This window comes from Ovis aries, chromosome 24 (assembly GCF_016772045.2).
Source record: "Ovis aries strain OAR_USU_Benz2616 breed Rambouillet chromosome 24, ARS-UI_Ramb_v3.0, whole genome shotgun sequence".
Lineage (NCBI taxonomy): Eukaryota > Metazoa > Chordata > Mammalia > Artiodactyla > Bovidae > Ovis > Ovis aries.
This window is the reverse complement of record NC_056077.1, coordinates 35,996,646-36,060,810: the sequence shown is the minus strand read 5'-3', so window position 1 is coordinate 36,060,810 and position 64,165 is coordinate 35,996,646. Positions and strand designations below refer to the sequence as shown.

The 64,165-nt window shown below is 53.7% G+C and overlaps 4 protein-coding genes and 1 long non-coding RNA gene across 9 annotated transcripts; 3 read left to right on the top strand and 2 right to left on the bottom strand.

Moving 5' to 3' along the window:
- The first annotated feature begins 2,116 nt into the window (after positions 1-2,116).
- TRIM56 (tripartite motif containing 56) lies at positions 2,117-11,102 on the top strand. The gene is made up of 3 exons (XM_015104227.4): positions 2,117-2,275; positions 3,162-3,274; positions 3,370-11,102. The coding sequence occupies exon 3, from the start codon at positions 3,371-3,373 to the stop codon at positions 5,633-5,635; it is 2,265 nt and encodes a 754-aa protein (XP_014959713.2). The 5' UTR covers positions 2,117-2,275; positions 3,162-3,274; position 3,370; the 3' UTR covers positions 5,636-11,102.
- Positions 11,103-32,843: 21,741 nt separating this feature from the next.
- SERPINE1 (serpin family E member 1) lies at positions 32,844-40,874 on the top strand. Of its 2 annotated transcripts, none has more exons than XM_042239697.1 (9): positions 32,844-32,989; positions 33,597-33,907; positions 34,550-34,783; positions 35,325-35,519; positions 36,118-36,316; positions 37,406-37,506; positions 37,633-37,719; positions 38,808-38,891; positions 39,223-40,874. In XM_042239697.1, the coding sequence occupies exons 2-9, from the start codon at positions 33,637-33,639 to the stop codon at positions 39,258-39,260; spliced, it is 1,209 nt and encodes a 402-aa protein (XP_042095631.1). In that variant the 5' UTR covers positions 32,844-32,989; positions 33,597-33,636; the 3' UTR covers positions 39,261-40,874.
- A 4,386-nt stretch (positions 40,875-45,260) lies between these two features.
- Positions 45,261-52,569, bottom strand: LOC105604784 (uncharacterized). 3 transcript variants are annotated; one of them, XR_009598300.1, is made up of 5 exons: positions 52,101-52,569; positions 49,281-49,565; positions 46,912-47,069; positions 46,438-46,540; positions 45,261-45,484 (listed from the first exon to the last, which is right to left on the bottom strand). It is a non-coding gene; the product is annotated as an uncharacterized LOC105604784 (long non-coding RNA). The 3 variants fall into 3 exon arrangements; XR_003586827.3 differs by having other exon boundaries at positions 46,912-49,565; XR_009598301.1 differs by having other exon boundaries at positions 46,438-49,184.
- Positions 51,933-58,546, top strand: AP1S1 (adaptor related protein complex 1 subunit sigma 1). Of its 2 annotated transcripts, XM_015104226.3 has the most exons (5): positions 51,933-51,971; positions 54,046-54,224; positions 55,052-55,160; positions 56,397-56,534; positions 57,770-58,546. In XM_015104226.3, the coding sequence occupies exons 1-5, from the start codon at positions 51,969-51,971 to the stop codon at positions 57,815-57,817; spliced, it is 477 nt and encodes a 158-aa protein (XP_014959712.1). In that variant the 5' UTR covers positions 51,933-51,968; the 3' UTR covers positions 57,818-58,546. The 2 variants fall into 2 exon arrangements, with proteins under 2 accessions (XP_014959712.1, XP_060261608.1); XM_060405625.1 differs by having other exon boundaries at positions 56,397-58,546.
- Positions 58,547-59,425: 879 nt separating this feature from the next.
- Positions 59,426-62,541, bottom strand: VGF (VGF nerve growth factor inducible). The gene is made up of 2 exons (XM_012104845.4): positions 62,346-62,541; positions 59,426-61,823 (listed from the first exon to the last, which is right to left on the bottom strand). The coding sequence occupies exon 2, from the start codon at positions 61,801-61,803 to the stop codon at positions 59,950-59,952; it is 1,854 nt and encodes a 617-aa protein (XP_011960235.3). The 5' UTR covers positions 61,804-61,823; positions 62,346-62,541; the 3' UTR covers positions 59,426-59,949.
- Between the last annotated feature and the right edge of the window lie 1,624 nt (positions 62,542-64,165).

The window sequence follows — 64,165 nt, the reverse complement described above, 5'->3', positions numbered from 1 at the left end:
TCTTTACCACTGAGCCACTAGGTAGCCATCCAGGAAATCTTCCTTGACTGTGCAAGGACAAGCACACACGGGGTCTGTACGCGCATGCACAGGTGTGTACACACACTTGGGGACACACGTGGTCAGTATGTTCTTCTGTGCTCATCATGGCTGACCGTCCAGTCTGCAGCATTTGGGCCGCAGTGACCGCCTCCCCCTTCTGGAGGTGCAGCATCCTCCAGCCGAGGTTTCTGGGACCTTCTCTCTCTCGGATTTCCACCTACGTCTCTGGAAGTACCCCTCAGCCTCTTCTCGCCCCAGGCCCTTCCCCCACTTGCCCTTGAACATGTTTTCTTAGTGCCATCTCAGCCCTGCTCGTCTCACTTTGGACTCTGCTGGGCAAACTTCATCAAAACCACAGATTCATTGGAAAAGTCTGGAAAAGTCACAAGCCCGGGTTATCACCCGCTGAGCCCTCTGTGCTGACCTCCAGGTCTCCAAAACCCGAAGGACTTCCTGCTCTCCTTCTGTCATCTCCCTCACAGGGCCAATTACAAGACCTCAGCTGCTGTCACCTGTACCAGCTTGCTCACTCCTGAGGCTCCCCTCTTCCACCCCCAACCCTGCCCCTAGTGGTGCTGTGTCAGCTCAGACCCCTCCGCTTTCCACCTGGAAAACAAGCTCCCCTCTGTTCTCTTGGCTGATGCCAGAGTGAGTTCTCACCGGTTGTGTTTCTTCCTGAAATCCTGTCCCTGTGAATAAACGGATGCCTACCTGGGTAGCTGTATGATGAATCAACTATGGCAAGGTGTTAACTGCAGAAACTAGGGGATAGACATGGGGGTGTTTGTTGCAATTCTTTCGACTCCTTTGTGCTTCATAATTTCCAGAAGGTGTTGGGGGAAATGTCCTTCGATGGCTTCTTTTGGCTTTGGGGAAGACTCTGTCTTATCTCAGACTCTGTCATGTAGACCCTAAGACTCTCTGTGATCCAGCCGCTGCTTCCTCGGTGACATCATCTGCTACTAGTGACATGTCCCTTTCCCACACATTGTTCCTTTTTTATTTTTTAACTTTTTTTATTTTGTACTGGGGTACAGCCGATTAGCAATGTTGTGATAACTTCAGGTGGACTGCAAAGGGCCTCAGCCATAAATATACACGTATCCGTGCGTGCGTGCTCAGTCATGTCCAATTCTTTGTGACCCCACGGACTGTGGCCCGCCAGGCTCCTCTGTCCATGGGATTCTCCAAGGAAGAGTACTGGAGGGGGTTGCCATTTCCTCCTCCAGGAGGTCTTCCCCTGGAAGATAGAACCTGCGTCTCCTGCATCTCCAGCATTGGCAGGTGGATTCCTTACCACTGCTCCACCTGGGAAGCCCATGTACATGTATCTAATCCCTCTTAAACTTCCCTCCAATCCAGGCTGCCACATAACATTGAGTTCCCTATGCTATACAGTAGGACCTTGTGGGTTGTCCATTTTAAACATGGCAGTGTATACATGGCAGTGTACACACGCCCATGCCCAGCCTCCCTATCTCTTTCCCCATCCTTCCCCCTGGCAACCGTAATTTCTCCCACAAACCATCCTGAATTACTTGGGAGCCCCCGCAGAGTATGTGGTGTCTCATTCCTCTGGGCCCACCTCGCTGTTCCCAATTCCTGGAATGCCCTTCCCTGCGTTCTCCTCTGGCCATCCCCGACCCCTTTGCACTCTTCTGACTCATCTCAAGGGACACCTCCTCCAGGACCCCCTCCAGAATCTCAGCAGAGAATTGTGGTAGAAGGGCCTCACCTAGGGCTGGATGCCGCAGCCCTGGAAGCCTGGCCCGAGGCCGGGGCTCTGGTTACCCTGCGTCTCCGAGAATCACCTAAGATCTCTCATTTCTTCCCGTAGAGGATACATCCTCAGGCAGCTGCCCTGCCCTTGCGACAGACACACTTAGCAGGCTGAACAAATCCCCAGGCTCAAACGGACAGGCCGACCTCGGAGACTCCAGCCGCGATAGCTAACCCAGCCCGCACGAAGCCCGGGAGCCTGCGGGCGGGGACTGTGCCCCGCTGATGGGGGAAGGCCCCCCGCCCCCTCCCGAGGAAGAGGTCCAGGCTGGGGAGGGAAGAGGGCGGGGCCTGCGGCGGTTCTAGTCCGTGTCCCGGGCCTGGGACGGAAGTTGCAGAAGTACGATTAGTTTCAGTTTTGTTTCTCTCTCGGGAGCCCGGCAACAGCCGCATCAGGGTCTCCGAGGGCTGGGGCGGGGGGTCCCCCAGCTCTGGGTCCTGGAGCCCAAGCTAGGTAAGGAGGGGGCTTGGGGGGCGGCTAGAGGGAGAGGTGGACTGGAGGGGGTGGGGGAAGGGAGACGGCCGGAGGAAGAGGAAGGGAGGGGAGGGGGACAGAGACCCAGAGGGCGGGAGCAGAGGGGAGGCGCCTCTCTCCGGGGCCAGAGAGCTGAGGTCTCCCTGGGAAACCCCCTTCGCACTCTCTCAGCGCTGCCCGCCCCGACCCTCGGCCCAGCCGCTACTTTCTGGAAGTTTGGGGGAAACGCCCCAAATTTCTTTATCAAGTATTTCACTGGCCACTGTGCCGGATGCGGGGGGCATTCGCAGACGGAGCCTCACGTGACTCCGACCCTCCAGAGGCTCCTCGGAAAGGAGGAGGCCTCCAGCAGCAAGATGGGCGGAAAGAAAAGGGCTGGGGGAGCCGGGGCTCGGACCCGGAATCCGAGAAGCTGGAAGGAAAGAGCCGGGCAGCCCCTTCCCCTCAGCCGCCCCTCTGACTTCTCCAGAGCCCATTGCGGGGCCGTCGGGGCAGGAAGTTGGGGGGCCCCCAGTTCCTGTGATGCTGCTGCGGAGGGGGAGGGGGGCGGTCCGGGAGGCAGGTGTACCCGGCCCTGGGACTTGGGGCCCTGGGACTTGGGGCCCCGGCAATTGAAGCCCGTTGTTCCGCCCCACCTGCCAGGAGTCAAGGGGACTCTGCCCCCGTAGACCCTCTGCTGTGTCCTCCCTGCCCAACCCCCGCCCCGGCAGCTCACACACAGCAGGGTCCTCAGGGTCTGTTCACACCAGACTCTCACCCCATGTGCCACAAGGCCTGTCAGCGGCAGGGCGGGCGGGCAGGGGCACCCATCATTACCCCATGGGCTCTCTAAGGCCTGGCCCCTTGGTCTCTTCCGATCTCGCAGGGCCTGACACGCGCGAAGGCAGCTTTTACTTTTTCACATTTCTGAACGTGTGTACGGAGGAGGGAGGCGGTTCTTTAGCTCCAGAGAGGACAAGAAAATTCCCAGCCATTCAGGTGAGACCCCAGACCTGGTGGGGCTTGAGTATGGGGCAGAGGTGGGAGGGCAGAGGACGGCCACTTCAGGAGTGCCCTCGACCTCTTGCTTGCAGGATGGTTTCCCAGGGCTCCTCACCATCCCTCCTGGAGGCCCTGAGCAGCGACTTCCTGGCCTGTAAAATCTGCCTGGAGCAATTGCAGGTGCCCAAAACGCTGCCCTGCCTGCACACCTACTGCCAGGACTGCCTGGCACAGCTGGCCGAGGGCGGCCGCCTCCGATGCCCTGAGTGCCGCGAGTCTGTGCCCCTGCCGCCCACGGGCGTGGCCGCCTTCAAGACCAACTTCTTTGTCAACGGACTCCTGGATTTGGTGAAGGCCCGGGCCGGTGGCGACCTGCGGGCAGGGAAGCCGGCCTGTGCCCTGTGCCCCCTGATGGGGGGCGCCAGTGCCGGGGGGCCAGCCACCGCCCGATGCCTGGACTGCGCCGATGACCTGTGCCAGGCCTGTGCCGACGGACACCGGTGCACCCGACAGACCCACAGCCATCGGGTGGTGGACCTGGTGGGCTATAGGGCCGGGTGGTACGATGAGGAGGCCCGGGAGCGCCAGGCGGCCCAGTGTCCCCAGCACCCGGGGGAGGCCCTGCGCTTCCTGTGCCAGCCGTGCTCCCAGCTGCTGTGCCGAGAATGTCGCCTGGACCCCCACCTGGACCACCCCTGCCTGCCCCTGGCTGAGGCTGTGCGCGCCCGGAGGCCCGGCCTCGAGGAGCTGCTGGCCGGCGTGGACAACAACCTGGCTGAGCTGGAGGCCACCCGGCTGGCCGAAAAGGAAGCCTTGACCCGGCTGCGGGAGCAGGCGTCCAAGGTGGTCACGCAGGTGGAGGAGGCGGCCGAGCGAGTTCTCAGGGCCCTCCTGGCCCAGAAGCAGGAGGTGCTCGGGCAACTGCGAGCCCACGTCGAAGCTGCCGAGGAGGCTGCTCGGGAGCGCCTGGGGGAGCTGGAGGGCCGGGAGCAAGTGGCCAGGGAGGCGGCCGCCTTTGCCCGTCGGGTACTTAGCCTGGGGCGCGAGGCTGAGATCCTCTCGCTGGAGGGGGCGATCGCCCAGCGGCTCCGGCAGCTGCAGGGCTGTCCCTGGGTGCCTGGGCCCGCTCCCTGCCAGCTGCCCCAGCTGGAACTGCATCCCGGGCTCCTGGACAAGAACTGCCACCTGCTGAGGCTCTCCTTTGAGAAGCAGCAGCCACAGGACAGCGAGAAGGATGGAGCCCGAAGCGAGGGAGGTGATGCAACCCAGCCCCAGAGCAGGGATGGCGTTCAGACCCCCGATAAGGACAGAGCGCAGACACCCCAAGAGGACGAAGCCCAGCCCCTCAAGGCGGAGAGAGCTGAGACTCCTGAGGACGATGGAGCCAAGACCCCGAAAGAGGGCAGAGCCCAGACACCCCAGGAAGATGGAGGAACCCAGGCCCGGGGGGGCGGCAGGTCCAACAAGAAGAGGAAGTTCAAAGGCAGGCTCAAGTCCATCTCCCGGGAGCCCAGCCCTGCCCCCGGGCCAAACCTGGAGGGCTCCGGCCTCCTCCCCAGGCCCATCTTTTTCTGTACCTTCCCCACCCGGATGCCCGGGGACAAGCGCGCCCCCCGGATCACTGGGCTCTGTCCCTTTGGCTCCCGGGAGATCCTGGTGGCGGATGAGCAGAACAGGGCCCTAAAACGCTTCTCTCTGAATGGCGACTACAGGGGCGCAGTGCCTGTGCCCGAGGGCTGCTCCCCATGCAGTGTGGCCGCCCTGCAGGACGCCGTGGCATTCTCAGCGGCCGCGCGGCTCTATCTCATCAACCACAACGGTGAGGTGCAGTGGCGCCGGGCACTGAGCCTCTGCCAGGCCAGCCACGCTGTGGCTGCCATGCCGAGCGGGGACCGGGTGGCGGTCAGCGTGTCCGGACATGTGGAGGTGTACAACATGGAAGGCAGCTTGGCCACGCGGTTCATCCCTGGGGGCAAGGCCAACCGGGGCCTGCGGGCGCTGGTGTTCCTGACCACCAGCCCCCAGGGCCATTTTGTAGGGTCCGATTGGCAGCAGAATAGCTTGGTGGTCTGTGATGGGCTGGGTCAGGTGGTTGGGGAATACCGGGGACCCGGTCTGCATGGCTGCCAGCCGGGCTCCGTGTCCGTGGATAAGAAAGGCTACATCTTTCTGACCCTTCGTGAGGTCAACAAGGTAGTGATCCTTGATCCAAAGGGCTCACTGCTTGGCGACTTCCTGACGGCCTATCACGGCCTGGAAAAGCCCCGGGTGACCACCATGGTGGACGGCAGGTACCTGGTCGTGTCCCTCAGTAACGGGACCATCCACGTCTTTCGGGTCCGCCCTCTTGACAGTTAAAGGGCTGGGACTGGGGAGGGACTGGGGGTGGGGGGGGAGGAAAAGGGTGGGGAGAAGGCCAGCAGGGCCGCCCAGGAGATGTGGCGGCCAAGGGCATTTTCTCAGAGAGCAGGGGTTGACAGCTTTTCACAATGTGAGGTGCCAAACCCCTCATCAGGTGCAGGGATAGGGACCAAGCAGGGTTGGCATGACCATAATTCTCAGAAGCAGAGGAGGAGGGGTTGGAGAGGTGCTGGGCATTAATGCCTCTTGCTTTTGAGTTGGGGTTGGGGGGGGTGGTGACTGCCACTGCCGCTACTATAGAGTCTAGGTTTCCAAGATATGTAAACTAGTTGTGATTTGCGTTCTTCAAAACCATTCCTGATGGGGTGGCCCGGGAGGGGCTTGGGGAGGTGGGTAGAGACGGTCCTTGGAGCCAAGAAGGGTTCAGGGTATGTCAATTATGCACTTTGCAGAAGAGAGCTGAGAACCCACTCTTCTCCAGCTGGAAGGGGACAGGCTAGGTTAGCAGGGGCCTGAGATTTTGAACCCGGCAGTCAATGGCATCTTTCGCCGCAGAGATGGAAGGGCTGAGGTCATTCATTGCCTTCAGCCACAGCCGGGAAATTGAGGCTCCTCCTCCGATAGTGGCATCCCCCAGTGAAGAACGGGGTGGGCTTTGTGGGGGACCAAGTACAGACACTACCCCAGGGCAATGCATGTTTACCTCAAAGCCCTGAAGAGAACGTGCTGTTAGAAAACGGAGCCTGGTAGGGCTGGAGTCTAAAACGCAGGGCTTACCTGGGGCTAACCCTCCCAACTTCCCTCACCTCTCACCTCCAAGCCAGCCTGAGGTTGGACCTCTGTAGAATATAAAGTCTCTTCTGTTTTGATGTCTTAATACTTCCTGGAGTTTATTTTTAGCCCCTTCTTAGTTTCCCAGCACAATTCCTTTTGAGAAATTCTGGCTGAACTAAGGTGTTAAAGGCATTTGTCTGTATTGCTATTATGGGTGGGGAACACACCTAATCCTAGAGGCTAGGTGTGGAACTCAGGGGCCAAACCAGTTGGAAGACCTGAGAAGTCAGTAGTGGGGCTGACATGGGTGGAGGAGTGGACATTGTATGGAGGGGTCGTGTCAGAAGTGAGCCGTAACCACAGGCCCTTTGCATGGGCTGTGGCAGTGGTGGAACTGAGGTGGCCGTGGTTAGCCAAGGGCTGTTGAGAGATGACCAAATGGAATCTTAATGTAAGGATCACGGGCTGTGAGTGGTCATGGGAACCAGAGAGATTTTGGACAAGTCCAGATGGAAAGTATAGGACGTTAGGTGGAGGGAAAAGAAAATCTTTTTCCAGGGCGGCCATTGATTTGTTTCATGAAGTGAAGGGGGAAATAATCAAAGTCGAGTGGATGGATTCAATTATATAAAAATTTGAGATGTGTGCACAGCAAATCATAATGAAGATTAAAGGAAAAATCGATGAGGGGAGGAAATTACAGAGTGTTGATCTGAGAGCTGAGTCTCCAGGGTGTACAGTGACTTAAAGAGATCTACTTGGTTCAAAGGACCAAATAAGTTGGGTCCCCAGAAGGGAATCCACACAGGCCAGGACACATAAATTGAAAAAGAAAATCAACCATTTGCATTCATCAAAAAAATATTTTTGAAGCTATATCATGGGGAAATAGGCTCCTGGCATGATAAATGCTTCTTCCTGGAGATGGGTTTGGCAGGACTTGACAGGAGTGAAAGAAATGATTGTAAGATGAAGTTACTTCACATTGGGGAATACGTTCTGGGGAAAGAATTGAAAAAGAAAAAGGATTTGCAGATAGGTATTTGTGACCACGCTGTATTATAGTCATTGACAGGAAACAGCTCAGCTCTGGAAGGAATAGCCAAGTTGATTGTGGTCTAGCAGGACAGTGAGTTACTGCCTTCATGTATGACAACTATGAGAACTATTTAGACGAGTGTGATGTTCTGTGATGCAATCATAAGCAAAAAAAAAGAAAAGCTTTTGGATTTCTGATCACATCATTATAGCAACAAGGTAAAAGCATGTCTGAATAGTTTACTGAGTGTTAACAGGTTCAAAATGTGTAAATAGTGACAGGGGAGGTTGGGTTCTTTTTGAGTTATTTCATGCTGTTATTCATATATGCACATTTCTACTTCAGTTACTATTGTCCATTAAATAACGTATATGCTTAACTGTACTGCAGAAAAATACACCTCTATAAATGATATTCAAGAATAACTCCTGGATTTGCAAATGAATGTCAGAATAAATGAGACTGTTCTGGCGGGGGTAGGGGTAGAGCAGGAGCGAGGGGGAGAATCCCAGTGGGTCTGGACCCAGCAGGGAGGAAAGGCCAGCAGATCAGGGGCCTGTTTGGTGGCTGACCGTGGAATGTGCCCTGGGAAGGTTTGCAGTGGTCAGGCATTCCCATGGGTGATCTGTCATTGTGGAGTGTCCAGAGGCAAGAGACGGTCTTACTGAGTTCACCAGCTCATTCAGACCAACTGGAAACCGAGTTGTGGTTCTATGGAACCAGGTGGTATAGGGTGAGTTGCACGAGTGGGGAGACTGCGTCTGTCTTTTTCAGAGTCAGCACAGTGATGGCTCCTAGTAGGTGCTCAGTAAACATCTGTGGAGTGAATTGGTGTCTAGTAAATGGCACCCCACTCCAGTACTCTTGCCTGAAAAATCCATGGATGGAGGAGTCTGGTAGGCTGCAGTCCATGGGGTCGCTAAGAGCGACACGACTGAGCGACTTCACTTTCACTTTTTACTTTCATGCATTGGAGAAGGAAATGGCAATCCACTCCAGTGTTCTTGCCTGGAGAATCCCAGGGACGGGGAAGCCTGGTGGGCTGCCATCTATGGGGTCGCACAGAGACGACTGAAGTGACTTAGCAGCAGCAGCAGCAAACAGTGGGACCCACCAAGGTGTCCAAAACCTTGGCTTGTGGGAAATCTCCAGTAGGGGGCACTGTGGACTCAGCCTATCTTAAGCCTCCAGGAGCGTGAGTCAGCTCTGAGTCACAAAAGAGATGAAATCGGGGTGTCCTGCTTATGTGTCCTGGAGCGTTCTGGCCTCTAAGGGATAAATACCTTCAGGTTAGAACAACAGTTTTGCAGAGCTGCATGGGAACTGTGTGCAGAGAGCCAGGCTGGTGGAATGGCTCCAGCCAGGAGGTGGGAATAGAGAACTTCAGAGGGGAAATACCACCTGGATACAGGAAGAGACTCCCACAGATATTGTAAAGAGGAAGCAGTTGCAGGGGACACCTGGGAAGTCAGGCTTGGGGCGATTGACAGGAGAAGGGCTTGGTCGAGGTGGCGAGGCACGCGGCACTGGGGAAATGTGAAATGGATGGGAAGTATAGCACTTGAGCATCATTTTGAAAGGAAAATCCCCAGCCTCCCAACTGTGACCTGGGAATCCTAACACATCCTGGTGCCGAAAGCACCACGCAGCACCGGGACAAAGAGTTCTTGCTTCAACTACAGATGTTGAGAAATCAGGAACATCATGAAAGATATGACATCCCCCCATCACACCCCCGCAGTGGACAGTGACAATTAACATGATCCATCATTCCTTTTCCTGTTTGGGACTTCCCAGATTGTGTACAAAAGGAGGGTGCCATTTAGGTAGAGAAAAGAGGAGTAGAGAACCTCGTTCGTATTTTTGTGCCTCGAAATGAGAGAGGCAGTGGAGATCTGGGTTGAGTGCTGGCTTCCCTGGTGGTTCAGCTGGTGAGGAACCCGCCTGCAATGTGGGAGACCTGGGTTCAATCCCTGGGTTAGGAAGATCCCCTGGAGAAGGGAAAGGCTACCCACTCCAGGATTCTGGCCTGGAGAATTCCATGGCCTGTATAGTCTATGGAGTCGCAGAGAGTCGGACACGACTGAGCGACTTTCACTTTCACCTTCTTCCAGCTAAACAGCTGTGTAATATTGGTCACTCTCCCTAACCTCTGTGGACCTGTTTCTACATCAGTAAAATACCCGTCATAATATCCACTGTGCCAACCTCACAGGGTTATCGTGAGGACTGGCTGAGAGGCGTGAGGTCTTGGTTAGGAAAAATTTTAACCGACTTGTATTCATAGTACTGAGTTAATGCTTTTTTGTCAGGGTAAGCCTGAAAGGGGATGTGGTATGCATGTATTGTGAGGGAGAGGCTCGAGAATGTCTGGGAAGAGCTGTTACCTGCTTCTCTGTTGGAGGAGACTCTTCAGTTCTGCTTTCCAGCGTTTATCTGAAGAAGCCATTTGCTAAGACTCAACAGTGAGCGTAGGTGCAGAAGGGACCGATGGCCATCTTGCTAAGGCTCAGTTCTGCTCCTAAAAGCCAGCTGAGAATCAGGCTCTACTAAACCTGTATACTAACATGTAGAAGAAATGGCCAGAGTAGCCCAGTTTTGTGTTTTTTGTTTTGGGTAAGAGAAGATAACAATTTGGGAGGGAGTCGCTCTCCGTTTGCCTTAGTCTTATTCTTACTGTATCTATAAAGCCACTCATAGGATAATCTACAGAGATAATATTCCAATGGGGCCGATGTCCAAGAGAGAAGTCAGAAATCTTCCAAGGAAGTTGATGAGGTTGGTGACCTGAGCTGGGCAGGATGTGGTAAGTGCGTGCCAATATCAAGGTATTTTGATCATCTCTCCCGAGCTTCCCTGGTGGCTCAGCGGTGAAGAGTTCACTTCCTGGGTCTGGAAGATTCCCCTGGAGAAGGCAACGGCAACCTACTCCAGTATTCTTGCCCAGGGAATCCCATGGACAGAGGAGCCTGGTGGGCTGTAGTCCGTGAAGCCTCAAGAGTCAAGACACAACTTAGCGACTACACCACCACCCCGGCGGGTTAGCTGAGAACTAGAGCCACCTGGAAGTTAAGTGGGAGGTTGGACGGAGGGACAGAGTTCTGTCTGGGGGAGAGGGTAGCCTTGGACTAACCGGGGCAGGGAGCTGCGAGAGACACTGCTCAAGAAGTTGCTCCCAACAAGAGAAAGGTCAAGATCAGATGTAGGCTTAGAGAAATAGGTGACTTGACCAAACCAGCCCAACCGGTTCATGAATGTAGTTCATTTAAACGAATGCAGATGGGAATAGAGTGACTGGGAGAGTGGAGAAGGCTCAGCAGGGTCTGGCTGACCTCACCCAAAGCCTAGGTGAGGAATCGACCAGGCAGAGAAGGGCCGTAAAGGCAATTGGGAAGTAGTTTGGGGAGGTTTTGGAAGGCAATCTGACTTCTCTTTGGAGGAAGTTTCTAGCTGGTTGGGTTAGCAGCCAAGAGAAATGGGATGGAAAATGGAATTGGGGCCTCCGTACCCTTGGTGTCGGCCCAGCAAATATTTCTTAGCTGCCACTGGCCTGAAGAAGCTATGTTGTAAACTCTTTCATTCCTTTAATTGTGTACTTTATATCTCCCCCCCGCCCCGCTGTTTCTTAATAAATTCCTTTGAAAAATTGAACCTTTTCTCAGATGGTTCATGTGTGTGGGGAACGATCAACACCCAGGTAGGGAAGGGAATCAGATAGTATGGCCCTTCTTGCTGTAACTGCGAAGATGCTACCTGGAGTCCTTGGAGACACTTCAGCCGCAGGGTCTGTCATCGTCTGTGGTTCCCCCATCCTCGTCCCAGGCCACGCCTGCCTCTGTGGGACAGAGGGGCCCTCTGGGCAGAGGTCTGCATCTTCCAGGCTCACATTTCGTGGGAGGGAGCCAGCAGGTGATCTGGCCCAGCAGGACCCCCGAAGTTGTGTGTAAAGGAGGTGAGTGGGGGTGCAGGTCAGGGTGGCTGTGCCCATCACTGGTCTCTGCTTGTTTTCTGGTTTGCGGGCTCCACCTGACCTGCTGTGTCTGTGATACCACGGTGGCCCCTGCCGGGCTGGGAAGTATCCACCTACTGGCCAAACCTACCTCCTCTGACCTGCTCTCCAAAGTCCCTCCAGGAGTCCCTGACCCTCCTCTCTCAGTCCTGAGCAGGAAGAAGGAAGATCTCCGGTCCTTCCTTCCAATTCACTCAACCTCTGTCCTCCCTCATCAAATGCAGGGGTCAAACAGCAGTTACCGAATGTTCCCTCCCTGTGCTTCACATCCATCGACCGCCAAAATGGAAGTGGCCACCACCAACACTGTGTTAGAGATGCGGAACCCTAGACCCGGGAGCTTTGCTCATTAGAAGCAGATTTTGTTTCTGACCCCAAAGCTGCCCTTTCGAGCAGCTCTGAATCCTAAGCCCATGTCTGTTTCCTCGTTCATCGATGAGAGAGCTGAACGAAATGAGATCCCAGGTTCTTCCCTGAGCTAACAGGCCAGGACCCATCCCCAAACAGGTCCAGAATCTAGACACAGAAAGGGAAGCTCGGCAATGCCCCGTGCACCCCAAGACCGCCTTGTGCTCATTGCCAGGGCGCCCCCTCCCCCACTTGTCTCTTATGACAAGTGATAAGAGAATGCTCTAAGTGGCCCGGTGGGGAAGCAGGAGGCGGGGATGAGGGCCCACCACTGCTGCGGTGACAGCCTGAATAAGAATTCTGCTATTCATCATCTGATGACTCAGCCTGGCTCTGGACCGGCGCCTCTGTGAGCCCTGGGGAGGGTGACTCAGCAGCTGAGGGGGCCGGGCGCGGGAGAGCCTGTGGGTCCATGTGAGCGCTGAGTGTTGCGAGAACGACTCGTTCTAGCTCCAAAGCCCCAAGGCGGAGCGTCTGTGCCTGTGGTCAGAAACACGCGGCCTCGGTCCCCAGCCATGCGGCCGAGCCTCCTCCCTCAAGCCTGGGTCTCTCCTCTGCACTGGAGAAGTCACCGGCCTGGAGGTGGCAGGCCCGTGGCCTCTGCGCATGGCCGTGGGCCCATCTGCGAGTGGCCAGGCCACAGACTGCAGGGTGGGGAAGTGGGGCCGTGTCACAGGCCAGGCACACAGCTGGACAGATGGTCTCTTCATCACTGAGGTTGGGGGAGCTGGGCTCCGGGGTCTTGCTTTTGCTTCCGCGTCAACTCAGAAAATGTCTCTTCCCCTTCAGAAAGAGCAGCATCTATTTTCTCTGCCTTGAACCCTACGTTAGGGACAGGCTCATTGGAAGAAGAGAGCCAAAGCAAGGAACCAGCGAACAGGCCCCAAAACCCAGCGTGGAGGCTGGAGGTCCATGCGCAGGGTGGCTGCATTCAGACGGCTCGCTTCTCCCCTCCAGCGCCCGCTTCCCCCAGCCCCATCCCTGGCCGCCCTGACCACTTTCTCACCTCGATTATTCACCCGCGTCCTCACCTGCAAAACCCTTCAGGTCAAGAACTTCTGATTCACACCGAACATTCCATAATCAGGTGTTCTGTAAATACCGGTGAGTGAAAAGAGCAAATGAGTGAATTAGTGCTAAAACCTCATCCCTATCACTCACTCACATGGTTGGGTCGAACAAGGGCAGGAGCTGGAAATGTTGCTGGGGCAGGCCTGGAGGCAAAAAGAATTTATCCCTTTTCCTTAGGAGGAAGCATGAGTAACAGTGAAATGATCCAAATTCTGGAGAAAAAAAGATGCTAGTCTCACTCCTCTGTACTCTTTCTTTGTTTCATAGCACTTTGACCTCCCAACACACTGTTTCATAGGATTATTTATCCTGCCTGTGGCTGATCGTTTTGTCTCCTTCTCCAGTTTCTACCCCAGGTACAATGCAAGCCCCAGGACGGGGCATTTTGCCTGTTTTGTGCACTAACACACCCCGTGCCCGTAGAACAGTGTGTGAGGTGCAGTAAACTCTGAATGAATGAATACACAGATGAATGAAAGTTCTGTGTGGACATTTACCCTGAGGGGCAGTTCTCTCTCCATCCGCTCTGCATTTACCTGTATTAATAAAGCCCAGCAGGTACATTTTATTATCACCCTTGACTTAAAGATGGGGATGGTGAGGTTACATTATGTAAACGGGGTCACCAGGAGCTGGGCGAGGAGCTGGGCAGAGGTCAGTGCCAGCCACAGCTGGCTTGGGGCCAACTCGCTACCACTGCCTGGCGAGGTGAGGCACACGACACCTTCCTGGGAGCCACATCTATTGCTGGCCAAAATCTTGGCTTTCGCTGCCCACCGAAGCCAAATGAAAAATATGGAGACAGGCTTTGGAGGAAATAGAAAGGTGGTTTTAACTCTCAGCCGGCAGAGAGGGGAACCCAGAAGGCTCATGTGCCTCAAGAACTGCGCCCACGTTCCATGAGGAGTCTCTGTGTGTGTGTGTTAGTCGCTCAGTCATGCCTGACTCTTCAGCTGCACAGACTGTAGCCTGACAGGCTCCTCTGTCCATGGGATTCTCCAGGCAAGAACACTGGAGTGGCTAGTCATTCCCTTCTCCAGGGGATCTTCCCGACCCAGTGATCGAACCCTGGTCTCCTGCATTGCAGGCAGATTCTTTACACATTTGAGCTACAGGGAAGTCCTTTAGGGGAGGAGTCTAGGGGCTTATATAAGATGAGGGCTCGCAGTTGGGGGTCAGTGAAGAGGACCAAAGGTGTTTGGATCTTGTCGAAAAACAGTCACAGGCCGATGTCAGTAACCCAGTAATTGAGTCCGACAGTTCCATGGCTCTGTGGCCTTCTTTCTGATACCTAACTACAAGGGGAAGGGTGTTGTAAGGGCAAACACCAGATACAGGATGCGTTAGGCATAGAGTCAAAGGAAAACAGGTGCGAAGTGTAGCGGGGAGAAAAGCAAGCTTAGTTACAGACGTGCTGAGTCAGGAGCAGTTGAAGTATCGACTGCCAGGTTGCTCTGTTCATGGGATTCTCCCAGCAGGAATACTGGAGTGGGTTGCCATTTTCTTCTCCAGAGGCTCTTCCTGACTCAGGAATTGAACCCAGGTCTCCTGCATCGCAGGCAGATTCTTTACCATCTGAGCCACTAGGGAAGTCCAAAGTAAAAAAAAACAAACAAACAACTAACTAGGAATATTCAGGCCTGCTCATTGTTCTCTTTATCGTCTTTGTTCTCAGGAAAGGGAAAGAAAAAATAAACTCATTTCTCTTTTTTTCCATGTAACTGCAAAACATCCCAGTCCATCTTTCCTGGGTGAGGCTTTTTTTTTTTTCTCTCCATTTCCACCAACTTCCTGCACGACTCCATTCCCACCCAAAGTACAGCTTCTTGTCAGCAGATAGACTTTTCCTGGCAGAAGAACCATGGAGACACGGGAGCAGAAGGGCAGGCCATGGGGGAGACTGGTTCTGGCTCTCCCTGTTTGGGACCTGCAGACCTGGCCCAGGGCTGTACTGTTCCTGCAGCTGGCCCCCACCACCGACACCCCACAGACCATGTGGGAGGCTCCTAGGCCCAAGCCCAGGGCAGCTGGAACTCCCCAGCTCACTTATCTGTGGGAGCTGAGCTAGAACCTAGGGAAGGGCCTATGCAGCCCTAGGCATGAGGGCTCCAGGCACTGTCTCCTTTCCAGGCCGGCCCTGCAGGGCTCAGGCAGGGGGAACCATGCTCCCCAGTTTCCTTCTCAGCTCCTGTGTCTCCGTGGTTCTCTTCCAGAAAAAGCCTTTTACAGCTGAGAAGACGCTGTACTCTGGGGCAAAGGTATCTCTTGGAGGGGTGTGATGGTGTCATGTGGGAAGTTAGTGGAAAGGGAGACAGAAAGTAAAACATCTCGCAGGAGACGTGGATTGGGGTGTGGTTCCCGGGAAGGCATTGTGAATATCATCGTCCCCGGGGAAAGTGCTGGGAGCTGGCCCCAGGCCAGCCGCTGGCTCCTGTGTGATCCCAGGAGAAGAGAATAGAGACCCGAGAACACCAGGCTGCAGAGACTTGAGAACACGCACGTCCACGCTCAGGGAGACCCTGTGCCATTGGTCTCCTCCATCCAAGGCCTGGGGGAGGCAGTGGGAGAGGAAGGGAAGGAGACTGGGATGTCTGAGCATCAGCTGGAAGTGGTCCATCGGGGGAGATGGAAGCTGGATTGGGGTTTGTCGGGGAGAATCTGTGCCCAGATGTTGAGAAGCAGTGAGTGCCACGCCCCGCGTGTGGGTTTGTGCCTGTGGCCGGGCCCGCTGGGCATTTGTGCCGGTGGGTTTAGGTGAGGTGTATGCCTGCTCTCTAGCAAAGCCCACGGGTGTGGGGGACTTGCTGTCAGGGTGTTCCTAGGAAGGGTATCATGCCAACTTTTGCCTCATTAGAGAATCAAGCCTGGAATTTCCCTGAAGCTCATTTCCTACCACTTAATCCTTAGCACAGGATCACAGTGGCCAAGTCTGTCCCCCGCCCCGAGGGCAGATGCTGGGCGTGAGCGAGCAGCAGAGCCCTCCAGGAGTGCCCCGACCTCCCGTCCGCCTCTCCCCACCGAGGCCCCTCTCCTAACACACAGTCACATGTGCCTTCCCCCCTGGCTTCTTCCTCCCTTTCCAAAAAGAACGGGAGTCAAGGCAAGGAGATCCCCATTTAACCCCAGCTCCACCGCTGGCTAAGCAGCTGACCTCTGCAGAGGCTCCTTCACCTCTCTGAACCGCCGTCCCTCATCTGTAAAATGGGTGTGGTACAACAGTAGGAAGGCTCTCGGATGAACAGGCAAGATGAAGAACGCACAAAGATAACTAAGTAAAATAGATGACCAACAAGGACCTACTGTATAGCACAGGGAATGCTGCTGAATAGCCTGTGATAACCTAAATGGGAAAAGAATTTGAAAAAGAAGAGACACATGTATAACTGAATCACTTTGCTGTACACTTGAGACTGCCGCAACATTGCCAAACAGCTATGCTCCAATAGAATGTATTAATAAACAATTTTTAAAAATAAAAAGACGAAGGATGTAAACGCACTCAGAGAGTGCCTGGCACGTGGAGATGTTTGATCCAAGGCCACCCTTTCCCTCCTTCTGTCACCCACCCACCCCTTGGGACCACGGGTCTTCTCTCAATCCTTTGAGAGACAAAACACCCCTTGCACCTATCGCTCAGGCCATTATGCAGCGGGTATTTATTGGGCTCTGCCTCTAAGTAACCAGTGCAAACAGCAAGTGCAAAAGTGTCTGGGAATGGGATTTCCCTGGAGGCCCAGTGGCTAAGGCTCTACATTTCCAGTGCAAGGGGCCCAGGGTTTGATCCCTGATTGGGGTACTAGACCCCACATGCCGAAAGTAGAGATTCTGCATGCCACAGCTAAGACCTGGTGCAGCCAACTAAATTAGTTCAAAAAAAAAAAAAAATGTCCAGGGAAGGCATGACCGGGGGGAAGGCTGACCTGTCACCCAGACACAGTGGCTCTAACACGGTGCTTCATCACAGCCCAGCACCTGCTTCTTGGCTACACGTGTGCACCCTGGACCAGCCAATCTCAGGTGCCTGCAATGCAGGAGACCTGGGTTCAATCCCTGGGTCAGGAAGATCCCCTGGAGAAGGAAATGGCAAGCCACCCCAGTATTCAAAACTGGAGAGTCCCATGGACTGTACAGGCTATAGTCCACGGGATCGCAAAGAGTCGGTCCACTTTCAACATAAAGTGGACACACAAAGAATAGCTTACAGACCCCAAATGCTGGCTTGGACATCCACAGGCACGTGGACTCATCTCTGCCAGGAGCCTCAGAATGTGGCTTTAGCGTGGAAGCAGAAGAAAGCCGGGGTGCCGGATGATCTTAATGGCTAGCTGACAGTCTGGGGCATCCTCGCCACCTCTGGACACACCCTTCCTGGGTCCTGGCCACTGCAGTTGTGGAAAGTGAAAAGTGAAAGTGTTAGTCGCTCAGTTGTGTCCTACTCTTTGCAACCCCATGGACTGTAGCCCGCCAGGCTTCTCTGTCTATGGGGTTCTCCAGGCAGCAACACTGGAGTGGGTTGCCATTCCCTTCTCCAGGGGATCTTCCCGACCCAGGGATCAAACCCAGGTCTCCTGCGCTGCGGGCAGATTCTTTACTGTCTGAGCCACCAGGGAAGCAGTTTGTGGGATGCAACACCAATTCTCCTGCAACGCTTGGAGACCTGGCACCAAGATGGGTCTCTTTGGATCTGCCTTTATGATGAGAAGGAACTTTCCCTTCGTCTTGGCATCTTCCTTTGGGCAGAAGACAATGCAGTTACCTCGTTTAAATGCAATCACAACCTTATCTGCTCCTCTGAGGTTTCACTGAGGTCTCCTTAATTGGATTTGGGATATTCACAGACAGACAGTCTCCTAGGTAATTTCTACAGAGGGCTAATATCCTCTCCTAAACTGAGTTTCTTCCTAATTGAATCCTCAGAAGGCGATGCTAACTTTAAGGTACTTGGCTGTCCGGCCCAAGTCCCGCCCACATGCGGCAGTATCACAGGACACAGGCGGAAAGGTTACACCCAGTCCCTGCCTCTAAACGATGTACAAGCCGGTAGGGAAAACAAAGCAAACGCGTGTGAATAATCCAGGGCTGAGTGTGTGGTTGTGTGGGTCCTACGAGGGAGCCAGTTCAAAGGAGAGATAGCCCAGGGTGGCCTGGAGGAGGCTGGGAAGGCTTTGGGGAAGAAGCAGAAGGTGAGGCATCTTGGGAGTCTCTGTGGATAGCTGGCTTTCGTAAGAAAAGCAGGGGAGGTGGAACATTCCAGAGGCAAGAAATGGGTCTGGAAAATGGAAATCTTTGGTCTAGGTGGAAAGGGGACAGATATGGGCGGTTCAGATCCCGGCCCCTCTCTCACTCCCACCGCTCTGGGTCCTCTTCCTCATCCTTGAGCTGGGCTTGCTGAGAGTGTCAGGGAGGCTGAGGGTGGGGGAGGGCCCTGGGTGAGGCCTATCTCCTCCATCTCCCCCAAATACACAAACACATGTGAGTCCAGACACAGCAGAACTAACGGTCTGCCGGACAGGAAAGCCCTGTCAGAGGGCAGGGAACCTCCGCCCCAGGGCCCGAGGGACAGCCCTGGGCCGTCCACCTGCTGCACAGCTCACCACCTGATTCAGCCCGGAAACCAGCCCCCACCCCCTCCCTCACCCCCGGGTGCTAGACACAACACGACCTCTTCGCCTCACCTACCAGCCCCTTGGGATTCTCAGAAGTGGTAACAGGGAGTTCCCAAGTCAGGGGCTTTCCATCTAGCTCCCACCTCCACCCTCATTTCCCTGAGTAAGCTACCAGCACAGGGAAGATGGAGTCTGGCATGCCATTTCTGGAAAGAGGGAAGACTGGAGGAGAAAACCCCTCGGAGCCCCGCTCTGTTGGTTCAGCTTTATATCCAGACATTGACACACCCAGAACAGAATGGTTTCTAAAGCAGGAACTCAGAGGAACTTCCCTAGTGGTCCAGTGGTTAAGAATCCCCCTTCCAATGCAGGAAATGCAGGTTTGATCCCTGGTTGAGGAACTAAGATCCCACATGCCTCGGGGGCAACTAAGCTCATGCTCGGGAAGAGAAGCCAGTGTGCCACAGAAAAGAACTCAGAAAAAAAAAATTTTTTTTAATGGGAGCTCAGGATGAGAAGGGATGCCGCCTAATTTCCTGGGGTCCCCTCTGAAAGAGCTAGACCCTGAAACAAGACAACGGTTCCTCTGCTTCCCCAGACTGCCTGGTCCTTAGACAGAGCTGGCCTGTGTGGAGCCGAGGACTCAGGAGGAGGGCGAGGTCTCTGCCTGCAGGGCCCCCAAGGCTCCTGCCGACCCTGGCATGCCAGAGGCTGCTGGGTCTGGGGCCAGCCTCGCAGCGTGGTGAGCTGGCAGGCCGGGCTGCATCCTGGGAAAGAGGGAATGGGCCCCAGGGAGCCGTTGTCACTCTGGGCTGTGAATAACAGAGGCCTCATCAGCGCCCCAGAGCCTAGGGGCAGAAGCTTCCAGCATAGGGACTGACTAAGAGAGCAGGTCTGGGCAGGTGGGCAGGGATCAATCGGTGAGGCTGTCGGGCCACACACACACACACACACACACACACACATGCGCCCGCGCGCTTGAGCAAATCTCCCGGCCGTCTGTTTGGGGTCCTTCTGCCCAAATGACTCTCTGCTTCTCGAGGCTGTCACACTCCCCTACACTCCTTGGCTGGACTTCTCCTCACCTGCCCCAGGCCTTGGCTGCCTGCCTGGTTTCATGTGTCACTCAGGAGGCATTTGGCCTAACCCTCTTTGGAGCCCCTTATCTTTAGAAATGCCCATCTTTCTCTAGAACAGGGCCCTGAGTCCTTCCAGGGCTAAGCCATGTCTCCAGCTCCAGCACTTTTATATTCTCCTCGCAAGCAGAAAACATGACGAAAGTATCTCTCCAAGAATGCCAGCAGAGGACAATTATGATAGTGGCCTTCATTCTTTACATTCTAAGCACCTTCCGGCTCCTCCAGCCCTGAACTAGCTTCTCATCTCCTCTCTCACTTCTCCACCCAGATCAGAGTTGAACTGGAAGTTCAAGGTAGCAGAAAACCAGCTCAAGCTGCTCATGGAGCAACTGGGTCAAAGTTCAGCACACCTGGCCTCCTCCCCAGCCCACCGCCAGAGGCTGCAGCTCCCTGTCACCAGGTGACCCAGCCTCCAGGCCTTGGGGAACACTGACCAGCTGTCAGGTAGACTCAATCCAGTGCAATAAAAGGAGTCTCTGCCTCCAACAGCCACCCCAGGGCATCAGGGGCCTAACATTTCAGGTCACTGGTTCATCGGGTTTAAAGGTCACAGTCTCAATTTCAGAAGCATCCGAAGAGCTGGAAAAACAAAACAAAGTCCATTATTCCAGGATTCCAGTCCAAGATTCCAATAGTCAGGGTTGAGTCTGGATCTCAGGACTTTTCAGAAGCTCCTGGCTGGGCCTAAGGTGAAGTAGGGCATGAGAACCGCTGGATCAAGGCACAGAATGTCATAATTCCAAAGCGAGTGTGACTCAGTAGGGTTTAAAATGGTGAATCCTTAAGACCTGAGTGGGAATCAGTTCCTTGCTTGGTAGCAGATCTGAGGGGAAACGGGATGAGACCAGGATCGGAAGAGTCCTAAAGGAAAGAGTCAAGGGTGATGAATTGGGATTGACATAGATACACTGTTGGTACTGTGTATAAAAGAGACACACTGTGTATAAAAGAGATAAAGAGACCCTACTGTATAGCACAGAGAATTTTACTCAGTGCTTTGTGGTGACCTAAATGGGAAGGAAACCCAAAAAGAGAAGGGATATATGTATATGTATGGCTGATTCACTTTGCTCTACAGCAGAAACTAACAGAACCATAAAGCCACCGGACTCCAGTGAAATTGTGAATATAAATAACCCCCTCCCCCAAAAAAGAGTTAAGGGCAATGGGAAGGTGGCTGTGTGAAGTGCAGTGAGGGAAGGGCCTGGTCCCATTTTGGGTTGGGAGGTTTGGGGGACAGGCGTGCAGGCGGACAGCTAGGGGGAACTGTGAGGCACTGAAAAATAGGATGGAGGCTAGTTAAGAGCTGAGGGCTCTGGAGCCATCTCCTCTCTTTAGCTGAGTGACCTCAAGCAAGAAATTCAACTCATCTTTGTGGCAGTGTCTTCATCTGAAGGGTGCAGACAGCGTCATCCCCAACTCTGAGCTGTAGGAGAATGAACTAAGGCGATGAGAGTCAGACAGAGCCTGGTGTGGGACTTCCCTGGTGGTCCAGGGGTTAAGACTGTGAGCTTCCAATGCAGAAGGCATGGGCTTGATCCCTGGTGGGGGAACTAAGAACCCACACGCTGCATGGTGTGACCAAAACAAAAACCAGAGCCTGGCAGACAGCAACCACTCAGCATACCTTAGCCTGTAGTTTGGGAAAGAGAGCATCTCCTAAAACCCTAACAAAAAGTCACACAGACCCCAATGCTTTAGAAAGGAATTAATTTGCAGATCAGAAGCTGCCTCAACACACTAACAAGGCAATCACAAACCCAGGCTGCTGGGCATGAGTCTTCAAAGACTCAGTATCCATCCTTCATCCAGGCTTGCCTACATGGGACTCTGGGATGCTACGGGCCTTGCAGTCCTGTTGGGTTGCTCCTTTCTCTCTTTTCCAGATGTAGGCTTCTTCTCTCTCTAGCTCTGGGATTTGCCACATTCTTGCTCTTTCTAAATACCAGTCAGGTCCGGGTCCTGAAATAGGAGGAACTTGCCCCTCTGGTATCACATACAGTTGAGGTTTCAGGAAGGGGGTCCCCTTCCAGGGCCCAAGGGGGGCTCTTGTCTAACACTCAGAAATGAATTGTCCAAGGAGACACACGTGTTGACAAAGCAAGAAACTTCATTGGGAAGGGCCACCCACGTGGAGAGCAGCATGGTCAGGGAACCCAGGAGAACTGGGTCTGCCATGTGGCTCAGTCTCGGGTTTCATGGTGATGGGATTAGTTTCCAGGCTGTCTCTGGCCAACCATTCTGACTCCGGGCTCTTCCTGGTGGTGCATGTATCACTCAACCAAGATGGATTCCACTGAAGAGGATTCTGGGAGGTGAAGGACACATGACATCTCCTTTTGACCTTTCCTGATCTCTTCTGGTTGGTAGTGGCTGGTTAATTCCATGTTCCTCACCAGGACTTCCTGTCGTAAAATCACTCACACAGATGGTTACTATGGTGTCTGGCCAGGGTGGGTGGTTTCAATCAGCATACTTCCCCTAACAGTGGGGGACTCAGGGCTGGCCTCCACCCTGACCTGGCTATGACCTCGTCCATCCCCGGTGAAGCTCCTGCAGGTTCCAGCTTCTGCAAATCCTGCCTTAGAATCTAGAATTGTCTTACTTCATTTCCAGCAGCCACCTGGCCATTCGGGGGCTGTGGCTGTCCCCATATAGCTGGGCTTCTCTACCAGACACTCCTTTGGTTCTCCTGGGATCCTCCTGACCTTGGCAGGCAACCCTGTATCCCCACCCCGGGAGCTCATCTGCCTAAAACCAGAAAAAGGAACAGGGGCCATTTCTTCCAGTTGCTCCTAAGCAGGACCCAGACCTCTGGGCTTCTACTCCAGTGCCCACACCTGGAAGACAATTCACCGGGTTTTCCCCAGAGTTGTTTGCCTGATTGGGGCAGGAAAGCCCAGGCCCCTTCCTTGCCCCCTTGCCCCTGGAAGGTGACTCCGTCCCCTGTGCATTGTTTCCTTTCCGGTGGAATTTCTGCTCTTGAGGACTCAGTGTTTGCGTCCCTCCTGCCGCCGCCATTCCTCACATCCCGGTTTCCTCCTGTCCAGACAGTTCTGGCTACCGGCCAGGACCTTGGCCATTCATGGAGAGGACAGCGGCCGAGGATGCAAAGGGTGGAGGCAGGAAGTGGGAAGCTCTTTGGTCAGAGCCTCAGGCCTCTTCTGTGGGGCCTGCGGTGTGCATCCCATGGGTGGTGCGTCCACTGTGGGTGGGCAGTGTGTCTATGGTGGGTGGCCAGTCCATGAGAGGACAAGCCCTCCCCACTATAGTGGGCACTGAAGCTCAAGAAGCAAGCCTGGAGTGTCCACACAGATGGGGACAGACTCTACAGCCCTGGGCTTCTCACTCCCAATTTAGTTCCTCCCTGGATTGAGTACAAGACTCCCCTGGCTCCAAGAAAGGCAGGGAGCCCAGACAGTCAGGCCAAGCTGAGGCTAATCTCCAAGGTGGTCTCAGGATATGGCATAAGGGGTGAGAGTGCGGGGGATGGGGGGCAGGCAGTTGCCCAACTTGTGCCAACTCCTCTGCCCATGGCACTTCCTGTGGGGTTGTGCAAGGTGGGGAGGTGGGGAAGGTGTGTGTAAGGGGGATGCCTCACACCTCCCCTCTCCTGACCTAGGCCCTAGCCCACAGGCCAGTTCCAGGAAAGGGCCCAGGTCTGATTCCTGAATGTTAAATGCAGCCCAGGCCAACCTGGCCTTCCAGCCACGAAGCAGAAGGGGCCCCAGAGCCTTTGTCAGGTCTGGGCCACCTCATATCTGCCACCTCAGCTCCCCTCACTCCAGCAGCCCAGCCCCTCCCCCCAGGCAGAGCTGCGATGTGAATAACAGTTACTCGTTAGCCTGCATCAGCCTTTACTCACAGGGCCCTGTTAGTTCCTGACACAGATGGGAGTTGGGGGCATAGCAAGCATACCTCCTCACTCCCCACACAACCCCCCACTGCAAGGGACTCAGGAGGAAGCTGTGTTATAATTCTGGGTCCTGGTAATAGGAGAGACAGCAAGCATTGCCAGCTCTGAGCATCTGCTTTAGATTGAATTTCTTAACTCAGTAAAGATGCCTTTTTGGAGCATCTGCGGGAAGCCTGGTCCTACCCTGCCAGCGCCAGACATGGGCCTTCCTTGTCCCAGAGCCCCAGTCCCACCTGCTGAGTTTCAGGGCTTCTTCCCTGAAGACCTAATTAGCTAATCTCTTCTATCACAGGGGTCCTGATCTCTACCCCTAGGAAATCAAGGGGCTCAAGAGAAGACACACACACATTTTTTAAAGTTAGCTGAAGCCTACTGATTGCTTTCTTTCTAAGGATAGATACAGTTGACCTTTTCATTCACACCATCTTTTGAAACTCTAATAAGATAGTTATGAAAGTGGATCATTTCCCCCTTCTTGCAGAAGAGAAAATAAGACTCTGGAGAGTAAAAGAAGTTGCCCAGCCAGCCTAGATGGGAAGGGCGTTTGAAGGGGAGAATGGATACATGTATGTGTATGGCTGAGTCCCTCTGCTGTCCACTTGGGACTATCACAACATTGTTAATCGGCTATAGGCCCAATACAGAGGCTTCCCAGGTGACAAAAGTGGTAAAGAACTTGCCTGCCAGTGCAGGAGATGTAGGAGATGTGGGGTCGATCCCTGCATCAGGAAGATCCCCCTGGAGGAGGGCGTGGCAACCCACTCCAGTATTCTTGCCTGGAGAATCCCATGGACAGAGAAGCCTGAATGGCTACAGTCCATAGGGTCATAAAGAGTCAGACACAACTGAAGTGATTTAGCAAGCACACCCCAATACAAAATAAAAAGTTTAAAAGCCAAAAAAAAAAAGAAGTTGTCCGGAGTCTCCTGCTTTTCCTCAGGCCACATCTGCCTCTTTCTATAAAAAGCATCTTGTTCAGACCCATGGTGTCTGTCTAGGGAGATCGAGGCAGTCTGGAGGGAAAATGATTTGCTCATGACCACACAGACAGTTAGAGCCTGTCTGGTCACAGTGATGACCACTGGAGAATCCTGAGAGCAAACACTTGGGGCTCATAAGAGTCTGACTGAATATAGTGGTCTCGGCAGGGCATGGGTTTCAAGGGCCCTGTGTTAGCTGTTCAGTCGTGCCCAGCTCTTTGCAACCCCATGGACTGCAGCCCACCAGGCTCCTCTCTCTATGGGATTTTCCAGGCAAGAGTACTGGAGTGGGTAGTCATTTCCTTCTCCAGGAGATCCTCCAGTCTCAGGGATTGAGCCCAGGTCTCCTGCACTGCAGGCAGGTTCTTTACCCACTGAGCTACCAGGGAAGCCCAAGGGCCCTGCAGATACCCAAATCCGCAGTTACACTGCCGCTAAGTCACTTCAGTCATGTCTGACTCTTTGTGACCCTATGGACTGTAGCCCCCCCACCCAGGGATTGAATCCAGGTCTCCCTAATTTCGGGCAGATTCTTTACCATCTGAGCCACCAAGGAAGCCCAAGAACATTGGAAAAGGTAGCCTATCCCTTCTCCAGGGGATCTTCCTGACCCAGGAACCAAATCCAGGTCTCCTGCATTGTAGGCGGATTCTTTACCAACTGAGCTACTCAGGAAGTCCTCAGTCTTTCTAGACCCTTATATAAAATGGTGTAGCCTCTTGATGAGGGTGAAGGAGGAGAGTGAAAGAGCCAGCTTAAGACTAAATATTAAAAAAACAAAAAAACTAAGATCATGGCATCTGGCCCCAGTACTGCGTGGCAAATAGAAGGGGAAAAGAAGATTTCCTATCCTTAGGCTCCAAAATCACTGCAGGTGGTGACTGCAGCCATGAAATCAGGAAAGCAATGGCAAACATAGACAACGTGTTGAAAAACAGGGACATTACTCTGCTGACAAAGGTCCATATAGTCAAGGTTGTGGTCTTCCCGGTGGTCACATACGGTTGTGAGAGCTGGGCCGTAGAGAAGGCAGAACGCCAAAGAGTTGATGCCTTCAAACTGGAGAAGACTCCTGAAAGTCCCTTGGATAGCAAGGATATCAAACCAATCTTAAGGAAAACAATCCTGAATATTTGCTGGAAGGACTGATGCTGAAGCTGAAGCTCCGGCATTGTGGTCATCTGATGTGAACAGACAACTCATTGGAAAAGTCCTTGATGCTGGGAAAGATTGAGGGCAGAAGGAGAAGAGGGCATCAGAGGATGAGATGGCTGGATGGCATCACCGATACAATGAATATGAACTTGGGCAGGTTCCGGGAGATGAAAGGGATAGGAAGGCCTGGCATGCCGCGGCCCACGGGATCATAAAGAGTAGGATGCGACTGGGTGACTGAACGATAACAGCAACCTCCTGCTCTGCCCTTTGTATGCGCAGGTAACGCATCTGCGAATCTTGCATCCGGGGATTCAGTCAACTGTTATGTGATTGGTTGGTTGCAACCGGATACGCAGAACCTACAGATACGGAGCCCTGATTGTGCTCAGCAGGAGGGGAAGGGGAATCTTCCAGTGACGGATCTCCTTGGGACTCCTTTCCCAATCAGGACAGGCTCTCTGAAGTCAAGAGGAGGCAGCAACCAAGATCAGGGAGAGAAAAAGCAGGACTCCTGAGGGAGATGTGAAGGACAGGAGCGGTGACTACGAGGAGCTGGGTTCTCTGGAGAAGGGAACAGGGGCTCACAAAGTCGGGGGTGGGCAGAGGCGGGAATCGTTTCTAGGTGGTCTCCAGCCTGCAAGGGGGTAGAAAGTGTTGCTTAGGACTGTGACTGCCTTGCAAGCTCTTTGAAGGCACCTCTGAATGTCCCATCAAACACGTCCCAGAAGAGATCCAGAGAAGCTCCTGAATGAAGCTGAGCTGGTGGAGGAGAAGGCAGTTGTCCCCTGACCCCCCCCCCCCCCCCCAACCATGCTAAGGTCCTTCTGTTCCCCTTCCTTCACACTCTGCATCACTCCCTGCCGGCCCTTTTAGCGGCCAAATGACCCAGAAGGGCATGGGAAGGGTTCTGGGCTCTAACTGATCCAAGCAAGCCAACAGCCCCACTGCCTTCCTGCTCGCCAAGCCAGCTGAGGCCACCCTGGGTGACTCAGATGAAGAGGCACGTAGAGAAGGCCTGCTTTCATATGGTGAGGAAGTGAGAATGGCCAGTGACTTGGGACGTCCCTGGCTCCCCAATAGCAAATTCCATCTGTGTTGCATCACTGGGCTGCTTCATTCCTGGGACCTCCGCCACCCACAGGTTCCCCACTGACCCAGAGTCACTGTCTCTCTGGGCGTCTGCCCGGCTCAGTAAGCTGGTTGTGTCCAGAGCCAGGATGCAGATTCCAGCAGAAGCATCTACTTCAAGAACCTTTGGGGGGAGGCCACAGAAAGAGCAGACTTAGAACATGAAAGCCCATGAAGAGGGCATGACGGAGACAGGATGCCCCAGCAGAAAGGGTTGCTGCCCAGAGAGGAAGATGGGTGGAGAGGCGATGGGAACATTGTCATCCCTTCCCGTCCTGGGCTCTGTGGCCTGTCCCCCTCTGACCCGCCCCAGCCATGCTGCCCTCTGCTTCTCCCTCACAACCCAGCATCAGTCCCTCTTCCTCCAGGAAGCCCTCCCTCCACGTTCAGAGTTACCCTGATAGCCTGAGTCTTACCGCTTTGTATACAGATGGTTTGACAGATGGCTCTAATTTAATCATTGCATATATGTTAATCTGTCCCAGGGCGTGGGTCTGTGCCTTTGAGGGGAGGAAGAATCCTGTGTTTCTCTGAATCAAATCATGGAGTGTTGATTGTCAATAACTGGGCATTTCGGGGAAGACTTACATAGCAGACAGGGTAAATTGAAACAGGATGTGTCCAGAGCAAGTGCTAAGGGGAGGCTCAGGAATGCAGGGAATGAGGAATGAGTTCTGGTAAAGAGGAAAGAAGTGGGTCAGAATTAGACCTCAGCACACGTGGAGAGAGAAGTGGGAGGAGGTTCAGATCAGGCTAGGGTGGCCCCTGGTCGGGGTGGGGGGCTCCCAGGCCTGAGCTACCTCATTCTGACTGCCACTGGTGAGCTCTGCCGGGACACCTACCCCAGACATCACTCACACCATCTGCCCCAGACTTCCTTCTGTGACTACACTGGGTCCCATTTACTCTTTCTGCTTCTTTCTCCCAAGAGAACAGGCCCTTTCTTGCCTCTCTCTGGGGGCCAGAGAGGGTCTCTGAGGCTCATTGAACACATTATAAGAGGCCCTTCCAAGAGACTGCTGCCCCCCAGTGACCTTCCCCCAGACAAACGAGGATAAATGAGATATGGCGATGGCCACAGCAAAGTGAAGGGCAAGCACAGGAAACGACTGTAACCCAAGGGAATTCCTGTAAAAGCGGTTCAGTTGTCATGGGGTGTCAGAGAGGAATCAACAAGACACAGGGGAGGTGGGAGGCAGAGAAGGGGCCACAGAACCAAGACTAGAAGAATAGGTCAAACTCAGCCTGGGTTTTACCAGCTGATAAAGCAAGCCCCCCTCCTTCCTGGTATGCTGGAGGGTTCAAGACTTGGGTCACGTATCCGTGGGGTCCACAGGTGACCCTGCAGCCCAGAGAGGAAAATCTTCCCAGGATCTAAAGCCTGAGAAAGGGGGCTTTCCCTGACAGCCTAGTGGTTTAGAATCTGCCTGCCAATGCAAGGGACACAGGTTTGATCCCTGGTCCTAGAACTAAGATCTCAGATGTTACAGAGCAGCTAAGCGCACGCACCACAGCTACTGAAGCCTGAGCTCTAGAGCCTGTGAGCCACAATTACTGAGCGCATGTGTCCTAGAGGCCGTGGTCCACAGCAAGAGAAGCCACCACAATGAGAAGCCCCCGCACCCCAACCAGAGAGTAGCCCCCACTTTGTCACAAGTAGAGCAAAAGAAGCCCACAGAGCAGCGAAGACCCAGCATAGCCAAAAATAAACACTTTTAAAAAATAATAAAGCTTGCAAAATCGGCCAGTGGCAAGCATGTCAGGACTCAAGTGAAATTGGGGATCTGGCCTGAAATGGACAGAGGGGCTGGCAGCCTTTCTCTTGGGTAACCAGCCAGTCCACTTCCTAAGAGCCTTCCATCCACTCTGCTTATCACTGAGAGAAGTCAAACTGTAACCCAGGCGCCTGCCTAAGGCAAGAATTAACAGCTCAAGTTGTCTGGATTTCTGTCGTGCTTCTGCCCCAACTGGGAGCAGCTGCCACTTAGTGAGAGACTGGAACGTGCCAGACACAATATTTCATTTCATCTTCACAACAACCCTGAAGGGTGGGAATCGGTGTCTGTCTAACGAAAAACTTCTGTCTACCTACCTACCTGCACATAAAAACCCTAAGGCCCGCAAAGTTCAGTTCTGCCCAAAGACGCATAAGTAGCTAAGCATCAGAGCCCTGGCCAGGCCAGGTCAATGGGCACTACAGCTCTCTAGTTTATGGGAGGTCTCTGTGTAGCCTCACACATATCACCCTGCAGATTCAAAGGACTGGACCAGATGGTTCTTAGAGCCCTCCTGCTCTGAGACTCTGTGACATAAGTGGAGAAGAAAAGCTTCCCATGGTGGAGGTATGCCGATTTTCCTGTTTCAGGAATGTAAGATAGATGGCGAGAAGTAGGGGCTGGAGAAGGCGGAAACGAGAGGTGCTCTATGGAATCGGACTGGGGAGGCCAGTCAGGCTTGGCGCCATTGTGAGGGGGGACCCTGGATGGACCGAGGCTGTCCCAGGGCCGTGATCTTCAACAAGAAGAGGCTGACACAGAGCCCTGGCCTCTGCTCACTCTTATGAAGTGGGGAAAGGAGGGCTGGCGAGAGCCCAGCCCAAACATAGGCTATTTTGGGCCTTGTGATGTTTGGAGAGCAACCAGGCCAGAAATAGCACTGTGAATTAGCAGGACCCCAGCCTCCTGCCACCCCCGGCTCTCCCAGTGAAATCACCAAGAATTGGGAGGCCGGCTCCAACATTCCAGGGAGCCTGTGTAACTGACAGGAGGCCCCTCCTCTCCCCACAGGACGGCCTGGAGCAGAGAGAGCCTTTGACTGTAAAAGGGATTGTGCACACGGGGACAAGGGCGAGGGAGAGAGGGGCTGAGTCACGGAGAGCAGATTGGGAGGGTGGGGAGAGATCTCTCGGGGCTGAGACTAGAGAGACCACCGCGGGGTGGTGGTGGTGGGGGGTGATGAGGGTCCCCAGTGGATGCAGGAGTGAGCAGAAGAGATAAGAGCAGGGGAGTCTCGGAGGCAGAGAAAGGGAAAGTGAAAAAGAGGCGGGTGGCTGGGACTCAGAGCAAATGGGGAAAGAGGAACAGCAGAGAGCCAAGAGGGCAGCCAGAGGGCAGGAGATGAGCTGGAGGGGAGACCCAAGGCAACAACGGAACCAGGGCTGCGGGGGGGGGGCGGGGGGGGGGCAGGGGCAGGCCTGGGGACAGTCACGGAAAGCGATGAGTCTGGCCTTGTCATGAACCACCTGCCGAAGCGCCGTTGGAAACAGCTTTCCTAGTTAGCTACAGCTGGAACTTCCCTGAGCAATCCACAGCCGTGTAACTCATCCTCTTATCTCTGATTCTCCGGGAATCAGAGAACAGTTATTTCAACAGCAGGGACTTTTGACCTCTTACAAAAGAGCCCAGGCTTAAAAGAAGTGATGGGGTCACAGCTGTTAGTTTGGGGGGATCAGGGAAAGGATAGAAAGTGACATCCCCTTGAGTCAGGCGAGGTTCTGAGGAGGATATTGCCGGGAGGTCTACTTTAGGGCCTGCTTTCCCGGTGGCTCAGTGGTAAAGAATTCGCCTGCAATACAAGAGTGTCAGGGGATGCAGGTTTGATCCCTGGGTCAGGAAGATCCCCCTGGAGGAGGGCATGGCAACCCCCTCCAGTACTCTTGCCTGGAGAATCCCATGGACAGAGGAGCCTGGCGGGCTGCAGTCCATGGGGTCGCACAGAGTCAGACACGACGGAGCGCTCCTGCACGTACTGCTTTGGGACAGCGGGCCATCGGGCTGCCACTGCGGCGGGGAAGGTCTCCTCAGGGCAGACCGGGGTCGGGGGGGGGCGGGAGAGACGAGGTCATTTCACAGAGAGGAGCGGCAGGGGCCACAGCCAAGTCTGAGTTCAGATCATATGGTGGCCCCAGCTGCTCAGAAAGACAAAAGGACACCATCAGAAAACCCAGCATGGGACCCAGTTCCACTAAACTTTGCCTCTGCTTCTAATCCACACCCAAACACTTAGATGGGTTCCCTGGTTTGGGAAATAACCCCTTAGTAAGTCAGCCCTTTCTGTTTCCAAAGTAAAAATGTCCCCCTTCTCTCCCCAGCAGGACACAGAGCTGCTCCCAGGCACTGCTCGGGAACAGAATGGCTTTTCTGGAATGACCTCAGAATCATTCAGGTCCAGGGATGGGGACAGAAGTGGTCACGTCCTTGGCAGGGCCCAGGTGATCCCAGAGAACAGCAGGGCCTTTGTGGCCGAGGCCGCAGTAGCCCACGGAGGGAGGGATGAGACTCAGCTGAATGACTGGAGAGGCCAGGCAGCGGGGCGCCTGGAGAGCAGGTCCCGCCGACTCTGGACCCGCTGCTCTTCCAACTTGGAGTGTGGCACTCCCAACCCAGACTCCCAGCTCCCTGTCCCCCTGTGGCCCCCAAGGGTGGAGGGCAAGTCACTGGGGCCTTTCTGGGAGTCGGAAATGGCTTGGGGACTGGACTTCTGCTTTCTCCATCTGAGGGACAGCAGGCGTAACTGCTCTTCCTCCTCGCGGCTAACCACTTTCTCAGGGACTCTGGACCAGACAAAGAGAGATGTAAACAAGAAGCAGTGACAGATGCACAGTCTGGCCCTGGGAACGGGTCGGTGACCCTAACTTTCCAGCTGAGGTTTCCCCTTCTCTCTGTTACCCTCACCCCCACCTGGATCCTAGGAGCAACGGAGAAAACAAAGGCGGAGGCACAGTGAAAATGGGAAAGCCCTCCAGCTGTGGTTGCCCTTGGTATCTGTTTACTGAAAAAATCCAAAACAAACATCCCGACACATCCACCCACTTCAGCTTCCTGTGATGCTGCTGTCGGCTGTCTCCATGGATACCCCCAGTTGAATCCCACCACCCACACAAAGCATGACAGTGTGTGGACCCTCAAGTCAAGGGCACCCAGGCCCCCAGGACCCTTTCATCCCCGCCCTGTCCATGACATCCAGCTACACAGCCAAGGGTGCCTGTCCCCACCAGAGCCCTAAACACAGCAGCCCAGTCCTACTCACTAGCCTCCAGCCAATACCCATCATCTGTAGAATTCTTGGGTCACTTTTCCACCCCAAACTGCAGTGCCTTAGCAGCACACTCCACACACCCCGCCAGGAATTAACGCTCTTAGTCTCATCCCTACTCTTGCCACTCCAGCGCTCCTAACCTCTACATCTGGAGGAAGAGGTTAAGAAGTATTCCTCCGCAGCCGCAGCAGGCAGTTCAGAGAAATGAAACCTACACACTGAGCTCCTGATCCCCCGCCAAGGCTTTACCCTTCTGCCCTGGTAAGCCACCATCCCACCCAGCACACCTCAAAACCCAGCCAGACAGAGCTGTTGACACAAAGAGAGCCCCAGGGGCACCGGGAGAGTCTGGACACGTGGGGGAGTCAGCCGTGCCTCACCCGACGGCGGGCGGGCGGGCGGGCGGGCACTTGGCAGAAAAGAGAGAAAGACGGGAGGGAATCCTCAAGTTCTAGACAGTCAAAACCCAGACAATCAACAAGGCATGCTGTGTGCCCTCGGGCTTCTGGGATGCGGCCAAAAGGAGGGTGGAGTGTTCTTCCAAGTTTAACCAGCGCACGGGGCTGATGGACAAGGAAGTTGCAGGATCTTGAGCTTTAACTATGTACTGATCCGATTCTCCCAAGGACAAAGAGGAAATGTAAACTCTCCCCACGCTGAGCTCTGGGGAACGTAAACACTGGGTGCCAGGGGTCAAACTGGCTTAATGTCCTGAGACCGAGGGCAGCAAGATCAAGGGTGGCTCTGGGGCCCAGGCAACCAGGGTTGGCTCAATTGTTCCAGAGCCCTCTCTCTCTCTCACACACGTACACACACGGATGCCTCAGCAAGTCCCACAGAGGGAGGAGCTGAGAGGGCCAAAAAGTAGGCGGGGCCGAACCATGAGTTAATCGACTTCCGGCTCACATCTGGTATAAAGGGAGGCAGCAGCCTGCAGTGGAGCAGAGCTGCTTCTGGTTGAAGGGCCAAGAGCACCGTCCAGAGAGAGCCACACCCCTTCTCCAGTGGAGGAAGGGCAACCACCTTCAACACCCGCAGCGGCAGCAGGAACAAACCGCCCATCCCAAGGCACTTTGAGAAATTCAGGTAAGAGCAAAGCGAACCCTCTCCATCTCCGTACCTCCGGCTAAGGCAGAGAGCTCCCGTCTGCAGAGTCCCTTCTGTCCATGGTCCCCAGTGTTCCTCTTTCCTCCCTCGGCCCGGAGACCTGCAGCCCTGAGTTGACCCCTGTTACAGCGGTGATCACAGGGGAGCGGGGAAGATGGTCAGGACGCCCCAACAATCCCATCACCCAGAAGCAAGGGCCTTGCCTCTCTAGGACCCTCTCTGTGGAAGACATTCCCCCCTTCCCAGCTCAAGAAAGGGGTTTTCCACGCCTGCTGACTTGAATAAAACAACGATTGTGAAAGCATTATAAAATAATTAGGAAGCATCGTGTAAATCACAGATGCTATTATAATTTAGCCTTTCAGCCTCCTGGAAGGGAAGGGAGATGCCACCGGGCTCCAAATTCCCGCAGGTGAAAACGCACTCAAGATTCCCCAGGGCTGAGACAGGGGGAAAAGGCTCAGGATCTGAACCCACCGCGGGTTCTGTCTTGCCGGCTTGTTCACGTATCACATGCCAGCGGCAAACATGGGAGCCTGGCCGAGGTTGAGTTGCCACCACCCCTACTCCCTCTCTGTCCTTTCAGAGCTATCCACTTCATCCAGTCTTTTCCCGCTGATTCCAGGATGCAGATGTCTCCGGTCTCTGCCTGCCTCGCCCTGGGCCTGGCCCTCATCTTTGGTGAAGGGTCTGCCTCCTACCAGCACCAGTCTCCGGCGGCCAGCCTGGCCACAGACTTTGGAGTGAAGGTGTTTCAGCAGGTGGTGCAGGCCTCCAAGGACCGCAACGTGGTTTTCTCACCCTATGGGGTGGCCTCGGTCCTGGCCATGCTGCAGCTGACCACAGGAGGAGAAACTCGACAGCAGATCCAAGAGGCAATGCAATTCAAGATTGAAGGTGAGAGGCGGCGGGCAGAGAGGGAGGTGGGCACTCAGGGAGTCTTCCCAGGACAGGGCTGTAGCTAACCAGAAGCAGAGGGAGGGCTGACCCTGGCTTAGTGAGCCAGCTCCTGTCCTGCCTGATGCAGGGATGGACCACTGCCTCTCCTTCCCACCACAATCCTGTATCACTTGGCTCTTGGCCAGTCACAAGGTGTATGAGCCAGTGGATCTGGTGTAAAATGGCCCTGCCTCACTACTCCTGCACTTTGTGATCTTAACCCCTCTGAACCTCAGTTTTCTCATCTGCAAAATGGGGATCTACCACCTGGGGCTGTTATAAGGATTAACTCCAAAATGATGCATGTGAAAGGCCTACCTAGCATAACTATTATTGTTATTAAAAGAAGAAGGTTTGGGTTTATAACTTAAAAACAGATAAAAATATTCTAAGCCAAAGCAAGGGTTAGGACCCCTGATTTTTGAGGAAAAGAGGGAGATGCAGGAGAGATTAAGATTTGGAATAAAATCTCCCTTCAGAGACCCTTGGGGGAGCAGAAGAGTCCCGTCCACGTGGGCAGGTTTGGGGGAAGTTGGCCCTGCTGGGAGCCCTGGGTTCAAGGGGAGCTTAATGTGTCTTTCCCTCCCTCTTTTGGCCCAGAGAAGGGCATGGCCCCTGCCCTCCACCGACTGTACAAGGAGCTCATGGGGCCGTGGAACAAGGATGAGATCAGCACAGCTGATGCCATCTTCGTGCAGCGGGACCTAGAGCTGGTCCGCGGTTTCATGCCCAACTTCTTCAGGCTGTTCCACACCACGGTCAAGCAGGTTGACTTCTCTGAAGTGGAGAGAGCCAGGTTCATCGTCAACGACTGGGTGAAAAGACACACAAAAGGTGAGCAGGCAGAGAAAGGAGGCCAGTCCCAAGAGCCTGCAGAGATTGGGATTCAAGTCTCAAGTGTCCTGACCCCTCCCTTCCAGCACCTTCTGCTCTGTAGACAGAAGGTCAGGTGCTTTAAGAATCAAAGCATCTTGTTTTTTCCATAATTAGACTTGCCCTCTGAACCACCTCTAAAGACATCCCTAAAAAGTACTGTGAGATGTTATAAGAGCAGTAATAACCCATGGCAGGGGGCAAACACAGTCCTTCAAGATTACAGCTTAGGGAACAAAGTAAGGGGAGACTGACATTTCCAGGTCTGATCCTAGACAGGATCCCAGGACTAAGGCAGTGTGGTGAGCCGGAAGGCTTTCTGAGACACTTAGGAAGATGGAACGGGTTGAAAGCAGCTAGACTGGTTCACTAAACCTTACCCAGTACATCTTCTGATGGGATCCCTTCTGACACACGTCCATTTGAGGACTGGGAGCTCAAGGGAACCATTTAAAAGGATTAAAACAATATCCAGCCTCCTGATCACCTGGATTTCCCCTAGGCATGATCAGCGACTTACTTGGTGAGGGGGCTGTGGACTGGCTGACGCGCCTGGTCCTGGTAAATGCCCTCTACTTCAACGGCCAGTGGAAGATGCCCTTCCTGGAGTCGAGCACCCACCACCGCCTCTTCCACAAGTCCGACGGCAGCACCGTCTCTGTGCCCATGATGGCTCAGACCAACAAGTTCAACTACAGTAAGTGCAAGACTCCCCCTTCCCCAGGTCCCACAGTGACTGAACCTCATCCCTGGGGTGGTCCACTCCAAGGGAGGAGAAACCCTAGAACACACCCCAGCTGCAACAAAGACTTCCCAAGTAGGAGACACGGGGATTATCTTGCACAAGATGAAGCTGAAATCCAGAAATTACCTTAGGATCCCACTTGACCACTTGCTACCATCTCTCATCTTCGTGTGGTTCTGGTGTGATAACCTGGGCTTCCTCCTGGGGAAAAGCTATGTGAAGGCTGTGATTCAGGAGGTGGGGATCGGAATGAAGTGATAGCTGGAGACTGGGGAGAGGGGTGTGAAGGTAGAGAAAGCCAACCCGAGACAGAGAATGCCCAGGAGACACTGTGCCCTGGAGAAGAGAAGGCGAATGGAAATAGAAACCCTGAACAGGAGAGGGGTGGCGGGGGCGGGGGGGGGGGGTGGGGAGCCTCGAAAGCCAGGATGGAGAGCTGGCTTCCAGAGAGGATGGAGGGCCCGGGAAGACTGGTTGGAAAGCCAACACCAGGTTAGAATCGACAGGAGCTGGAGCTATTGCCAATGCACCATCTTGGTGTCTTTCCCAGCTGAGTTTACCACCCCCGACGGCCATTACTACGACATCCTGGAATTGCCCTACCATGGGAACACTCTCAGCATGCTCATTGCTGCCCCCTATGAGAAAGAGGTGCCGCTCTCTGCCCTCACCAGCATTCTGGATGCTGAGCTCATCAGCCAGTGGAAAGGGAATATGACCAGACTGACCCGCCTCCTGGTTCTGCCCAAGTAAGCCACCCCTTGCTCTAGTCCCCTCTGCCTCCCCCTCCCGCCTCCTCTGGCTCCCCGCTATTGCCACACAGGCACCGCCCCCAACAAGTGGAGTTTCCCAAACCTGACGTTTTCAGGGCAGCGAGCTGCTGCGTGGGTGCAGATGGGACACACTCTGGCCTGGGTTTGATTAAGATCCCGCTCATCTTCCCTCTTGCGGTGGAGGGCAGCGAGGGGAAGCTTTTCGAGACCACACCACGCCCACCACCCCCTGAACACCCAGCAAAAGTTAGCCAGAGGAAGAGCCGGAGAGATGATGGGAGGTGGGGGGCCGGGGAATGCGTTGGTCCTCACCCTTTTATGAACACCCCTCACTCCCACCTCCATCTCTTCAAGTCAACATCCACATAATGGAGACAAAAGGAATCACTTGTGCAGAGGAAGCAAGCCTGAACTCTGGCTTCTAGCTGGCTTGCCACGAAGCAGATTTTAAAAATTCTTCAGCAGAAGTGGAGAGGGTGCTGGAGGCTGAGGCTGGGTCCATTCCAGAATCGTGGGGAAGCCTCCCACTATGCCGACCCCGCATTTCCAGATGCCATAATGCCAGGCTTAGGGAAAGAGGACGATTTAGTTGGTTAGCACGCCCTCTCTCTCAAAGAACGGAGGTAATTAGTCGTGCCCTGGTGGGAGGCAGACCAAGCTCCCCAAAGCCTCGCTGCTGGAGTCCTCTTTGGGCTCCACTCTCAGAAACACAAGCTACAGACCAGATTTCTTTTCAGCTAGCCTTTGCAGGGGAATTTGCCCTTCCCCACTCCCACCCCAGTCAGACTGAACACAATTGTGCTGCAACCATTGCCTCATTTGAGGAAAGTAATTAGTCAGAGGTTCGAGGGGGTGGGGAGCTTGCAGGAGAAATGTTCATTAGTATCAGAATCTTCCCAGCAAGGAGAGAGACCTTGCCAACAGACTTGAAAGAAAAACAAGCCTCCCACTTCTGCGTTCGCATCAGTCCCCCCTCCTGCTGGTCTCTGTGTGTGTAGGGGGCAGGGACGCCCGCTAAGGCTGGGGGTGGCCTGAGCTGGAGCCCTGTCCTGCTGCTGTGTGTAGGTTCTCCCTGGAGACCGAAATCGACCTCAGGAGGCCGCTGGAGAACTTGGGAATGACCGACATGTTCAGGCCGAGCCAGGCGGACTTCTCCAGTCTTTCAGGTAAGAGGTTTCCCTTTCCCTTTCTTCCCCTGGTGGACAGTGGGGTCTCCCGAGGACAGAGGAGCTTCCCCACCACCACCCCTGAGGACCAAGGCTAATGCGCTCTGGGGTCCGCCTCCATTTCAGATCAAGAGTTTCTGTACGTGTCGCAGGCACTGCAGAAAGTGAAGATCGAGGTGAATGAGAGCGGCACGCTGGCGTCCTCCTCCACAGGTGAGTCAGGCTCAGGTGAGGCCTGGCGAGTCTCAGCCCCAGGCTTCCACGAGGGGCCATGATCTGGTACCCATACCCGGGGTGCACCGGGAAGAGCCCACTGCCCTGGTCTATCTACCGGGCCTCTCCTGGTAGAACAGGGCTTCCTGTATGGAGAGCATTACCGTTACCTGATCCCACTAGAAAATGGGCCTGCTTTCCCCGGGACCCCGTTCCCTCCCCACTGGCTCTGAAGTCCCCCTGAATGGGAGGTTCTGGCTGGCTCTCAGAGTGGCCAGTCGACTTAAAGGCGCTTGCCTCCAACATGCCTTGAAAGAGTTTAGATAAACCTGCCTTCGAGTGAGTGGGCTTCCCTTGTGGTTCAGCTGGTAAAGAATCCGTCTGCAATGCAGGAGGCCTGGGTTCAATCCCTGGGTTGGGAAGATCCCCTGGAGAAGGGAAAGGCTACCCACTCCAGTATTCTGGCCTGGAGAATTCCACGGACTGTATAGTCCATGGGGTCGCAAAGAGTCAGACACGACTGAGCGACTTTCACTTTCACTACTCAAGCAAATAGCTGCTAGAGCTCTGCCCAACTGCCTTAGAGGACATCCTGACACTTCTGGGTTCACAGTACGGGCTCAGTAGTCATGGCACGTGAGCTCAGTTGCTCTGCGGCTTGTGGAATGCTCCTGGACCAGGAAGCAAACCCGTGTCCCCTGCATTGCAGGCAGATTCTGATGCGCTATGCCACCAGGGAAGTCTCTGCTGTGATTATTTGGCTTCCCAGGTGGCACTGTGGTAAAGAATCTGCCTGCCAATGCAGGAGATGCAAGTTCGATCCCTGGTTGGGCAGATCCCTTGGAGTAGAAAATGGCAACCCACTCCAGTGTTCTTGCCTGGAAAATCCCATGGAAACAGAAGCCTGGTGGGCTACAGCCCATGGGGTCACAGAGTCGGATGTGCCTGAGCACACACGCACCAGGAAACAATGAAGCCTCCCAATCCACTCCCCAGCCCCAGCCCTGGTGTCACTGGATCACTTGTGGCCCATCCAGGCGCCAGGGCCCACGTCCCTCTGTTCTAAGATTCTGTCCTGTCTCTTCCAGCCGTTATAGTCTCAGCCCGAATGGCCCCCGAGGAGGTCATCATGGACAGACCCTTCCTCTTCGTGGTGCGGCACAACCCCACAGGTGAGCCGGGGACCTGAGAGGCCCCGCCACTCTCGGCCCCCCTCCCCATTCTCCTGGAGTCAGGTACCATCCAGGCAGGTGTAGACGCCCCCACTTCCCCCAAGAAGACTCCAGGCAACGAATCATGGCTGTGCTCTCCTTCCACTTGGAGGGGAGTGCTCTCTCTCCAGACAGGGTGCTTGTCTGTCCCTCTGCCCAGCTTAGTCACTAGAGCAGCTGTGTCTCTGAACACTCATGTCCCCATTATCTCAGTTCATCCATAAACACCGAGCTGGGTGAGCTGTCCCCCGCCTCCCCCCCTTCTCATCTCCTGTGATGCTTCCGTCCTCAGGAACTGTCCTGTTCATGGGCCAAGTGATGGAACCCTGACCATGGGGAAGACAGCCCTCATCTGGGACAGACTAGAGATGTCCAAGAGGAAGAAAGTCTGGAGCAAAGAATTATTAATTCATTTTTCTGGAAAAAGAGAAGATATTTATTTATTTTTTTTTTCCATGGTAAATTCTTTCAAATTTGCCTCTTAGACCTAACTTTGGGCTCTCTCAGGAGGGGCAAAGAGGACCTTTGAGTTAAACCCTCCAATGGAGACCCTGGGAGAGACTGGGAGGCATCACACCCAGCCGGCCTCCCAACTGGACTGCAGGACTCCCAGGACCGCTGGCCCAGCTGCTTCTGCCCATTGCTCTGCCAGGTCAGGCCTTGGGTCCCGGATCCCACCGAGGCCCTGGTAGGATGGCACCACAAGGCTTACACGAAGGAGCTTTTGTGTGCTCGCTAGAAATGTGTGTTCCGGTCACGTTGCCGTCACTCTTGCACTGTCTGCCACTGCTGAGAAGGCTGGCAGCAGGCCCGAGAAGGCCAAGGTGAGAAACACCCTTTCAAGCCAAGGTCCATCCTTCCCCAGCTCCGAGGTTCGAGACCCACCCCGGCCTGGCTGCTCCCTCCCCAGGAAACAGTGTGTCTATATTATTTTAGAGTGTAGGTGACTTGTTTACTCAGAGAAGCAGGTTTCTGCTTCCCACAAACTTTATGTTGCAGAAACGGAAGGAGAGATGAGGTGTGTGCCTGGTTCTTGGCTCCCATCTCCTGGTGGGGAGGGTGAGATGCCAGGGGTGTGCCTGAATATTTATCACATCCTTGTCCTTGTGCGCTTGGGAGAGAGAAACGTCTTCAGAGAAACATTATTTAACCTTGTTCACCGTGTTCCCTTGGGGGGCTCTGTGTGGCTGCATCTCAGGAGAGGCCTCTTGACTGTCCCTCCCCTCCACCAGGTGGCAAGCCTCCCGGGGCCCACACTGCCACCTGGTGGAGGCCCAGCGCCCCCGCGCCTCTCCTCTCCCCGGTTTTCCACCCGATGGAGCCTCGTCCCTGGCAGGACCATCCAACTTCGGCTCACTTTTAGGGACCGAAAGGATGTGGTGGGTGAAGAGAGACGGAGTGGTTTCAAAATTTTCCAGTATATTTAGGAGCAGGAGTGCAAGGGGCTCCACGACCTAGCAGGACAGAACTTTCCCCAATTACAGGGTGACTCACAGCCGCACTGGTGACTCACTTCAGTGTGTCATTTCCGGCTGCTGTGTGTGAGCGGTGGACGCGTGAGAGAGAGAGAGAGAGAATGACAGAGCCAGCGAGCTAGGGCTCAATTACCTCCGGCAGATAATCTTTCTGAAAGCCAGCTAGCTGAGGGGGTACGGAGAGAGGACCGATTTATTGAAGAATTGCACATAGACATTGAATGAATGTAACCTAACAGAACCCAATCACCCCGCTGTGCCCTTCAGTGAAAAACCTTCCTTCTTTGTGTGTGTGTTGTTTTGTTTATCTTTTTTCTTGATGCACTGGACAGTGTCGGCCACACTCAGTACCCCCACTTGTGGGGTCCATGGCTCTTGAAACTGCTTTTTCACTTTTGATATAGAAGCAAGTAAAAAAAAATGTTTTTTAAAAAAAATAATAAATAAATAAAAAGAATATTCCAAAATAGTCCTTGGCCATGACTTTCCTTGTTTCACACAGCACAAAATCCAGACCCTATCAGTTTACAGACCTGATGAACTGGGATCTTTATGAAACACACACCTGCAAGGGGCAAGGCACACCGACCTGTCCTGGGTGAATCTGCAGGGCTGGCCACTGGAGCCTGCAAGAAGACCCCCGGGGGGACACCCTGTGTAGAACGTGCTTCTCCCTTTGGGCCTCATCCTCGAAAAGAAAAGAGGGACTTCCTTGGTGGTCCAGTGGTTAAGACTCTGTGCTTCCACTGCAGGGCCGTGGGTTCCATCTCCGGTTAAGATCCCACGTGCCCTTTGGCATGGCCAAAAAAAATAAAAAGGAAAGAGGTTCCTCAGACACCTGCCACCCACCCAGACACCTCTTTTCACTGTCCCTGTCACTTCCCATTCTATTCATTTCTTTCCCCACCAAATGTTCCCATCCTCCCCGCACCTACCCCACTCCCCATTTCTCAAAACACAAACCAAATCCATTCCCTCCACCCTGGATTCCCAGGGGATCCAGTCAACATCGCCGCTGTCTACTTGGCAAGTACTCAGCTTCTCTTTTCCTGGTGTGTAACAGTGCTTGCACGCATGCACGCTCTTTAATTTGGGGTGTGCATGTTATCCTCTCCACCCCCATCGACATATCAGGTTCTTTGAAAGAAGGCTCTTTTGTTACATAGGTTGTTAATATCATCCTTAAAATGTTATCCTGAATTATTATCTTCTTCCAACATCTTGAAGGCTCTTGTCAGGGGACCTTCTTCCCCCAATTATTTTCCATTTATATATCCCACAGGAATTTTTAAATGGAAAAAATACCAAGAACTAGCTGTCAAAATCTTGTGCTGTCCAGCTCCAGAGCCCTAAAGATGGGCCTGATAGACCCAGTCCCCCTGGAAACTTGGATCATGTCTTAATAGGAACCCATTCTTGTCCAGGGGCTGTTGGTCAAAACATTGTCTGATAGTTAAGCAGTAGTGAGCTTTCCATCACTGGAAGTGTTCAAGGACAGCCAAGATGATCTGCTGGTGGGCATCATTCAGCAGTCAGGGTAGAGGGGGTGAATTTTTTTTTTTTTATGATAAGGAATTCCTTCTCATACTAAGACAGTTGAACACTTTGAAAGGGCAGAAGTGGATTGTTGATGGACATTTTGTTTCCTGGCTTAAAAAATACGCCATCGTTGTTGCCGAGAATGCGGAGATAGCCATCCTGTACCTCCATCCCTGTGCACATGTGCTCCCATATCCATGAGATAACTTCCTAGCAATGGGATTAAGTGTCTTCTAAGAACCTCCCAATCCCACAAGTATGTGATTCTGGTCACACAAACATCTTCAAATGGTATACAAAACAATTTAAAGCGACCATTTTGCCTGGTACGAATCTTACCTTTTCTGAAGCTTAAAAAAGCCTTCACAACTTTCCTAAATAAGCGCACCGCCATGAATAAAGACAGACTTTAGGACTTCCCTGGTGGTCCAGTGGCTAAGACTCCGAGCTCCCAATGCGAGGGGCCTGGGTTCAATCCCTGGTCGGGGAACTAGATCTCACGTGCCACACCTAAATTTGCCTGCTGAAACTAAAAAGATCCTGCATGCCGCAACCAAGACCCAGCACAGCCAAATTAAAAAGAAAAAAAGAAGATAAGAGTTCAGATCTTGAACTAAAAGAAGCTTCACATTATAATTTTCCCTAAAATTATGTTAGCCTGCCTTGGAGCAAACTTTGATTGTAATGTTTTGGAGAGTAAATCCAGACAGGGTCTTCATTCATCGCCTCCCTCCTCAATCATTCAGTATGTACTGAGGCTTTCTTGCTACCCTTCCCATTCCTGTTCCCCTCCCAAAGGTCAGTCCAGGGGCATCCTTGGGCGCCTCCAACACGATGTACCAGGATGTTCCGAGGGGATGTGGTTGCCACATCTCCTTGTGGATTCCTCTCTTTACATTTCAGGCTTGCATCCCTTGAGGCTGTTGCAGTAAGAGGGGCCCCACAGTGCAATTGAGCCTGGAGGGGAAGTCTTCTTTTCTCCTTAAAAAGCCAGTGGGAATCAGGGCAAGATCCAGAAGAAAGAGGCCAAGGGTGAGCAGCTCCCCAAATCTACTCTCAGCTTTATTTCTATTTTTCATTAAAATTTATGTTATTAATAAATGTATTATTTCTGGCTATGCTGGGTCCCCATTGCTGTGCTTGGGCCTTCTCTAGTGGCGAGTGGGGGCTACTCTCTCCTTTCGTAGCACAGGCTCTAGGCACTCATTTAGTAGTTGTGGCACGTGGGCTTAGTTGCCCCAAGGCATGTGGGATCTCCCCGGACCAGAGATTGAACCGGCGTCCCCTGTACTGCAAAGCAGATTCTTAACCACTGGGCTACCAGGGAAGCCCTTAAAATTTATTTTGTCATTTATTTGGCTCCATGGGGTTTTAGTTGGGACTTCCCAGGTGGCGCTGGTGGTAAAAGAAACCATCTGCCAATGACGGAGACATAAGACATGTGGCTTTGACCCCTGGGTCAGGAAGATCCCCTGGAGGAGGGCATGACGACCCACTCCAGTATTCTTGCCTGGAGAACCCCATGGACAGAGGAGCCCAGTGGGTTATAGTCCACGGGGTGGCAAAGAGTGGGACATGACTAAAGCGACTTAGCACATACACACAGGTCTTAGTTGTGGCACATGGGATCTTTCCTTGTGGCCTGCAGGCTTCTCTTTAGTTGTGGCGCATGGGCCCTAGAGTGGGCTGGATCAGGAACCCCACGATATATAGTATCTTAGTTCCCTGACCAAGGATCGAACACGCACCCCCTGCATTGAAAGGCAGATTCTTAACCTGTTGGACCACCAGGGAAGTCCCTACTCTCAGTTTTGGATGAGAGATGCTCTCTTTTAACCTCAGTGGCTTCTCCAGCTTTCCTTTCCTATTCTCACTGTGCAATTGACAAGGCTGGCAGGGCCAAGATATGACTGTAGACCTAGTGGGGAGAAAAGGCCATAGAGGTTACTTGGCCTCTTCCGAGCTGGCTTAGACCACAGACACAAAGCCTAGACATGGCGTCATTTAGTTAACAAGATACTTCTATAATGAGACCTGTGCCCAAAACTTCAGCTGGTGCCTAGGCATCCCTCCTACTTCCTGCCTCCTAGACAGATCCCGCTTTGGGCTCACAGCGGGTAGCTGCGCTCATGAAGGCAAAAATCCAAGAATTCAGGGCACCAGGATCCAGATTTATCTTTTGTCCTCTTTATACCCTGAAAAGATGACCGATATCAGGTGCTGGGCTAGTTGTTGAGGAGTTACCCATCTGAAACAGATCTGCTTAGAAACCACAAGAGCCTCCTTTTTCGGTAAAAGATGCTGCTTCCAAAAGCAGGACACATTGTAGCCTTAATCCTGCCGGATGTAGTTCAAACACTGTCCGTACACGCTGAGACGGCTCAGAAGAAAAGAGTCCTTCAGAAAGGACCTCTTCACCACTGAGGGAGTTCGCTCCAGGAAGTGCCCCAGTTAACAGCCCCTTTTGCTCTTCTTGGATATTTTGAGGACAAAGACGGGGATGCAGCTTCAGAGTGCAAAGCCAGCCCTCCTTGGCTTCACCTGGGCCCCCTCCGTGGCTCTTCCAACCCACCCTTTCTCTATTTCTAGGGATGAAAAACCCACAAGACCTGCCCTGCCTCCATCGTAAAACTGCCGATTTCCTGTTCATCTCACCCAGTAGAAATTTTGTCTGCCTTCATATAGGCAATGGCTATGGATTCTATAAATCCCTCAATAGTAAAATGACTCTATCAGAGGGAAACTCATCAAGGAGACACCATCTGTTTTCCATATCATTTTTTAAAGGCGGTTCCTCAAGTGAGTTTCCTTGTGCTAACCGTAGCAGGTACTTCTGTAGAGACACAGAAGTTGAGTCACTCGCCCCGGGCTACCAGCCCTCTCTGTGACGTCGGTGAGCCCAGGTCACCCTGAACACACAGGAGGGCTCAAACGCAGCCAGGGTCAAGGGTGCTGCCCTCATGTGTCGTCACTAGGGCATCCCGCCTGCACACCTGTGCCTTCCAGCTTGAACACCAGCGTCCCCAATGCAGCCTTTTGTCCCCTGGCCACCAGAGGTCGCTTTGACTCCAGTGGAAAGTTTCTGAAGCAGAGCAACTGTGGCTTCCACCATCATCTTGCCGTTTGAACTCCAATAAATTTAACATGTTTTTCTTTAAACGTGTCTGTATACTGGGGGCTATGAAGCACTTTTTTGTGTGTGCAAAGCACTTTTAAAACTGAGCATAACGTGATGTTTCTTAATATCAAGTACAGGCATACCTTGGAGAGACACACCTTTGGTTCCAGAATCTCGAAATAAAGTGAGTCACACAGATTTTTCTGATTTCCCAGTGCATGTAAAAGTTATATTTATACTGTGCTGAAGCCTATTAGGTGTGCAATAACATTAGGTCTAAAAAAATGTATGGACTTTACATAATAAAGGACATCTTGCTGTCTGTGACAACATGGACGGCAGGAAGTTGAGGGTATTCTGCTAAGTAAAGTAAGTCAGAGAAAGACTAACACTGTTAGTCTTTGTTTCCTTGTTTGTGGAATCTAAAAAACAAAACCAAGAATAAATTAAAGGAAAGAAAACAAAACAACACTCACAGATACACAGAATAGATGATCTGTTTATGAGAGGGGAAGGAATTTGGAGGGGAAAAAGATTTAAAAGGGTCAGTTTTATGGTGACAGGGCAGTAACTAGACTTATTGCGGGGGTCCTTTGTAGTGTGTGCCAATATCAAATTATTATGTCGTACATTTGAAACTAATATAATGTCGCATACCAATTCTACCCCAAAATAAATAAATAAGAAACATGTATGCTGCTACTGCTGCTACTGCTAAGTCACTTCAGTCGTGTCCGACTCTGTGCGACCCCATAGACAGCAGCCCACCAGGCTCTCCGTCCCTGGGATTCTCCAGGCAAGAACACTGGAGTGGGTTGCCATTTCCTTCTCCAATGCATGAAAGTGAAAAGTGAAAGTGAAGTTGCTCAGTCGTGTCCAACTCGTAGCGACCCCATGGACTGCAGCCTACCAGGCTCCTCCGTCCATGGGATTTTCCAGGCAAGAGTACTGGAGTGGGGTGCCATTGCCTTCTCCAAGAAACATGTATGGACTTTATAAATACTTTATTGCTAAGAAATACTAACCATCATAATTTTAATCTCTTTGCCTTGATGTGGATGGCTGCTAACTAGTCAGGGTGGTGGTTGCTAAAGGCTGTGATGGCTGTGACAATTTCTTAAAATAGGACAACAACGATCAACTGCATTGATTGACTCTTCCCTTCACAATTTCTCCGTAGCATGCAATGCCGTTTGACAGCCTTTACTTATAGCAGAACTTCTTTCAAAATGAGAGGCAATGCCCTCTAACCTTGCCATAGCTTTATCAACTAAGTTTATGTAACACTCTCACTACTTTCTCGTCACTTCAGCCTTCTTCATAGCAACAGCACCAGCAGTAAATTCTATCTCAAGAAACTATTTTCTTTGCTCACCTGGAATAAAAGACTCTTCATGCATTAGTTTTATCTCGAGATTATAGCAATTCAGTCAGATCTTCAGGCTCCACTTCCAGCTCTCTTGCCTTTTCCACTGCATCTATAGTTACAACAGTAATATCAAAGGTCACCGATCGCAGGTCACCATAACAAAGATCATAGCAATTTAGAAGTTTAAAATATTGCAAGAATTACGAAAATGTGACACAGAGATGCGAAGTGAGCAAATATTGTTGGGAAAATAGTGTTAATAGGCTTGTTCAATGTGGGGTTGCTATAAACCTTCAACCTGTTAAAAAACAAACAAACAACTCAGTATCTGTGAGGCACAATAAAACAAAGCGTAATAAAATAAGGTCTGCCTGCTTCTACAGAGAATAGACACCAAAAAGCTGAAATGTTGTGGGTGTACTGTACGCTCAGTTACTCAGTCGTGTCTGATTCTTAGCAACCCCATGGACTGTAACCCACCAGGCTCCTCTGTCCGTGGAATTTTTCAGGCAAGAATACTGGAGCAAGTTGCCATTTCCTACTCCGGGGGATCTTCCCAATCCAGGGATGGAAGCTGAGTCTCTTGCATCTCCTGCATTGGCAGGCAGCTTCTTTCAACTGTGCCACCTGGGAGGTCACTGCAAAAATGGTTGAAAGGAACACTGTAGAAATAGTCACTGGGGTCTAGACTAGAGCACCGAGGGTCATCAGGACTGGCTGCGGGGTTCAGACTTTATAGGATGAGTAAGAGGGATTTGGGTCTGTTGGGAGGGAATGGCAGGGCATTCCAGAAAACAATGTGAACAAAAATCACAAAGAAAAATAAATAGCAAGGCAGGTTCAAGTCACCTGAGAATGAAGCCTCGAGTCTCAAGTCACCAGGGTGGTTTTCAGACTCCCTCCTCTGATAACCTAGCTAGTAGATTCCCCTTTTCCCATACACATTCTCTTAGTCTAACCAAGCAGTCTGATCTTTGTCCTTTGAACAGCCATGCTTTTTGTTACCCTTCATGTCCAAGGCTTAGAGTCTGCAAACTGAGAAAAAGGTAGCTGGGAAACCAAGAGATGGGATGGTTTCAGGGGAAGGGAGAAGGAAGGTACTCATTCTTGAGATGACAATGGAACTTTCCAGTGGGGGAATCCAGTACGTTTATTCAACCAATGGTGGCACCTGCTGTGTGCCAGGCCCTGTGCTCAGCACAGGAGAAACAGGAAATGAAGCCTGCTGGTCCAGTGGCTAAGACTCCATACTCCTAATGCATGGAGTGGAACCGAGGTTCCGCCTCAGGTTAAGAACTAGATCTCACCTGCCGCAACTAAAAATACTGCCTGCCATAACAAAGACCTGGTGCAGTCAAACTATTTTTACAAGAAAAACACAATGAAGACAGCCTGTCCTCCAGCAGGAATAATAGATAATAGATATTAGATAGGTACTACTATTTAGAAATTAGAATTTAGCATATTTGGGGTGAGAAGTAAGATGTAAATATCTAGGACTTCCCTAGTGGGCTGGTAGCTAAGAGTCCACCAGCTGCCAATGCAGGGGACTCAGGTTAGATCCCTGATCTGGGAAGATCCCATGTGCTTCGAGACAACAGCCTGCGCACCGAAATTACTGAGCACGAGCCCTAGAGTCTCTGAGCCACAACTACGGAAGCCTGAGGGCCGCAACACGAGAAGGCACTGCAATGCGTACCACAACTAGAGAAAGCTCCAGCATAGACAACAATAAATGAATAAATTAAAATAAAAAAAAATCTAGATGAGGAAACCATGCACACCAATCATAACCGAAGTCAATCAACAAGCACTGTGAGAGGTGCTGTAAAGAAGCAAAAGATGAGTAAGACACCATCCCACGAGGCGCTTCCAAACCAGCTGAACAGGTGGGGCCAACTCACATGTGTGGTCACCGGACGGTACAACCTGATTACCAAGTTGACCAATCAAGAGTCCTGAGTTACTGGGGATTGAAACCAACTCTGGCTAAATGAAACACGAAAGGAAACTGGGGAGCTCAAGGAATTGTCAGGAGGGCCAGAGAACCAGCAGAAGGTCTCATGCTAGAGACAGTGGCCCAAATCACAAATCATGGGATGCCTACATGGTACCCCTTGCCGCCATTGGTGCACAGGACGCTGCCATTGGTGCCACTCCACCTGCGCCCTAGGTTTTGACCCTCTGCCAGAATTCAGAGGTATTCAGGACCCTTCAGAATTCAAATTCAATACTTTGAATTCAGAATTCAAAGTATTCAGGACCCTTACCTGTCCTCATTATCCCATCCCCACCTCATTCCCTCCTGGATCAACCTCCAGGTTGGTGGATGGACTGGCCGAGTCCAGCAGACAGGCTCATGCTGTGGGCACAAAAAGCAAATTCAAATGCTACACTGCAAGGTTGTGCTATTTCCCCCGGGCATCATAATGTGAGGATTCCCAAACCCTAGGAAGGGGGTTTAGAGGCAGGGAAGTGAAAAAGAATGGCAAACATCTACCACACAAAGTATTCAGGACTCTTAGGAACAGCATACAATAAGGTCCCAATTGCTTAGTTAAAAAAAGAAGAAGTTAAAAAAAAACCCAGAGATGACTCCAAATGACATCATCAGAGAACAATGACTACTTACAGAACGAGCCAAAAATGGTTGCAGGGCGCATCATCATAAGAGGGAGACAGATCACAGACTCAGAAATGAAAGGCTTCAGGGGCCATCTGGACCCCCCTTCCACCCACTGCAGGAACTACTTCTACAACCAGAGGAGGGAAGGCTCAGGGAGGGGACAGCATGGGCTTTGCCAGATAACAATACAAACACCAATCGTACCTATGAAGGAGAATCTCACCTCTTCTATTTTTCCATTTATACAAAAGGCACCACTCACTAATCCTTCAGACTCATCTTTGATTCTTCTTCCTCTTCTATTTAGATGAGTTCGCAGCTTCAATTGATTGGTGCATTACAGGTATCTCTCAAGTTTGTCCAGCTCCAAGGGCTTCCCTCATTGCTCAGTTGGTAAAGGAGACCCCGGTTCTCAATTCCTGGGTTGGGAAGATCTGCTGGAGAAGGGATAGGCTGCCCACTCCAGTATTCTCGGGCTTCTCTTGAGGCTCAGCTGGTAAAAATCCATCTGCAATGTGGGAGACCTGGGCTCAAACCCTGGGATGGGAAGATCCCCTGGAGAAGGGAAAGTATTCTGGCCTGGAGAATTCCATAGACTGTATAGACCATGGGGTCCCAAAGAGTCAGACATGACTAAGTGACTTTCATTTTCACTTTTCATTTCATCTTTGTGTCTAGATTCCCAAAACTGTCTCCTAGACTGGTGGTCCCCAACCTTTTGGGCACCAGGGGCTGGTTTCATGGAAGATAAATTTTCCATGGATGGCTAGAGGAGGTTTCAGGATGATTCACGCACATTACAATTACTGTGCACTTTATTTCAATTATTATTACATCAGCTCCCCCTTAAGTTATCAGGCATTAGATCCTGGAGGCTGGGCACCCCTGTCCCAGATGATCTTGCAGCCTTCCATTTGTTCTTTCAAATCGTTCCCATATTACTATAAGATTAACCTTCTGAAAATGTTTTCCACCAAGTTATTCACCAGCTTAGACAATCATAATGACTCCCAACTTCCCACTGCATCAAATCCAAACTTACCTGCAGATACAAGTTTATTGGAGCCACTAACTCATAGATTATCTATGTATATCATTCACTAACAATGAAGAAACGTAATCCACCATCTTCTAGCTAGTTTAAACCACTTAGGTCTGTGATTCTACATGAGCAAAACCCATATTTCTAACAATTCTCTCATGAATCTTATCTTCTTTGCAGCTAGGCACAGCATGTTGAGATAAGGAATTCTAGAAAATGCCATCTTTTCAAGGAGTGTAGGAGCTTACATCTCTGGATCTTCCGCACTTTTTTGGGCTGTTGCCTAGATCTCTTCTTTGCCTCACTGCTCATTACTTCTTTATAAACAATCTTCTCCTCTTCCCCACGAGTACATTTTATTATTTTGCCTTCTGTCCTTCTTACACACTCTCATTCCTTCTTTTCACTCTGTAACAGAGTACCCTTTCTAACTCTAACAGCTTACCTTATTGATATTATTTCTGATCTAAAAAAATAACATCAAGATAGTTCAGCCAACATCTATGCCATTGGCAAGCCTATGACATAGGCAGAGAAAAGGACATGAAAAAGAAAGGATGAAGAAAAAGTACTGGAAGAAAGAAGTTGGGAAAAGCAAATAGTAGTAATTACTACTGTTATCAGTAATTACTACTGATATTGCAATATCAACTGTTGACAATGTTTCAGATACTTTCTATCCAGCCTCAAATCAGACCTGCAAGGTTGGTATTACTATCTTCATTTTTTAAATGAGGAAATGGAGGTTTAAAAGACCCACCCGAGACTGCACATCAGGTAAGGGTCAGAGACCAGATTGCATTGCAGGTGAATTAAGCCCACCCTCTTGCAATTAAAGCATATGACCTCCATAAAAGAGTAAGAAGAAAAGAATACAAAGCAGAGACAGGTAAGGCCTTACCAATAATTGCTTCAAGTGCTACTCAAAAATAATAGCATCATTAGTTACCAACAAATGTCTAGAAATATACCATTAAGCTTTTGGCATGACAAAATTTAAGATTTCCTCTCATCCATTTATATGCAAAGTGCTTTGGCATGTGGACACACACACTCACACTTGCAAATCCCTCTCAAAACACATGTATTGCAATTTACCTCCGTCTCATCTTTACATTCGTGTCTGGGTCACACCGTCCCTTTTTAGCTTTGACCCATGCTAACTTTTCAAGATTTTCTTTATTTCTTCCTCTTTCTTTCCCCTTGATCATGTTTGTCCTCTTCCTTACCTCACTTTTCTATCAGCTTCTCCTCTTCCCTTATTTCTTGTCTGCCTCATTACCTACACCCTTCTCTTACTTTGAGTGTTGTTGCGTCCAGCAGGTTCTCAGTAGATATCTGTTTTGAGCTCCATACTTTTCTCATACCTGCCCCACCACCACCCTTTGTCTTTGCCTTCCTCGTCATTCCTCCTCTACAGATGGCTTCCACCCTGCTCCCTCTCAATCGCCCACACCCCTTCCATTAAATTACCCTACTTCCTCACAAACTCCAGGGGTCATCTCATCCACCTCTCACCCCTTTTCCCGCCTTTTTCCCCCTAGGTTCCAAAGCGCGAAGACCTCATTGTCCTCCTCCCCCATCTTCTAACCAGTCCACAAGACAGCCTTGTTACCATGACGACAGGGCTACTCAAAGCTGAAGTCAAAGACCTGGTTGCCATGGCCACCGCTTCTCCGCCTCCGGCCCCGCCCGCGCGCCTCGCAGCGTCGGCGCCTGCGCAGTACGCAGCGTATTGGTTCCCGGCACCCTGGCGGACGGGGCGGGGCTTCAAGCGAGAGGGAGGGAAGGAGGCGAAAGGGTAAGAAAGGGAGTGGAGCTGGCGCCTACGGTGGCCGAAGAGGGACGCGCAGGGCTGGAGGCTGCAGGATGGTAGGCTCTGCGAAGAGGGAGGGGAGGGGGGACCGAGGGGCGTGGGCTGCACCTGCAGGGGTCCTTGGGGGCTGCCCTCTGTGTGAGCCGCTCTTTTCCCTCCTCCAGTTCTCAGAGGCCCTCACTTACCTGGGCGGGTGGGCGAGCCGGCCTCGGAAGGAAGAGCAGCTGGAAATCGCTTTCGGGAGAAGCGGCGGGGAGTGGGCGCATTTGTAGGGCCAGAGGGAGGTGACTAGGGGGCGGCGGGACCGTCCGGAGCCAGGGGGAGCGCACGGGTCGCGATCTCAGGGGTCCGGATCACTGCCGCAGGGAACTCGCGCGAGGAACGGGGTCTGGGGCCTGCTGGCTGACGGAGGCGGCAGGGGTCGCCTGTCTCCGAGACCCTCCGTCCACGTGCAGCCCAGAGTGGAGCGGCGGCAGGCGGGGAGGGCGGTGTGTGGGAGGGGATCGTTCGGGGTGCGAGGAATAGACGTCCTGCCTCGGTTTGTCGTCCTGCCCACCTGGAGGCGGGGATGAGGTGGGGGAAGCCAGGTGGGCTCGAGTTTTGCTCTCTGGGACCCAGGCTTTGGCTTCCCGGCTCCGGGGCTCTTGGCTCTCCGCCCCTCTACCCTATCCTCTTTCCGGAACGCAGGCCTTCCGTCTTCCTGCTCCCTGGCCCACCCTCCCATCCTAGGCTCCCTTGCACCACTCTTTTGCCCTCCGGCCACGCTAGCAGCGCTTCCCTTTCCCCGATAGCAGAAAATACAGTTCTCTTGAATTCCGATCTGTAGCCGTCTAGACTAGTAGTGTTCCACACACCCAGGACTCCAGCCCTGGTGGCATACACGGAGAGACGAGCTACAAGGGGAGGGAGATCACTCCAGGATGTGGCCTGGAGCCCCTACCCCCCTGGAAATGGGAAACTGGGGGTGCACGGGGTAGTGAGAGTGAGAGCTCTGCACGTCTCCCCGCTCCACCTCCTTGTGCTTGTTCCAGGAACATTCACTAGGCGAGCCGCCCAGAATGGCTGGGTCCAAACTGAAGAACTGAAAGGGAAATTGATCACCTGATATCTGGGGAGGTGTGGGCATGCTAGGGAGGCACCCTAAAAGGAAGAAAAAAGGAATACCTCTGGCTATATGCCTGGATGGCTGAGTAGAGTGGAGGGTGGTGGAATCTAGGGGGTCCTGGTGTCATGTTATGGACTTCCCTGGTAACTCAGACGGTAAAGTGTCTGTCTACAATGCAGGAAACCTGGGTTCGATCCCTGGGTCAGGAAGATTCCCTGGAGAAGGAAATGGCAACCCACTCCAGTACTCTTGCCTAGAAAATCCCATGGACGGAGGAGCCTGGTGTCCATAGGGTCGCAAAGAGTCAGACACGACTGAGCGACTTCACTTGGTATCATGTGCTAACATAAAGGATACCGCTGGGCATAGGAATGGAGGGCAGTATGTTGGGGACATTGGCTAGGGTGTATGGCTAGGATGGGGCAGAGGGCTGAAGTAGCTTCTTGGGGAAAGAAAATACCTGATTTTAGGATGGTGGTGGATAGAAAGCGGGAAAGAAAGCAAACTTCTCCTTGCCATCAACTTAGGGGCTGCTCGTCACTGTGCTAGCATTTTACCCACCTTTGGAAACCAGGTTTAGGAAACAGTAAGTCAGGACATAATAATAATGACATCCAAGGTGTTATAGTGCTTACTTCGTGCCAGGCGCGATTTCCTATGTCGGTTCCACCTAACAGCTCTGTAAGGTAGGTACTTTTATTATTTCCACCTGACACACAGGGGAACTGAAGCCCAGAGAAATGAAGTAACGCCCAGGGCAAATTTCTCAACTAGTAGAGCCAGGATTCGAACCCACAGGACAGACTCAGAAGCGCTGACACCCCCTCCAAGGAAGGTGCTTGCTAATGGAAATACCCAGTTGACCAGAAGGGCTGATGTTTTGAAGAAAGTAGGGTCTGTGAGGAGAAAAGAGTTGAATGGGAGGAGTTTGGGACTGTGTGGTTTTGGAGGAAACAAGCTCAGAGAATCAAAGCTCTAAACCTCGGCTCTGACTCCTCCTTCCTCTCCCTACCCCCCACCCCCAGATGCGATTCATGCTGCTGTTCAGCCGGCAGGGGAAGCTGCGGCTGCAAAAATGGTACCTGGCCACCTCAGACAAGGAGCGGAAGAAGATGGTTCGGGAGCTTATGCAGGTGGTTCTGGCTCGCAAGCCCAAGATGTGCAGCTTCCTGGAGTGGAGGGACCTCAAAGTTGTCTACAAGAGGTGACTCCTCACCTACTTTCAGACCTGCCTGGATCCTGCCTGATTGGGGTCTGGAATGGGTTCACCTGGCTGGGAAATAGGCAGTCCCTTAGTCTGGCAGAGGTTTCCTGGTGGCTCAGACGGTAAAGAATCTGCCTGCAATGCAGGAGACCTGGGTTCTATCCCTAGGTTGGGGAGATCCGCGGGAGAAGGGAATACTTATCCGCCCCAGTATTCTTTCCTGGAGAATCCCATGGAAAGAGGAGCCTGGCAAGCTACAGTCCAAAGAGTGGCTAACACTAACTAACTAGGTCTGGGAGAGCTGAGAGCTAAGGACATCTGGAAGGCAGTGATGAACTCCAGCCAGCCTTTACTTTCCAAATTCACCTTGAAGAGAGACTTGTTCCTTCTTGGTTTTGCTCAAGCCTGGTACCTACTTCACGCACCTACCTCTGTCCCAAAGGCCCGATCTTACTGATTGCACACATCCATTGCAGCCTCACTGAACAGTTGTAGACCCTGGGCCACTTTCCCAATACACACACCCCCAGACACACAAACCATTTGTGGTTCCTCCTCTGAGCAGGTGAATTTGTTGGCTCAGGTTTTTGCTGAGTCAAACTGAATGGGTCAGAGGGAAAGAGCTTGTTTCTTTGCCTGTGTTTATGAGAGGCACTAAGAGACACAGTGAGTGACGTTTTCTTACCCTGGAGCCACCCCGCCTGTGTCCAGTAAGGACACAGATCAGGAATGGGGGAAATGGGAGGTTGGGGCACAGAATGCCTGGGTCCCGAAGCAGCCCCGGCAGCACACCCAGCCATCCATCCCTCCGGTGTCCCCGTCCTCAGATACGCCAGCCTCTACTTCTGCTGTGCCATCGAGGGCCAAGACAATGAGCTCATCACGCTGGAGCTGATCCACCGATACGTGGAGCTCCTGGACAAATACTTTGGCAGCGTAAGTCTCTCCACCCACCCCAGTTTCCGCGCTCAGCAATCCTCTTTTTCTACCAGACTCGGACCCTTCCAGTCTCTGTTCTGACTCAGGAAAGGGGAAGTTGGAACAGTGAGAACAGTAATTAATCTCCCTCTTTAAGCCTTAAGCCTATTAGCCATGCGTCTTAATCAGGCCCCCATGGGAGAAGGGTGGGAACCAGAATCTGCCACTTAATCAATCCATCTACAGCTCAGCTCAAACTTCCCACACAAAGACAGAGGTCATGTTCAGATAGTATCAGTGGTTCCTAACCTTGACTTTGCTTTGGAGACTTCTGGATAGTTTTTTTTAAACAATAGCGATGCCTGGGAATCACCCCCAGAGATTCTGAATGAACTGATCTGGGCTACAGCCTGGGCACTGGCAGTGAGCTCATATCTTAGATGGGGAATAGTAATAACCATAACTTGTGTTTCACTTAACAGTTTACAAAGAGCTTTCAGGTTCTCCTGTTTGCTTCTCATTCCATGAGTAGGTGTTGGTGTCTCCATTTTTGGAAGAGAAAACGGACTCAAGAGAAGTTAAATGGCATGTCGAGTTAGCTGGTTTCCTTCCAGGCTTTCCTGGCTTGGTGATAAAGAATCCGCCTGCCAGTGCAATAGACGTGGGTTCGTTCTCTGGGTTGGAAAGATCCCCTGGAGAAAGAAATGGCAACCCACTCCAGTATTCTTGCCTGGGAAGTTGCATGGACAGAGGAGCCTGGCAGGCTGCAGTATATGAGGTCACAAAAGAGTCGGACACGACTTAGCGACTAAAACAAGAGTTAGCTGGTTAGTGTCAGAGTGTGGCCTAGAATTGAAGCCGTTTACTCTGTGACCCAGAGTCTCCTTCCCTGCCCTGTCACAGCACCTTGGGGTGCAGGGAGTGGGGTGGGGATGGGTGGGGAGGCCGACCCAACCTCTGGTAGGATTTGTGTCATAGATTTAGGGGAGAAGGCAACAAGAGTCAGGGTCAAGGGTAGACTTGAGCAACTAATATCTCATGATCACAGAGGAAGAGAAAAGGAGAAGGAAAAGCTGAACCCAGGATGAAAGCCTAGGGGTCAGGAGGACATAGACCTGGGGCAAGAACCCAAGGTGGAGAGTGGTCATGAAGGCCACGGAGCCAAGGTGGGGAAAGAGCTGGGGAGGCTGGGGCGCAGGCGAGGGGGGAGAACGCACCTTGACCCTCACCTCTGCCTCCTCCCCCGCCCCCCAGGTTTGCGAGCTGGACATCATCTTCAACTTTGAGAAGGCCTACTTCATCTTGGATGAGTTTCTGATGGGGGGAGACGTCCAGGACACTTCCAAGAAGAGTGTGCTGAAGGCCATCGAGCAGGCGGACCTACTGCAGGAGGTACGGGTCCGGGACAGTGAGGAGGAGGAAGAGGACCGTGGCCGAGGGCACCCTCCCTACCCTGGACCCTTCACCTGTGGACCCCAGCTGCCCTCTTCCCGCCGCTACCGAAACGGCCCCCCTTCCCTGTGGCGTTTGGCCCCCACGCTGCCAGGTTGGCCAGCTGGGCCTCAAGCCCTGACTGCTCAGGGTAGGAGGTAGTTGGGGGCCAGACAGCCCGCTTTTGTCCCATGCTTCTCTTGGTGTTTAGGGTTGCCCGGAGAATTGGAGAAGGGGCACACAATAGGTCATTCTTTTTCTTCCCTGGTGTCTTCCCTTTTTTAAAAACACACACACATACCCAAAGCCTCTGCTGCTGAGAAGCAGAGTTTTGCCCTGGGGATTTCAGGGTTTGGGTGGAGGGCACCTGGTCGTTGGTCCTCCCTTCTGTCCGACACCCCCGCCCTCACCCCGTTGCTGCCTGCCCCCTCTCTGCTGTGCCGCTGCTGAGCCTTGGTGCAAGGAGATGAGTCACCGGAACCTGCAGTGATGAGCAAGCCGGCCTGAGCCGGCTCTGAGGAGGGGGAGAGGGGGTGCTCATCCGTGCAGCCGGAGAGAGGGTAGAATCTGACTTGCTACCTCACTGGTCTAGTCCCCCATCTCACACAGACACACACAGACACACACACACACACACACACACACACACACACACACACATGTGCCCTGGCACTCGCACACCCACCCTGTTACTAGTGCTCTGCTCAGACCCTTATGACTCATCTCTCTGCAGTCTGGTCCACTTTCCTCGGGGACCTGACGCCAACTTCTTACTGCCTCCCTCGACTCTGGAGGGAAAAAACAAAAAGGTCCCACCCAACCATCTGCCACCTCCAGCCCTGGGAAAGCAGGTTTCCCAGCTCCCAAGCCCCCATTTTACTCCCTTCCCTTCAGCTAATAAGGTCGAGCCCCCTGCTCAACGAGCTCCCGGCTTTGGGTTCTCTGGGTGGTGGTGGACTCGGTTTGGTTGCCTCAGTTGGCTCTACAAGGAGGCCTCAGGAGGCTGGGCAGCTCCCCTGAAGGGTCCCCGGCCTTTCCAGCCTTGGGCTTACTTGGGCTTCTCTCTCCCCTCTCCCCTGTGTCTCTGTGTCCGCCCCCCTGCCCCGGTCTGCCCTCGTGATTGCTGCCCACCCACCCCCCTCAACCTCACCCCGTCTCTCCTGGTGTCTCCCCACCACCCTCTGTCTCTGCCTTAGGAGGATGAGTCGCCACGCAGTGTGCTGGAGGAGATGGGTCTGGCATAGCCCTCGCCCTGGGGCCGAGTGGAGATGTGGGGATCTGGTGGAGAGGTGGGGCATTGGTGGCCCTTTTCCTCCTGCTGGGACCCAGCTGCGCCTGCTCTGCTGCCTCACCTTTTTCTGCAGTGAGCTGTGGGCTCAGGACCCTCAAGCATTCCCTCCTTCTACCCCTACCTCCTGTTTCCCCTTTTCTCACTGAAGGCTTTAAGGAGCTAGGAGGCAGGAACATGTGACCAAGTCGGGGGTGCTATTTGGCTTTCATTCCCTGCCTTTGAAGAACCAGTGTCACCCCAAACTTCCCCCATCCTTATAACTGTAAATATATAAATATGTCAGGTTAAAGGGAAAAGGTTTTCAGGGCTCTTCTCTTCTCCCTGCCCCATAACCTACCTCCAGCCCTCCCCGCAGCCAGCCGGGGGCGGCCTCTCTGCCTGGGAGGGGGACTTCTGTGTCTCCAGAGGGAAGTCCTTTTCCCTCATCTGCCCCTCCCCTTCCTTCTTGGCTGCAGTGGGGCCTCTGTCCAGTGCCCGGGGAGGAACAGCATAGTTAATTTTTTTCTAACCTTGCTACTTTGAGGGAAGGGAGGGCTGGGGGGAGGGCAGGCTTTACAGGAGACTGGGCCCTGTCCCTCCTTCACTCTTTAAATTCTGGGTGAGGCAGGAGCTAAGGGGGTGGGGTGGGGAAAGTGTCTGATTCTTTTTCTTTCTCTGAAATAAAAGGAAAAGCATTTCTGGACTTTGGCTTGCTTAGGCTCTGTGAAGGAAGGCAGGGCTGCTGGAATCAGTGAGGACAGAAACAGAACCCTGCCCATTCCATTCCACTCTTCCCTGGAACTAGGATTGCCAGATTTAGGGGGGGGGGGGGAAGAGGACACCAAGTTCAATTTCTTATAATAATGAATAATGCCTTTTTAGGATAAGTGTGTCCTGTGCAGGGCTTCCCTGCTGGCTCAGTGGTGAAGAATCCGCCTGCCAATGCAGGAGACTCAGGTTCAATCCCTGAGTCAGGAAGATCCCCTGGAGAAGGGAATGGCTCCCCACTCCAGTATTCTTGCCTGGGAAACACCATGAACAGAGGATCCTGGCGGGCTACAGTCCACAGTTTTGCCAAAGAATCGCACATGGCTGAGGATGCATGTATATGCTTAGAAAAGGTTTGACAAGCGGCTAAAACCAGGATGTTTTTTTAGCTGCCAATACCTCCCCATAGGAAGTGTTGATCATGTGAAGTAGGTAGGACCAGGGAATTTAGGGAGCAGTTAAGGAAGGTGGGTGGGTAAGGTGGAGCAGGGGCGGTGGGGAGCCACCCATACTGCCTAGGTGGCCCTGAGATGGTTCAAAGATCTCAACTAGGTGGCCCAGAGCTGCGGTTCCTTATTCACTCTGCATCTCTGCCCAGGACGTGGGGTCTTGTGACTAACGGTCAAGCTGGTAGTGGAACTTATCGATTTCTAAAGGATGTGAACCCATTCTACCGCCGCCCCTCAAATTCGGTTGAAGGAGGTTCTATCACTCAACCCTCGCTTTTGAGCAGGAGGTGGCAGGCGCTTCCCTCACCGCCCCTTGGGAAGGACCACATAGGCCCAAGGGGACGGGTGAATAACCGAGAACAAAGTCCTAATAAAATAGTCACTTTTATTTCTTAGCAAAACTATTTCCTCCGTGAGGGGTATTTACAACAGAGCAGGGAAAGAAGGGGTAAATTCACAGCGATCCAGAGAGGGCAGAGTGGCTCTTGGGAGGCCCAAAGGGCGGGAGACAAGACGTTTCACACAGTTAACTGGAAATGCTTTTTCCGGTTTCAGATCGGGACATCCCGAGAGAGGGACTAGGTGGGGACTGGGTCCCTCATGAGGAGTCGGGGGGGGGGGCGGGGCAGGGAACTCGTACAAACTACCCGCCCGCCTGTGCTGGCCCCGAGATCCCCGCGAGTGAGTTTGAGGATTTTGGGCTTCCCACCAGCGAAGACGTCTTGACGGGTCTGGGCGCAGCGCCGGGGCGGGGCGGCCCGCGGGCGGAGGGGGGGCAGGGGCGGGGCTGAGTGGCGGCCGAGGGCGGGGCCGGGCGCATGCAAACACCGAGGGGTAAAGGAGCGACACGGAGGCGGGCGCGCGGGGGCGGGGCGGGGGCCGGGGCGCGTCACGGGCGCCGGAGCAGCACGTGCTCGATGTAATTCTCCAGCTCCTCCTGCTCCTGCAGCCGGCGCTCCTCGGCCTCCGCCTCCTCCTGCGCACGCCGCGCCTGGGCCTCCCGGTCGGGATAGTGGCGCGAAAGCGACAGGGCGTGGTGGTAGTGGCGGCGGCGCGAGGCGGCTGGCGGCTGCAGCGTCCGCGGCCGGATGTAGTTGGGGAAAGGGTGGTAGGGCCCCGGGGAAAACACCTCGTCCTCCTCCCGATCCCACGGCGGAAGCACCTCGTTCCAGTCGGGCAGCTCTTCCCGGGCGGGGGCGGGGGGCGGGGGCTGCGGGGAGCGGGCGTGAGTAGGGGCCGGAGCGGCCCTGGGGGGCGGCACAGGCTCGGGAGGGGCGTTCTTCTTCCGCTTCCGCTTCTCTTCCACCTCCTCGATGATGCTGACCACATCGTCCGCGGGCAGGTGGAGTTTGGTGGACAGCTCAATGAGGCTATCGATCGTCTGCGGGTCCATCTCTTCGTCGTCGTCCTCGTCCTCCGCCCCGCCCTCCTCTGCCCCCTCGGCCTCCTTTCGCCGATGGCCGGGCGTCTCCTCCTGGGAGCGCTTGTCTTCGGCTCCGGCTTCGCCGTCCTCCTCCTCGGCGAACAGGAGCGCGTTCTGTCGCGCCCTCTCCGCCTCCTCCGCCTCCGCCTCCGCCTCCGCCGCCTCCTCGTCCTCCTCCCCCACCCTCTCCTCCCCGCCGCGTCTCTCCTGCTCCGCCTCCTCTTGCTGCCTCGCTGTCTCTAGCCCGCCCCCCTCCTCCTCTTGCAGCCCCCGACCCCCTAGGCCGCGCTGCCGAGCCCCGCCCTGCAGCAAATACTGGAGCAGCAGGTCAGAGGCGAGGTCGGCCAGCCGCTCTTCCTGCGCCGCCGCCTGCCGGGTGGCCTCCGCCTGCCGCCGCCCGGCTTCTACCTGCGCCAGCCCTTGCTGTAGAAGGCGCTCCCCCGCCTCAGTGCCGCCCAGGAGGGAGGTCTCCGGCCGGCGCGCCTTGGGAAAGGGAGCGGCCAGGCCTTGGTACGCCTTGGACAAGGGTGCCAATGCCTCACCTAGGTGTGTTTTGGGGGAGGACCCTCCTTCCCCGAACTGATGGGCTTCGGGAAGGGGTCCGCTCTCTGGCACACGCGCCTGGAATTGCGGGGGAGCAGGGGGCGGCAGGGGCGCGCGCTCCGGGACGCGCGCCTGGAACTCTCCCCAGGAAGCGCGCCACACGCGCTCCGGCCCGGGGCTCTCCAGGTTGACTCGGGTCAGCGTGTGCGTGCGGGTTTCCGTCTCTGCTGCTGCCGTCTCTTGCTGGCGTTTGGCGCTGCTAGGACTGAAATCTCTCAGCTCCTGAAGCAGGGAAGCTAGCGCCTCGAGCTCCTCCGAGGGATCGGCCGCTTCGGCACCATTCTCCTGAGTCTGAGGGCGAGGAGGGGCCGCGGGCGCCTGGGTCTCTGGCGCTGGGAGACTGTGGGTCTGGCTGCGCACGGTCTCGGTCAGCAGAGATTCTGCTGTTTCTTCCTCTGGCCGCTGCTGGGAGCCTCCGGGCGCCTGGGGCGAGGCCGGGCGGTCGAGTGCCTGCAGCAGCACCGCGGCCAGCGCCCGGGGATCCACGCCCTGGAAAAGCTCTCCCTCGTCCTGCGGCTCTGAATTTCGAGCGGCTCGGACCTCTGGGGCGCTAACATCCTTCGGCCCGAGCACTGCGTCCCCAGCTACCGGCTCTTTATGCTCAGAGCTGGGAGGAGGTGGCTGAGCCTCAGGGTGCCCGGGGGGCGCTGCTCCCAACCCCTTGATCAGTAGGAGCAGGCAGAAGAGGACAGTAGCCAGCAACCTGAGCGATTTCATGACCGAAGGACTGCCGGAGACTGTGGGGGGGGGGGGGGGGGGGCGGAGAAGGGACCAAAGAAAGAGAGGGTTTCTGTAAGAATTTTTCCGCTTTCTGATTTTATATCCCCTTCCCCCATATTTAATCAGGAAATCCGGGGCTTCCCTTGTCTCCCTAACCTTACCCAGAAAAGGGACGTTTAGGAGCAAAGGAGGACGATGTTGTGCCGATCTCTGGAATCGTGTAAATGGGGAAACGTCTGCAACGCTTGCTTCCCCAGTGCCTCCTCGCCCCCTTCCCTGAGCCATCTCACTGCCAGCGCCCACATACTAAGCAGCAAGGATGCAGGGGGAAAAAAATCTGCTCCCTCCCCGCAGGACTCCCCGGATGGTGCGTGGGCGACTTCAGCAGCAAGAGAAAAGCGGCGACTCCCCCATTTACAGGGACCCTTCCCGGGGGCTCCCCGCTGTGTTTTCAACACTCCCATCTGTGGGGAGAGAGAACCCTCCCCTCACGCCCAACGACTGCCGAGGGTTTGAGGGACGGACAGCAGAGTATTTACCAGCTGGTGCCACGACGCGGGAGGTGGAGAAGAGGGTCGGGGCGGGGTGGGGACAGGGGAAGATCGGGATGAGTCCGCCTCGGCTCCGAGCGGTGGCTAGGGTACGAGAGATGGTCGAGGTCTGGCGTCCAGTGCGCTGGGCTCAGCTGGGTCCGCGCGGCTCCGGGAGACTCGCTCGCTCAGGCTTCAGCACGCTGGACAGCGCCCGCGCCGCCACCGCCTTATAAAGAGGAGCCCGCTAAGTCACGTGGGAATCGCCCCGCCCCATTGACGTCAATGTTCATTCATGGGGAAGCGGGCGGGAGCCTAGAGGCGGGAGGACGCCCAACGATTGGAGGATACGTGCCTCTCCCGGCCCGCGCCTGCGCGCTGCGGGCCTCGGTTGGAGGGGCGTGCGCTAGCCTAGCACAGGGGAAATGAATGAATGAAGGAATGAATGAATGAAATGCTGAGGCGGGCGGGGTAGGGGGCTATGAATGAATGAAGGAGGGACGAGGAGAAAAGGATGAATGAATGAATGGAAGGATGAATGGAAGGGTGAATGCAGAGCCGCTGCAAGGCGGGAGGGTGGGCTACAGAGCAACCTGCAGCGGCGGGAACCCGGCGAGTGGAATAGGGTGGGGGCACTCCCAGAGTCTGACTGGGCCCCAGTAGGAGATCCATACTGGGAAGGGGGAAGATAAGACTCCAAAACTGAGGAGGGAGCCAGACTCCCCGTCTCCTGACTGCAGGGTCCATGGGAAACACGCCCAAGGACGGCGTGAACCTGAGAGGAGGGATGGTTCTGCGCGCCTGCGGGCGCTGTCCACGGATCTGCGGTGCGGGGTGCGTGCCCTGGGCTGGGGCACATGGGTGGATCTTGCGGTTTGAGTGATCTGGATGGAAAGGATCCGAGTTGGAAGAGACAGGGGAAAGACTGAGGATATGTGTGCCTCTGTGTCGTGTCTGTCCGTGGTCGGTGCGTGTCTGGAGAAAAAGGTGTGTCTGTCTTTCTGTCCAGTTGACTCTGTAGAATACATTGGCGCCCCCGCTGTGCCCTTTTTCAGACCACCTCTCCTCACCACCTTCCTGCTTCTTCCCCTCCTGCTGCTACCCCCCAAAGGACGTTTGGAGGACGAGAGCAGACCTGGTGGGGAGGGGGTTGTGCAGGTTGCGGGGGTGACTCAGTTCAATCTCTCTTCTTTGCTTAAAGGGAAGATTTGAACGCGATGCGGGTGGGGGGTGGAGGGTGGGTTCAAAAGCAACGTCAGAGATCACCCTTCTCTGCCACCAGACCCCTCGTCCGAATCTCCTGTCAGAGGGGTTGGGGCTGGGGGCTTGGATAGTTAGAGGTTCCGGGCGCGGGGGGGGGGGGGGCGGGGGGGGGAGATGACGCACAGATTGCGCAAAGAGAATCCATCAGCGAGCCGGGTCCAGTGAAGGGAGACCAGCCACAGGCGGGGGTGCGGGGTGGGGGGGGACGGAAATGAGGAGGGGGCAGGGAGAGGGGAGGGAGGCGAGGGGAGCAGCCACTGCAGGAATGAAGGGGAGGGAGGGAGCTGGAGGGGGGCTGCGGTGCAGGCAGAGAGCTGTGCGGGGGTGTGGGCAGGGAGGGCGGGGAGTGGAACGACACATGCCAGACACACAAGAACTGCGGACACAGGGCTGCCCGTGGGCACATACAGGGCACCCTCGCCCTAAGACTCTGGAAACCAGGATTGGGGCTGCCTGCCAGGAGCTCAGAGACTCAGAGCCAGTCCTCACCCCCTTCCTCATCTTCCTAGTATTGACCCTCATCCTCTCCTCTCTCTCTCTCTCTCTCTCTCTCTCTCTCTCTCACA

Excerpts from the sequence above, each read along its gene's own strand:
- TRIM56 (XM_015104227.4), top strand. The coding sequence starts at position 3,371 with ATGGTTTCCCAGGGCTCCTCACCATCCCTCCTGGAGGCCCTGAGCAGC.
- SERPINE1 (XM_042239697.1), top strand. The coding sequence starts at position 33,637 with ATGCAGATGTCTCCGGTCTCTGCCTGCCTCGCCCTGGGCCTGGCCCTC. Across the intron at positions 36,317-37,405 it reads CGCCTCCTGGTTCTGCCCAA|GTTCTCCCTGGAGACCGAAA; the intron begins GTAAGCCACCCC and ends TGCTGTGTGTAG. Across the intron at positions 37,507-37,632 it reads GGACTTCTCCAGTCTTTCAG|ATCAAGAGTTTCTGTACGTG; the intron begins GTAAGAGGTTTC and ends CCTCCATTTCAG.
- AP1S1 (XM_060405625.1), top strand. Across the intron at positions 54,225-55,051 it reads CTCAAAGTTGTCTACAAGAG|ATACGCCAGCCTCTACTTCT; the intron begins GTGACTCCTCAC and ends CCCCGTCCTCAG. Across the intron at positions 55,161-56,396 it reads TGGACAAATACTTTGGCAGC|GTTTGCGAGCTGGACATCAT; the intron begins GTAAGTCTCTCC and ends CCCGCCCCCCAG.
- VGF (XM_012104845.4), bottom strand. The coding sequence starts at position 61,803 with ATGAAATCGCTCAGGTTGCTGGCTACTGTCCTCTTCTGCCTGCTCCTA.